Here is a 72,089-nt window from a genome sequence, read left to right as displayed (position 1 = left end):
CCGTAAATCTGCAAATCCGTGAGCGAACGGATGTGGGGGCAAAAGTTCAAGCTTCAAGCTTGTAACTATTTTAGGATGGCGCCGGCAAGCTGCCAGCACCATCCTAAAACAGTTACTGAGTTAGCTTCATCAGGAAGCACTAATAGATAAAATAAAGCAGGTGCTCGAGCACCAGCTTCATTTTATCTATTAGTGCTTCCTGTTGAAGCTAACCTTCTGCCCTCTGCCCTTCTGCCCTCTGCCCCACTCCTGTTTTATTTTAGGATGGCGCCAGCAAGCTGCCAGCGCCATCCTAAAACAGTTATCAGGAAGCACTAATAGATAAAATTAAGCAGGTGCACCAGCTTTATTTTATCTATTAATGCTTCCTGATAACTTAGTAACTGTTTTAGGATGGCGCTGGCAGCTTGACGGCGCCATCCTAAAATAAAACAGGAGTGGGGCAGAGGGCATAAGGGCAGAGGGCAGAATGGAACAAAAAGTAAAAACGAGAAAAAAAAAACCCGCGAACACGCACAGCGCCCCGCGAACACGCACAGCGCCCCGCGAACACGCACAGCGCCCCGCGAACACGCAAAGCGCCCCGCGAACACGCACAAATTAAAAAATCCGCAAATTCGCAAAAATTCGCGAATTTTGTGGATCGCAAATTCGCAAATGCGCAAATCCACGAATCACAAATTCGCAAAATTCGCCCATGCTTAGAGATTATAGTAAGGCTTTGAAAAGTCTCTCCAAGCTGTGGATCGGGTACAGTTAATGTGAGCCAGGCGCGTGCACATCGCCAGCCACAAACAACATACACTCCAAACAATACCACTCAGTGCCACATAATTACATGCCACACAATTATACTCTACTGAATACAACATACACTCCACACAATACCACTCAGTGCCACATAATTATATGTTACATAATTACACTGCGCTCAACGCGCCATACACTTCAAATACCACTCAGTGCCACATTATTACACACAACATAATTACACTGTACTGAATGCAACACACACTCCACACAATACCACTCAGTGCCACATAATTATATGCTACATAATTACAATGCAACATACACTCCAAACAATACCACTCAGTGCCACATAATTATATGCTACAAAATTACGCTGCGTTCAATGCAACATACACTCCAAATACCACTCAGTGCCACATAGTTACACGCCACATAATTACACTCTATCTATCGCATCATCACAGCATCACTCAGCAACACCACAGCATCACTCAGGGGCATACAACATCACTATGCACTACCACAGCATCACTCAACGCCACAGCATCACTCGTCGCAACCACAACATCACTCAGCGCCACCACAGCATCAATCTGTGCAACCATTCAACAACAACTGGTTCAAATATGTTCTCTCAATGTTTCAAGCATTATTACAAATGTCACAAAAAGATGTTAATATTTCATTTCTGTTCTTGGATATTCGTCACAATAAAGAACACTGAACATAAACTTCACAAAAGTTATTTACAAAAATTTAAGCTATTGCCATTATAAATTACAATAACTTTTATTTAAGTATTAATTATTTAAAAAAAATAAAAGCAATTGTTATTTGCGATATCAATACATCTAAGTCACGTAAATACAACACATTTTGCATTACAAATGCTATAGGTGTCACATTTGCAAAAGTTAAAAGTATTGGCATTGTAATTAACAAAGCTATTAATTTCGCTATTCTGAAAACCAACACATAAATAAAAAACTTGTCATTTACAATACCAATAGATCAAACTTTCCTAATGCAAGACCTATTGCATTGCAAATGCTTGTTATCGGTGCTAGGAATGTAATGTTTGCAGTATGTTTTATGCCCCTTGATTTATGCGTGTAGATGTGCTTTTATGATTACTAGGTTTTACCTAGTGTCTTATGTTTTCTACTGATGTCTAGGTTTGGTTTATTCCCTACTGCAGGTTATGTTACTAAGTTCATTTTCTAATGCAAGCTCTGTTTAGGAGTTGTGGTCTACTATATTTGGACTTATGAGGTTGGGGCAGGATAGAGTTCTCGCCTTGTGTGATACTGTGCCTGTTATGATTTATGTTACAGGGTGACGCTGAGTATAGTGTCTGCCAGTGATTACTGTCTGTGTTCTAAATTCATATATATTCTTACTTTTACTATTCTTTACCAAGTGCTAATTCTGACAGTGGCCTACGTGGCCCGGTCATGTGTAAATAATCCCCTGTAATTATTGCCCGTGCCAGTTAGCACAATGTATATTGTGTGATTACTATCTGATGTGTTTTATTATAATACAAAGGTTCTTTTTATATATAACCTTGTGTGGACTTCCTTTTGTGGTGTGCCTAGTGTGTTGTTACTGTGTGTTGTGCAAATGCTTTACACATCGCCACCGAGATAAGCCTGTCTGCTCATGCCAAGCTACCAAGCCGGTGAGCAGGGGTTATCTTTGGCGTGTAACTCCCAAGCCCTGACTAGAATGGTGGTCTCTGCCTGGCTGTGGCGCAAGCCTTAGCCAACCAGAGATCCCCATTCTAACAATGTTCCAATCAGCTTGGCAGAAGGGTACCCTTCCAGTGGATCAGAGACTGGTCACAACCATGGTCCTCCCCACAAAAGGTAAACTGCCCGTTGCCGGCCTGCAATTCCTATAGGTCGGTATTTCTCCTGAATCTGGAGGCTAGGTCCTGGTGAGGTCTTGGCCAACAGACTCATGATGGTGATAACCACCATGGTCCATCGGGAATAATCTGGATTTATGCCACACAGGGGCACTAGACTGAAATTGAGGCACCTTTATGGGGTGTTGTACATTAAAGTGGGCTCTCAAGTTCAGAATGCTGTTCTGCTCTCATTAGATGCACAAATGGCTTTTGATTGTATAGAATGGCCATACTTGTTTGCAGCCTTGTCCAGAATCGGATAAAGACCCAGGTTTTGTTCCTGCTGTACTGTACTATACTGTATCGTGCTCCTCTACCAAGAGTGCCAGTCAACGGAGTACTGCCTTGCTCTTTTGTCCTTCATAAAGGTACTAGGCAGAGCTACCCCTTATCCCCGATGATCTTTGCCGTGGCACTTGAGCCATTGGCGGCCTGGATCTGTCAAGATCCTCTTGTGTGGTCAATCTGGGGGAACTGCTCATGGGAGGAGCGGATCTCCCTGTACTCTAATGAAATTCTGTTGTACACAACATGACCGCATCTTATTGTAGGCAGAATTCTACATATTTTGCAACTATTTGAGATTTACTATGGCTAAAAGATCAACTTGGACAAGTCTAATTTCTGCCGTCCACTTAAGTGGCCCTGGTGGGAACACAGGGTTTTCAGTATTTAGGCATCTATGTGGCCAGAGATGCTGAGGACTTTATGTAAAGAAACCTGTTTCCTCAACTGGAGTGTCTTAGGGAAAACATGGCACACTATAGGGTGCTTCTGCTGTCCCTGATGGGAGGGGCTATGCTCTTTAAGATGATGGCCCTCCCCGGCCTGCTATATGTCCTCCGGAACAGCCCATACAGGGTGCCATCTGACTTCGTCTACAGGATAAACAGTGAATTATGCAACTTCCTGTGTAATGGGGGCAGCTCACTGATCCCCCTCAGTAAGCTACAACAGGGAGTGTTTGAGGGGTGCTGGCAATCCCAGACATTCAAGCATAATACTGGGTGGATCAGCTGGCGGCAGTCAATGACTGGGTGTTCAGGGACACAGAGGACCTGGCCTACCAGGTAGACTGTACTGCCATGGATACCAGAAGCTACTGATCAATCTTGTATAATAAAAAATAAGGGAAATTGCTGACACCGCATACTCAGACAGTAGTTAAGGTGTGGAGAGAGGCAAATAAATACCTGGGATTTGAAGGCAGGCTAACAGATAAGACCCCCCAATGAGGCAGTGAGTTACTACAGGAAGGGGAGAACCTGAAAGGCTTCCATAAATGGAGATTGATAGGGATAGACTACCTCAGTGACATTTGGAAAGGGGGTAAGCTACTGACCTTTGAAGACCTGCAAAAGGAATACGAAATGTGGGCAACGGAACAATTCAGACACTTGTAGTTGTGACATGCTGTATGTTGCCATATGCCAAAGGGGAATCAATTGCTGAGGTTCACTCCACTGGAGGCTCCACTGCTACTGGACCCTATACCAGCCATGGTGATTTCCTTCTCACATAAAAAAATAATGGTAGGTATGAGTAGTTCACTTCGCATCCCCTGTATAGCACACCCTAAACACCCCACAGAGGTTACAGTGGTCCTACCCTCCTCTTTTCTACTTTTTTCGCCCTTTTTCCCCTTACTCGCTTCAAAAAATCACAAAATGGCGGCCAACACTTAATAGTTGCAACCGCTTGCCCCGCTCGCATCCAATCAGCAGCAAGCTCGTGCTCATAACACCTCAGTCAATCAGATGGCAGAATTCCCAAATATCGATATCTGTAAATTTCAATATTTCTCAAAAACTACTGAATGGATTTACACCAAATAAACAAAAGCATGCTTTCTAGACCAAGACCCTTCTCCCTGCCAAATTTATATATATATATATTTGAAGAAGCATAGTCCCAACCTCCGAATTAATGGAAAACACATGTACAGACCACAACGTACTGCTGGTTCAAATTTCAGTGCAAATTTATTCTGTGAAGATCGGCATGACTCGTTACGGCCGTGTTGCCACGACCTTGATCACATGATACGCTAGGACCCATTTTTTCTTTTAGTAGTCTGACAAGGTACCCTCTTTCCTGCTTAGCCAATGGCAACACACAATAAAGCTAAACATCAAACTACTAAAATCAGAAAAAAACATATTCATTTGCAGGTAAAAGAAATACTGATTCACTTACCAGAGAATACAATCTAAAGTCATGTAGAAATTATACACATAGGGGCCAATTCCTATCTGGGTCACCGAATGCGATCCGGTTGGAAAAAGTTTGAGCTGTACTCATTTTTTTCTGACTGACTCGTACACCTGTACGCCCAAGCAAGTACAATGTGAGCAAAGCGAAATTCACCGATCGAGTCCTTTCCAGGTCCAAACCGCTCCGTACGACTCGTCCGTAAGCTGAAGGTGCGTACCCACTGTAGGGGGCGCCCTTGTGCGAGACGTACCCATTCAGTCAATGGGAGCAGATGTACGCGTCGTACGACCGACTCCCATTGACTTCTATGTGAGTCCGACCGAACCGAGTCCGGCAGCATACGGCTGCATCGTACTCGCTCGATCAGACTGCATGACTCCGTCTCGGTCGGAAAACACTCCGGATCCTGCTCGGTCAGGGAGCTTTACGACCCGGATCGTAATCGGCCCCATAGTATACAACATCACCACAGTGTTTTAAGGAGTCGATTCCGATTCGGGAAAGAAAACCGTCCGACGATTCGTGTTTGCAGCCGTTTCCGTACGAATCGTACAAATCCGTCCGAATCGCTTAGTATGATCCGTTGCCAAAGAATACGTCCAAATGTTTGCGAACCGTACGAAAAACAAGTGAAAATCTGTACCATACGGACTCGGAAAGTGAACCGCGAAGTCGTGTATGAACAGCGATTTGTACGGAAAACATCGTGAATGAGCGAGCCGCACAATCAAATACGATACAAACCTCCCCTGAACGAAGCGCGCGCGAACTCTGTAAAAACGTCGCGCATGAGCGAGCCCCACAAACAAATACGAAATGAACCCGCCCTTAATGAAGCACACGCAAACCCTTAAAAACAGCACAAGGAGGGTGCAAACGTCCAAAAAAATGTCTCCTGTGTACAAACCATTGGAAATCAATGTCCTGGCTTGATCCAAACAGGCAAACAGAGGTCCCAACTCAGACCCACCCCTTATAACACACCCACCAACATTTTCGAACTAAGCCCCACCCACAAATGGATCAATAAAAATGGCCCACACACACAAACCATCATCCTTTGCAACATAGCCATTTAGCTACAGACACACACCAACATCTGCACACATCCACCTTCACACATACCCACCCTATCACATTCAGACCTACACACCCCCCATTCACATTCAGACCCACACACCCACATCCATACACACCGTCACCCCAATCACATTCACCCCACACCATGTCCGCACAAAAGAATCCAAAGTTCACAAAGGAGGAGATGGCAATCCTTGTAGATGAAGTCATCAGAGTCGAGCCACAGCTGTTTGGCGCATTTGTCAGACAGACCAGCTGACAAAACATGCCTGTGGGTGAGGATCGTCAATAGGGTCAATGCTGTTGCACCCATCGGGCGCACCAGGAAGGATTACTAGGCCAGGTGGTACGATCTGCAGAGGATGGTGAAGCGGAAGATGGACGAGGACTACACCAATAGCCAGCACACTGGAGGTGGTGGTCCCCGCAGACCAGTACAGTACCAGCCCTGGGAGGAGAAGGTCATGGCCCAGCTACCACCGGTGGGAGTACATGGCATTGAAGGAATCCTGGAGCCTGGTGAGTATACAAACAACTCAAGTAACATGGGAGTAATGGCATTCACACTCCAAGTACAAAAAATGCCTGCAACAAGTGGCAAGCACCCGCCGCCCATAACTACAGGCCAAAATTATGCTAATGCCACTAACATGTGTATGCCCCATTGACAAACCAAGGCCATGCTATGTCCCATGCTACTGGAAGCACAAACCCAAGAATGGACGTCTGGTATCCTGGGAAGGTGGCTGTCTCAAATGGAGTAGGTGTAGTGATGTTGTTTCACTTTGTCTTCCTGACAGGTAACTGCCTACGAGAAGGGGGAAATATGGTTGAAGATAGTCAGGGCCATCAGGTCTGCGGGGTGCCATCGCCGGCAGCTGCACAACATTCAGAAGCGGTGGCAGGACATCCGGTGCTAGACCCGGCACATCGCCCGGGTCCAGCTGGACCTGGAGACCCCACGCCGGCATGGTGGAAGCGGTCACCTCACCCCCGCATGCTCCGGGTCCTGGCAGTCATCTTTCCAGACCTCGATAGGCAGTTACATGAGAGACAGCAGCAAGGATGGGGTAGGTACATGGCTGTTTGTTGTGTAGTGTGTCACATGCTTTTTGAAGTGCTCTGAAGCCTGGCTACACTCCCACAGTTGTGGTGTCTGGTCAGACAGGTTATATGTGCAGTGTTTTTTCAGTTCACCATAGTCACCTGGTACTCATTTTCATCCCTTCCCCTCCATCACATGTGTCCCCTGGTCTGTGTGTAATCACATTTGCATCATGCTCATCTATAGTGCAAGGAAATAAGACTGCACATTGATCTACGTATCATGTGGGAGGGTGGTCTGTGACATGGATTGGGACCTTGCCTGTGCCATGACCTGTGCACTGTGTTTTGGCTTCATATTTGTTTGCACTGGTGATGAGTCTCAACATAGGTGTGTGAGGTTTCTACTGCACACCCTTGCAGCATGCAAGACCCATGTTGGGTTCTCAGACATGATGTGCATCAGTGTGAGATATGCATAGTGCCATGACGGTTACTCATGGTACAGTCAGCTCATTCCAGACCCAAGGATCAGTGTGCCCACTACAGTCCCCTGAGACACCCTGGCCTCCTAATCATGTGTGTCATCCAACACTGTGCCCATTCTATGTGGCTTCAGCATGGGTCTGCCTCAGTGGTATTGATCCCTGGCATAGTTAGTATTTTTCCTGTGTCTGCTACATGTGTCCACTGGACATGGATACAAGATTTGGATTGTGCATACTCACACTGGGCAGTGCCTGTGTGCCTATTTACAACAATCTGTTGTTGGTTGTTTGTGAGTAAAATGTATTGCCAGCCCCACGAGGTGAGCTGCTGTTACTTTTTGGATTGTTGCTGCATAGTTTTTGTTGGCCTGATTATGAGGTCTCACTTCTTTGGCTGTAGCAGTCACATTGACTGAGGTATGGGGGTGTTTTGCAGGAGAGGTCTACATGGGCCTGCCTGATTTAGCCTTGTCAGGTCTGACCTGTGGGTGTGAATTGGCTGATCAATGTTTCACCCTGCACTGCCCCAGTGATGTTGGTCAGTGATTTCATTTGGGGCTTGGCAGCCGATGTCATTTGGTTCCAGACATAATCGTGCCTCATACAATTTTGCCAAATGTATGTAGTTTAGATGCTACGGTGTATTGTGTTACTGTGCACACTTATGCGTTGACATTTTTCCTGGGGATAACGGTGTGTCCACAATGCAGCAATGATTTTGTTCATCACAATTGCAGACCCATTAGATGAAGCATTGTCCTGAGTTGGGACATGTGTGCCACTTCACATGACAACCAGCAGGTCTTATGTGCAAGCAACTGTGTCATCAGGGAATGGATGCCCATGTGAGGACTGTCATATTTCGAGTAGTGTCACATACATGATTGTAGCTTGGCACTCACAAGACTTGTAAAAAGTTGTTCATGTTTTGGATGTGTTAATATGATGAATTGTGTAAATGACATTTATGTGCCTGCATGATAGTTGTCTCACAAGGTAGTGCACACAAAACGACATTTCCACTTTCGTCAAAGAAGCAGGCAGCTTTTCAAAGAGTCCAGTGTTAGTGATTAATGGTGTGTCTTGATCTCCATATACATGTCCCAACAGGCGTCTTGAGGTCTTGACACTCGTTTTTTGTCAATTGTACAAAGTAATGAGTGTCAAGACATCCAAAACTCCGTTGGACCATGTATGTGGCAAATCTGCAATGCCATTTGTTTCTAACAGTGTTTTATCTTAAAGGGGCCAGCTGTTTCAAAGAAGGTGTAAATCTTTTTTGTGTGCTTTTCATTGTGAGACATCTGTCATGCAGGCACATACGTGTTGCCTTCACAAGATGGTGATTTACCACATTCAATACATGTCGATTATGTAAAGTGTGGTGAGTCCCAAGATGCTAACATTTCTTAAAATTGATATTTTAAACAATGTACTTACAGGGCTCTGAGTGTTGTATCACATTGGGGAGTGAGGTGGATTATTGTTCCCTGAGGTCACCACTACTGTTACTTTTTTAGTGTATTTGAGGTGGCATCACTTCATTTTATTGATCAGCTCTCGTGTAAAGAAACAGTAGCCTCTATGTGTAATTCTCATTCAAGTTGTGGCCTGGTGTGTTCTTTGGATCCTTGTGTCCAAGTGGCATTGTGTCCATACCAACTGGGCAGTACAAGTCTCAAATATGTGCAGGGCTACCTGGCTGTTACTCATGATACATGCCATGATTTGCAGTGTGACCTACTGTTTTTGTGCTCTGGTCCTTGCGGGGTCCCAATGATATTTCTCTTGCTGAAGTGTGCCGGGCCTTCTGATGTCGACTTGTCTGGTTCTGTCCAATATGCAGGAACATAGATCAATACACACTGAGAACATGTATTTAAATGGACATACCTAAAGTCTTCAGGCCCTTGCCGACACTTCTACAATTATCAGATAATAGGAGACTCTTTGCAACTCGTGAATACCTTCTACAAAAGTTATATATCATGAAATACCAACAGTATTACATGCAAAATTATAACTGGTTAATGTTGTTAGTTTGTGGGTTAATTTGTAGGTGGTAACCCAAAAGCATACCTGATAATTGTTGTCAAGGTTGAGGATTAGGGGTTCTGTTCTGAAAGGAATAAGAGAAAAAACAAGAAAACACCAAGTACCTAAATAGTTAAGTACTGAGCTCTATATGTGCTTCAATAGTTTTTTACAACTCGGATCACTTTTATCTGTACCAATGCTTGTTATCTAGTTCACAGCATAGGTAATATTAAGCTTTAAACATATGTGTCCAAAATCAACAATGTTGCCTAAATCAATGTTTGTTTTCTTGTTCTTAACATCACAAGAAAACATTCAGCTTCTTGTCTTGACCAATGTTTTTTTTTCTTTGTCCACAGCGGTAAAGGATTCAACCGGAAAATATACGTGGCTTTATCAATGTCTTTTACCAAATTAAAAGGTCAATAGAAACTCTCTTTCATCTTACAGGAAGGTGTGCACGAGTCTAACATTAGCAGAGAGGACGGGGTTAAAGATTGTCTTACTACAAACTCTACCGGAGATGGCGCGCTGCCAAGAAGGTCCCATGTGCAGGTAAGCCGGGAGGTATGTTGATCTTGAAGGTAACAGGAAGGATTCTTAAAAGGATACATGCGGGTTGTCAGAGCGATGATCGGAACCTTCGGGAGGAACTGTATACACGGCTTGGAGAAGGGCAGAGGTCGGGGGCTTCAGGAGACACAGATGCACTTACGGAGACGCTCTAATGAAGCAAAGCGTCACCGCGTTTTCCAAGCAGCCTTTTATACTTGTGCTGCTCCCAGAACATTCGTGACCCGCACGTGGAAGCCGAATACCGGTAAACACGTGCGGGAAGAGAATAATGTGATTCTTAACGCCCAAGCCCAAAATGCCACAAACAATAAGCATAAGCAAAGGCAAGAGGCCTAATCAGGCTTGTAGCAACATTAATAAGCATACAGGCATTGCAGCTATATTACTAAGCATAAAGGCATAGCATCAATAATCAAACTAATACAAAGTCTTCTATAATGACAAGGTGTGAACCATGATAACAAGGTGTAATCAAACCATGGTAATGGCTGCATGTTCCCCCTTAACAGGACATTCATATCAGCCCAGGAATGTACGTGACAGTGTGTGTTCCATTTCGCTCTCTTTGTTCGGTGGGCTATTACATCACTAGACACTATAGTGTCATGATGGTCAGGTGTGTATTTAGCCAGCAAACTCCATGGGTGGGTATGCATGTGGAATTTGACATCACACCCACCAGTGGTGTGTCACGCAGTGTGTGACAGTAATCCATCCTCCAGGGAGTGGGACACTGCTGTAAGTGATGTGTTGCTATGGCACTGTCATGAAAGTCACAAGTTAGGGATGTGCACATACCCCCATGTAGTTGTGGTATGCTGATGATGATGTACACACCCTATATCTGAGCAGTGCTGGGAGTCCTCTGCACCCACCCCTCATCTGTCTGGACACTGCTGGGAGTCATATCCACCCACCCCCATACTGTTGGCCTATGCTGGGAGTTCTGTGCACCCACCCCTCATCTGTGTGGACACTGCTGGGAGTCCTCTGCACTCACCCCTCATATGTCTGGACACTGCTGGGAGTCCTCTGCACCCACCCCTCATCTGTCTGGACACTGCTGGGAGTCATATCCACCCACCCCCATACTGTTTACTGTTGGCCTATGCTGGGAGTCATATCCACCCACCCCTCATCTGTCTAGACACTGCTGGGAGTCATATCCACCAACCCCTCATCTGTCTGGACACTGCTGGGAGTCCTCTGCTCCCACACCTCATCTGTCTGGACACTGCTGGGAGTCATATCCACCCACCCCTTATCTGTGTGGACACTGCTGGGAGCCCTCTGCACCCACCCCTCATCTGCCCGGACACTGCAGGGAGTTATATCCACCCAACCCCTCATCTGTGTGGACACTGCTGGGAGTCCTCTGCACCCACCCCTCATCTCTCTGGACACTTCTGGGAGTCATATCCACCCACCCCCATACTGTTGGCCTATGCTGGGAGTCATAGCCATCCACCCTCATCTGTCTGGACACTGCTGGGAGTCCTCTGCAACCACCCCTCATCTGTCTGGACACGGATTGGAGTCATATCCACCCACCCCTCATCTGTGTGGACACTGCTGGGAGTCCTCTGCACCCACCCCTCATCTGTCTGGACACAGCTGGTAGTCATATCCACCCACCCCTTATCTGTCTGGACACTGCTGGGAGTCCTATCCACCCACCCCTCATCTGTCTGGACACTGCTGGGAGTCATATCCACCCACCCCTCAGATGTCACGCACTGTACCCCAACATTCATGGCGTGTGTGCGGGTCGTATCACTATTAGACTGGTGCCATACACGATCGTGAAATGCACCTTACCCCAACATTCATGGCATGTGTGCGGGTCGTATCACTATTACAATGGTGCCATACACGAGCGTCAAATGCACCGTACCCCAACATTGATGGCGTATGTGCGGCTCGTATCCCTATTACAATGGTGGTATAGTCGAATGTGTAAGATGCAACGTACAAGTAGACTTCCGTTGTTGCGGTACGTAGTACTCACCGACTGCGCCATCGTCGGTTTCTATGCACATGGTCATAGGCGTACAGGACTGGGATGACACAGACGATGAGGTTCATGGCTTGTATGTCACGTACCGGGGTGCGGTTCGAGCCAGACTCTGCTTTTACGGCTGTTTTCAGCTCCCGTACAAAAAGGGTCGTACGGAGTGTCGCAGAGACGAATCGTACTTGCTGGGCCGGACACTGCTGCTTGTTTATGTAGGGACCTTGCATACTGCGTGAACTGGATACAAATTGTATGTATTTTTTGATCGTACAGTGTTTGATACAATTCATACGGACATCTCCTTTGGGTTTGGATCGTACTTGATCGTACGTACGGGGACGTTGAAGCTGTATGAATCGTACAGGAAAAACGCTCCGTACGGCGAATCGTAGGGAATTTTACCGAATCGGAATCGGCCCCTAAATATTCCTGATCGTAAAGACATCGTATGTTGCTACAACTGATTACAAGAGAGGCTTAGTGCAAATAAACCACAAAATTTATATGTAAGGGTAAGTGCTAGAAGTTATAAAATAATAAATCATAAAAATGAGGTTTTAACCCCTTATCTAACGGCCGCTATTTGAGTCATAGTTAGGCCAAAGGTATATACATAACATTGATTTTGAAATATCAAATAAAAGTAATATCGAAGTCAAAATATCGATATTACCATAATATCGAAGTATAGTATATTGATGTAATAATATAGTTTTTTTATATTTAAAATATTGAAGCATAAAATATCGATTTAGTAATATCGTTTGTAGATAATATTGATTTATTAGTGTTGTTAAAAATATCAAAACATAATATATAGAATGTGTAAAATATCAATATTGTAAATATAGAATTCGTAATTTTTGTTTTTTTATTTATTATTACTTTAATTGTATTGATATTTGTATTATTCAAAAAAAAATATTGTAAGATAGGTGTTTTAGGAGCGGGATGTTGGGTTATTACAGTATAAGGGTGGGGAGTGTTTTAAAAATATTAGTATTTAATCAAATATTAAATTTTTATTTTATAATTTCTAATTCTTTAAAATTTAGAAATGTTATTGTAATTTCAAATTTATATAATTACAAATTTTATTTTAATTTTGAATTTATATTTCTGTTTTAGGAGTGGGATGTTGGGGTATTAGGGAATAAGGGTGGGGGGTGTTTTAAAAATATTAGTTTTTAATCACACATAACATTTAAATTTTATAATTTCAAATTCTTTAAAATTGAGAAATTTCATTCTAATTTCAAAATTATATAATTACAAATGTTATTTTAATTTTGAATTTATATTTTTGTTTTAGGACTGGGATGTTGGGTTATTAGGGGATAAGGGTGGGGAGTGTTTTAAAAATATTTCTATTTAATCACACGATAAATTAAAATTTCATCTTTTTAAATTATTTAAAATTTTGAAATTTTATTCTAGTTTTGAAATTATATAATTACACTTTTTTTTAATTTCTAAATCAAATTTTTTTTCTGGAGTGAGATGTTGGGTTATTAGGGGATAAGGGTGGGGAGTGTTTTAAAATGAATAGTATAAAATTACACATTATTTTTAAATATTAATAAATTTAAATAGTTTAAAATGTAATCTTTTAATTTAATTTTAAATATATATGTTGGTTATTGTCCAGCACCTTCCCTGACTTTCACCTAACTGGAGTGGGAATAGAGAACTTTGGGGCATATTATCAAGACAGGCGATAAAATTATCGCCGTTTTAGCGGCAGACAACTGCAGCTAAAACGGCGATAATGAGCTTGATAATATGCTTTATGGAATTCCAATTGAAGCCCATGTTAAATGTGAAGGACATTTAACATGGTCTTCAATTGGAATTGCATAGAGCATATTATCAAGCCCATTATCGCCGTTTTAGCGGCAGTTTTCTGCTGCTAAAACAGCGATACTTTTATCACCTGTCTTGATAATATGCCCCTATGTATGGTTAGTGTCCAGCACCTTCTCTGACTATTATTAAAGAGAATTGGGAATAGAAAATTATATATGTTTATGTACAGTATATTTTACAAATTATTAGTAAATTTATTAATATTTTAATATTATGTACATTCTATTTCTTTTGTATTTTATACATTCATATTATTAATTATACAAATAATTTAATAATAGTTGTAATTACAATGTAATGAATATAAGAAATGTATATTCTGTGCAGTAATTATGTATTTGTTTTGTGTTAATGAAGTATATTTTATAATTTACCAATAAAAAAATTGCTTATTGAACATATTTAAAACAAAATACAATTATAAAACAAATACATGTAAGTGAAATATTATACTAATAAATATATATAGAACAATAATGACACATTTACATTTTTAAACAAGCTTTATTTTGTAGAAGTAAGTAGAAAGAAATATATTTTTAGCATGGAGTATACATTAGTAAAAATACAGAAAATATGAATATATTCATTTATTCATGTTACATTTTAAGGAAAATAATATTTGATGATATAATCACATTTAATAACATAAGTATTGATACTTATAAAAAACAACACATATTATTAATCAGTTTTTAACAGTTTTTGAAAAAATATATTATATTTACAGTATTAATCTAAACATTGTTTTATTAAATATATACATAAAATAAATTAGTGTATATTTCACATGAGAATAATATTGCAAGATTATAATGCTGTTGTTGAGAATAATTTACATTTTGAGAAAAAAAGAATATTATGGCAAGTATTCATGAATTTAATTAATGATATTAATATATAAAATATTAATATTATTAATTAATACATTTTTGCATTGTATAAAAAAACATTTTTTAATAGGTAAGTTTTATTGCACGTTTTTAAATGATTCATATGTATTTGTAATAATGTTTAGAATTAATAAAAATAACATAATAATCAATATGTATTTATATTAATTAATATTATAACTTTGCAAAGCATAATTATTTACAAAGTTGTTCTAAAGATACAGAAACATATTTGTAACATTTACAGTTTAGTACAATTCATGTTTTTCATTTTACAATTTTTTTTAAATATATTTAAGCAGCCATTTTTATTTCACTGGGACTATTTTGTAGCTGTGTAATGTTATTTTGGCTTATTCAAGACTGGAGAAGCTCGCGGTTGGAAGCTGCGTCGCGTTGAGCAAGGTAAGGGGAATTTTAAGTCTTATATCTTACTAAATAGTTATGTTTAAGTGTAGTTAGGATGTCTGTAGTGTATGTCTTGTTAGGTTGTCGTGTTTTTGGTGTGTTGTAGGTGTTAGTAATGTTTTACTGAGGTGTTGTGAGTTAGTATTTGAGGCCTAGTGTATATAGCTGATTATGTGAGTAAATATGTGTTATTGTGTTGTTTTAAACTGATGTTATTGTATTTTATTCATGTTTTTGGGTGTATTTGTGTGGGTGGGTATGTTTCCGACATTTTTTTCAGGTTAATGTTAATCGCTGTTACGTTAGAGAGAAAACATGTGTATTACTTGATTTACCTAATATTGTTATCACACTTTCTTTCTTCATGATTTCCTGGAGCAGTTTTTACTTTTAAATTGTTTTAAAATCTTTTTCGGGTTTTTGAAGGTTTTGATGTTACGTTGGAGAGGAAGACACGTTTAAAGAAAAAAGTGTGTGTATGTTGATTCAACTAATAAAGTTAGCACACTTTCTTTCTTTTTTTGGGATTTCCTGGAGCGTTCTTTTACATTTTTACATCTTTTTCGGGTTTTTGAGTGTTTTGAGTTCAAGGATTTATCGTGGATGGGTTTATATTGGACCTGTTAAATTTTTGCATTTTCTTTTTGGGCATTTTTTAGAATTACTATTCATTACCAGACAAATGAAAGGATTATTACTTGTTGGACTACATCCTCTACTGCTACATGAATCGTACGTTTCTTTCTTTCTAATTATTTTGGGTGGGAGATGTTATTATAATTAGTTGTGATATATATTATATTTTGATAAATAATATTTAATTGTACATATATGTAGTATATGAAAACAAATATGACTATTACAGATTATTTGTGAAAATATCATTAATTTATGTGTGTAAAATGTTTGTTTTGTAAACGAATTCATTTTATTATCTGTGGATACGTATTTTATAAGAGGCTTTTGGCTATTAGGGATAGGTAGTCCAGGCCTCTTGTTAATGGGTATAGGGTAACCTGACTTTGTAGTAGATGAAACATTTGTTTAGTTTGCTTAGTTCATTTAAGACAAATTTGAGTTACACATTGTTCCATCTGTAATTCTTGATACCTTTGGTTCTTTTGTATAGATTCCAGTAGTTTTTGTAGGGTAGGTTTAAGGGCATTATGACGTCCTTCAACACTATTATTTGTTTTGACTTCTTTGCTTAAGGTACTTAGGGACACATTCCACCAAGGAATGTGGAACTTTGGTTGCCTTCTATGCCTTGATCGGTGTAGTCTTCCCACCCTGGGGGGTCATTAGGATGACGGGCAAACTTTGTCCGCCCGCCATCCTATCGTGAAATGGGACCGCCCGCCTTAAGGGCGGGGGTTCCGTGGGGTCCATTAGGATCCAGCTTCCCTGACATTGCGGCGGGCAGTGAACTCAGTACTGCCGGCCACAATGCCACAATGCGTTGCTGCCACAGAAAGACACAACCCCGCACTAATACTAATATGGATGGTGGTGTCTCCCAGACACCGCCACCATGATAGCTGCTTTTCCGCCCGGTCGACTCTGCGACACGGCAGAAAACAGACAGATTGTCTTTCCGTCCGCCGCGGTCCCCCTGCCATGGTAATATGGCAGGGGAAATGCAGGGGGGAGAGGTGGTTTTTAGCAGGAGGATCGCCACCACCATACGGGCGGTGGCGATCCATCTGCAATCCAAATGACCCCCTTAGGGTTGATTTTTGTAGATGTCTCCACAGACTCTGGCTAAAATGATAATAGCAACCCTGGATTGTTGTGTGTGGATAATCTTTTAGTATAGCATTCATCATGGCTAATTCTAAATCGATAAATATTTTTTGTGGAAAATAATTATTGGTTTCTTGTTTTATTTTAGTTAGTATATCTATGTAGGTAGTTTGCTGTTTATTTTGTAATAGGGCTAAGCATGGGTGGAAAATCCGTTCCGCTCGCGGATTTTGCGGATTTTCGGTAAATTCGCAATCCGCGAACGCTCGCGAATTTACCAAAAATCCGCAAATTCGCACACAGCGGATTTTTTTTTCTTGGTGATACAATTTTGCGGCGTGCGGCATTCACTTACTGTCATTCAGCGTTTGCCGAGTTGCTTTTCTCGATATTTTGCGAGTGCTGCGCCATTTTGGATCTTGCTGCGGGATCCCGTGGGAGTTTGGCGACGCATCGCGAGAGTTCGCAATTGCGAACATGTAGGTGCGGCGAGCAGCAACAATCTCGCACTCGCGAAATTACAAAATTTGAAATTCTGCACAAGAAGTCCACTAGCAAGCAGCATAGACCTTCTGAAAATGATGATTTTTATCAGATTAACTCCTCAGGTTGACATTTGCCTGCACTTTTTTTGATTTGAGGCCTTTTGACTTTCTTTGGATCACTTTTGGATTAGAAATCAACTTTCACAAGTAAGTTTGTTTGGGGCATTACAGTTGCTGTTCTGCAGAAAAACGAGTTTTGCAAAACTGAAAGCACTCAGCAGGTGCAAAAGTTCACTCATCATTAGTAACCAATCCCTGTAGTACTTCCTGAGGGGCACCTCCAGAGTTCAGTTGCCTATGTTTGTTTGGGGCATTAAAGTTGCTGTTCTGCAGAAAAATGAGTTTTGCAAAACTGAAAGCACTCAGCAGGTGCAAAAGTTCAAACTCATCATTAGTAATAGTAACCATTCCCTGTAGTGATTCCTGACTGGGGCCCCTCCAGAGTTCAGTTGCTAGTTGCAACAATTGTATGACCCTGCTCTGACCCTCACAGCAGGCTCATAAAATAGCTACAAGTAGGCCACAAAGGTCCTGGAAAAAAAAATTGCACTGCAACAGAAAGCAAATTACAGATAAGGAAGCAGGTGCCAGACAGGAATTTTAAAACAGTGACACATTAATAAATCAACCCCAAATTAATTCATGTCAGTTGAAGCAGGGCAGGTGTGCTTGCTTTCCCCCCCCATAATCTACAGTGATGATGAACCAGAGGGTGGCATTAATGTACCAGAGGGTGACATGGGTGAAACTGAGGGTGGCAGTGGTGAAACAGAGGGTGCTGGGAACCTGTGATGATGAACCAGACGTAGAAACAACATAGTCGCGACCGTTGCGAGCCGACAAGTAAGTTCGCAATTGCGAACTGGTACAAAACCCTCGCGAACTGGTAGAAACCCTTGCGAACACCCAAAAAAAAATCCGCAAATTCGCGAGAATTCGTGGATTTTGCGGATTGCAAGTTCGCAAATACGCAAATTCACGAACGCCAGATTCGCAAAATTCGCCCATGCTTAAATAGGGCATAGATGAATGGTATGTTAGAATGTTGGTGCAATCCATGCACTGTGTGCAGCTGGTAGAATGGTTTTGAAAAGATTTTGAAAGTCCCATCGATAATCCAGATGCGACATTGCTGTAATTTCACTAAATTGTTTGCAGTAGCATACATAATTATTCTTTTATCAGGGTATTTGTTATCAAAAGAAATAAATGGTTCTTTAGTGTGAGTTATGCTTAATTCTGGGGGAATAACTACTTCTTCAAAGGTTTTAGGGGTAGGTATAGTAAAGTAGTTGCTTTTTTTGTCTGGCAATAGTTATTTTTAAAGAATCTATTGAGGGTAATTGTCCTGATGCATGTTGAGGTACCTTTAATAATTGTTCTTTCAGTATTGATGGTGGTAGGTTTATCAGTATTAGTACTTGCTTGTTTAATACTTTCTAGAGCATCTCTAACCTCAATCTATGTTATATTGGGGGGTGATTATGTTCTTTTACAGAAAGAGCAGTAGTTTCATCAATATTAGCTCTACCATAGCATTTGTTTGAGTAGTGTTTTTTACACTTTCCAAGCAACTTTGAGACCACTTTGTTTCTCCTGTGTATCTACCCCATATAACATAATAACATTTTATTTTTTTGAGACATCACAAATTCAGCACCTTCAGTCATGTTGTTCTTGGTTATGCTAGGGGAGAATGAACATTTTTTTAAATATACAAATGATACATATCTTTTAAATACATTTACATTTTAGTGAATATACTTACAATGTTTACTTTGATGTTAAAAAATGTCTAGGAGATGATTTTAAGCTTTCTCTTCAATTTTAAGGATGTATTTTCCGTTGGTAAGAGAAAAAATAGTTAATAATTGGATCACTTTATTTCTATCTGATAGGGTTTTTAGACGAAAAGGGATTTTTGGGTGGGTATTTTAGGGCGTTTGTTGATTGAAAATTTTATACTTACTTTTTTATTTTCTGAAGTTCTTTAGTCTCAAGAAATAGGAAATAAAATATATATTAGAGATTTTAGTTTCAAAAATAGTTGTAGGTGGGTATTAAAATGTATTAACCCCTTCCATGCTGATGACGGCCCCCAGCCATCATGCACTACGGTGATCGTGTGCTGGGGGCCGTCATAAACCCGCCCACTCGCGATTCTGCCGCACAGGCGCAGAATCCCGGCAGCTTGGAAGGGGTTAAACATTGTTTTGATTGTTATATAATGCAAGTATTATAATTTGCAAAGCTTTTATGATTACTAATATAATTTTTATTATGTATGACAGTTTAATTTTTATATGTACATGCATTAGTAAATCATGTTTGTATGTTATTTAAGTGTTGTGTCATGTATTATAATGCAAACGTATCTTTTGTGCTAAAGATATATTTTATTGACCTCTTTTTAGATAGTCTATATTGTAAAAATGTCAATATTTTAGTTGTCTATATTTTTGGTTTCGATATTTTTGTTAGTTTAGATTTGTTTTTAGGTTTAACAATATTTTTGGTAACAGTATTTCTTAATTCGATATTGTGGGATACGATATGTTTTTTGATGATATTGTGAACTCGATGTTTTTGTATTTATTTAAATAAGTATTGACAGTCGATATTATTGTAGTCGATATTTTGATGACAATATTTTTTCTATTCTATATTTTCGTTGTCGATATTTTGTCAGTGATCCATGGACAAGCATCCAGCACTGTGCAATCATTGCGAACAGCATTTCCTACTGCACTACGTAGTTCGCGTAGTGCGAAGTGCACTTCGCGTAGCTACGCGTAGCGCTACTACGTGAACTAAGCCCAGGGTTATTGGAGACCCCTTTCCAGCAAGAAAAGCTGTGCTTGTCCTGCGATGTGAACGTTGCATCTAGGCCTTGAGGTTTTGGGGTCTGCTGCTGACAAAGCCCAGAGGTCTTTCTTTTTATAGTAAACTATCTCTTGTCACGAGGAGGGTGGTGAGGTCATGTAGTCCTTTTCCACTGTTTTATAACATTTTATCCCTGTTTGTATTTTATGGTAGTGTAACAATGCTCCCTATATTGGGTTTATGCATTTTGCTGCTAGTATTGGCTCGTGTACTGCACCATAGAGCGCGTTAGTTGAAATAAACATTTTAAACTATACAGCATCTCTGATTACTCACATTGTGGACAGGCATGATTGAGTAAGCGAAAAAGTTTCTGGCTCCCGCGAATCCCAAGATAGAGTGCATGCTCTGGGTTGTCTAATCATTGGTAGCTCCGCTGTAGACGGAGAACGAAAGAGACACTATAGCTAGTCGGTTTGGGATTTTGGGTACGAATGTGGTAGGTTGGTACACCACCTATTCACTGAGGTCCTCCTTTCCTGTGCAAAGTTCTGTATATGTGCAGTAGACTGTGGGCCAAACCGGAAAAAAAATTGTGCAAACAGCTAGATTTCAAAGAGGGTGGCAGTTTGTACGAAATAAATGGCAATATTTCCAAAACAAAAGGTAACCCAATGGTACTTTATTGCGTCTTTGTTATTCATTCTGTATTTTGCAGGCGTGACTTAATGCAATGAGGTGTTACTTGTAGTGACCGGCTGATCATTGGTCTGGTGTTTGCTGTGCCAACCAATCCCCAAGGCTTGCTTACACCCCACCCCACACCCATCCAACACATGCATCACAAGACATGTGACAGTCAAAGAGGCCAGGCGTACGTGTCCTGGGCCAGTTCCACTAACTACATTCCAGTGTCCGTGTCATCCTTGCATGTGCATGGGGGCCTAGGGCCTCATAACAGTATATTGGCGATGAGCGAGTTGGACCCACTTGTGCTGCCGGCTTGTGGGTGGATAAGGGGGAAAGCACTGCACATGTCAAGGGCAACCCTGCCAACACTGAGGCCGAAGGTGAGCCTGCAGGGTGGAAGAGGTGCAACGGAGGTGTGGGATTACCCCGTGAACTAAGGGGTGGAGTGCTGCGCCAAGTTGGTGCCTGGACCCCTTGGGCGAAGAAGACCGGGCGCTCAGCCCGCATCCAAAGGGCCCGCAAGTGTGTGACCCCACCCGGCAGAAGAGAGGCTCGCGTAACGAGTGCGGGAACCAGTGGAAGTGGCCCTTCCGACGGCCGGCATGGACCCCAATAGGAGCAAGAGTTGTGCCGGACTGCGGAGGTGCTGGCCAGCTGCAGGATTTGTGGCACGAAAAGGAGGAGTGCCCGGTCAACTGGCAGGTATCAGGTGAACCTGGGACCATGACAAGTACCAGCCTGGGCCGTCACAAGAGCCCATGACGAGAGTGGAGTTTGCCTCGACGTGCAGGGTTACAAGGGCAGGGCTGCATGTCAAGGAAGGCAGCAATTAGAGAAACAGTGTGCGGCCAGTGGCCGCACAGAAATAAACATGGAGGAAGCCGGCTGTCGGAGTGGTTGTTGGGATATAAAATTAAATATATTCATGATTGGCCCACTATGTACCATATAACTGTATATGCATATAAATAACTACATAGTATCATGCTATATATGTAAGCTTTACGAAAGATTCATGTAGGCCCATTTAGACCTATTGATATAACTAGGGCCACCTTGTTTTGTTTCCCCGTGTTCATGTACTGTTTCCCAGAAGTCACATGGGTTAGCTCTTGGTACGAAACCATTTGAATCACTCAGCCTGCTTCTCTGATCTTTTGTGTGTAGCTCAGGGAAACCCAAGGTCACACCCGCCCGTCTGTGCCCGTCCGTGCCCAGACGGGCGCAGGGTCCAGGGACGCTGTTGCTCCCATAACTTACAGTGCTGCGGCACTTAAAGCATTGCAGTTCCCCTCCTGTTCCCTTCATCCCATCACCTGGGCCCGCATCTCCTCTCTGGAAATCATGGGAAGCTCCCCCCCTCTTTTAGGGGATGATACACCTGCCACCCATGAGTCACGCCTTCGCATACTCTATCTCAATACTCGTTCTTTTATCAGGCATCAGATTGACATCTTCCTCCTACTGACTACCGAGAGCCCTGACATACTCCTACTCTCGGAGACATGGCTATCGGAAGACTCGCTCCCAGACATCCTGGCGGCGTTACCTCCCGATTATTACATGCTGAACGCCAATCGATCAGGTGGTCGTCATGGAGGGGGTGTTGCAGCAGTAATTCGGAAAAACCTACAAATCATCTCTACCTCCTCGCTCACTCTCCCAGCAGTTGATAATCTTGTGATCAACCTGGGCACGAAAGAGGGCGCTGTCACGTTCGTGGTGCTATACCGTCCCCCTTACCCTATGCCTCTTTTTCCCTCCTCCTTTGTCGAACAGTTGGCCAATCTTACCACTTCTTCCCCCCGTGTGGCCATTTTCGGGGACTTTAACTATTGGTTCCAACATAAGGATGCCGGTCCTCAGGCCATTGAGCTTTTCGAGGCCCTATCGTCCCTCAACCTAAAACAACATATAGACGTCCCCACACACACTGGAGGCCATATTCTCAATCACATCTGGACCCATGGGGTCAAGCTTTCTCACCCGGTGATCACTCCCTGCATTTGGTCCGACCATTTTTTGGTCGAGGCCACCCTTACCATCACTGGCCATATCAGGGTCCCTCCCTCAGAGGGCGGCATGGCACGAAAATGGAGGGCTGTAGACACTCAGGATTTTCTTGACCTCCTCTCGAAATCACGCCCCTCCCTCACGCCCGACCTCAGTACTGGCGAGCTAGCCAACGACATCTTTCGTTGGCTTGCCTCGGCCAGCGATATTTTAGCCCCCCTCACTAAATTCCCTCGGTCCCGGCACAATCACTCTCACAAGTGGTACAACTCTGATCTCAAACAGCAACACCTTGAACTTCGCCAATTGGAGCGCAGGTGGAGAAGGGATTATTGCACCACAAGTAGGGAGACTTACTTGGTCGCGCGTAATAAATATAAGAAAGCCATCATCGCGGCCAAATCTGCACACATCGCTGAAAGAATCCTTTCTGCACCCATTAAATCTAAGGAAATTTTTAAAGTCATTGGGGAACTTACCACTGACACCAGGACCCTTCCCACCCAGGCCCCCACCCAGGAATCTTGCAATGCCCTCAGTTCCTTTTTTGTGGATAAAATCGTTATGATTAAGGACTCCATCACCGCCTCCTTTCCTGACGCTGTTACTACTTTGGTTCCTCATAATTCTTCCTCACTTTCGCACTTCCCTACCCTTGATTCAGCTATCCTAGCGAAACTAGTCACCCGGGTTAAGTCTGGTTCCCCGGATGACTGTTGCCCCCCGTCTATACTACGAGTTATCTGCCTCTCCCTTCCCGAATGCATTCTACCTCTGTTGAACTCGTCTCTTTCCTCGGGCACGGTGCCTGGCTCTTTTAAGGAGGCCGTTTTAGTCCCTCTCTTGAAGAAGCCGGGGGCCGACCCTTCGGTCCCAGCTAATTACCGACCCATCTCCCTCCTTCCCTACCTTTCCAAAATTCTGGAAGCCCATGTTACTGCTAGCCTCTCACAGTTTGTCGAAAGTTCGAACTTCCTGGAGGCCAACCAGGCCGGATTCCGACCCGGCCACTCTACGGAGGCAGTCATCTTGGCCGTGCTCGACACTTTGAGAGGCAATGCCGACAAGGGCATCCCCCAGGCCCTGGTCTTGTTAGATCTGTCGGCCGCGTTCGACACGGTGGATCATGACATCCTTATCCGCCGTGTCGAACAAGCCTGCCTCCAGGGCCCTGCGCTGGCCTGGATCCACTCCTTTCTGTCTGGCAGGTCTCAGTCGGTCAGTCTGGGTACCTTCCGTGGACCTAAAGTACCTTCCACTTGTGGTGTCCCCCAGGGTTCCTCTCTGTCCCTCCTTCTTTTCAATCTCTATCTTCGCCCCCTTCTTCTTTCTCTGAGGCAGTGGGACGTCACCGTCTTCAACTACGCTGACGACCTACAACTCATCTTTCCTCTCTCCACCCCTTCTGCTGTCTCCAATTTTCACTCTGTCATGTCTCATATTCTCCTCTGGATGAGCCAAAATCAGCTCAAGCTGAACCCTGGAAAGACGGAGCTCCTTCTTCCAGGCAGGAGCTCCACCCACTGGGGTCCACACTTTTGGCCCAGTGGACTTGGCCCTCCCCCTGCCCCTGTGGCATCCGTGAAGAGCTTGGGTGTCATTATTGACTCCGAACTCTCTCTCAAGGCCCAGGTGGGGGCAGTGGTCTCCTCCTGCATGCACCAGCTCTGCAGGATCAGAAAGGTCGCTTACCTTCTGTCCCCCGAAGTACTGCTCCAAGTCACTCTGGCCTTAGTCCTCTCCCGCTTGGACTTCTCGAATTCCATATACCATGGCCTGCCAAAAACCTTGCTCTACAGGCTGCAGATCGTCCAGAACCAAGCGGCGCGACAGGTATTCAGGATCCCTAAATGGCAGTCGGCCAAGCCTCTTCTTGCCAAATTGCACTGGCTCCCAATCAATCTTAGGGCAGCCTTTAAGATTGGCTGCCTAGTATTCAAGTCCCTCACTGGTCCCTCCCCAAGGTTTCTGAAATCCCTCATCACTCCGTACTGCCCCCCCCGCACTCTTAGATCTTCTCATCTCCACCTCCTGGTTATCCCCTCCTTCAAACTCGCGAGGGTTGGAGGTCGAAGTTTCTCACATCTTGCCCCTACACTTTGGAACTCTCTCCCTCTCTCTCTCAAATCTGCTAAATCACTCATCCTCTTCCGTAAGTCTTTCAAAACTTGGCTTTTCCCCCAATCTGGTTAATCTCTAATCTGCCATCTCCAGAACCCCAATCAGCGCCAGGAAACCTACGGTGATAGTGCGCTCTAAAAGAACCTCCTAACATAACATAACATAACACCTACCCCTCTTGTGGGATGTGTGCATTCTAGCAGAGCCCGTTCCTGTACTCCCCGGGCTTTAGATAGACAAGAGGGCACCTTACCGACCTGCCCCCGGAATAGCTCCGGATTAGCTACTAGCAATTAATGGTGCCTTATATGGGTCTTCCTGCTGGCTTACTGACAACTTGTGTTTTTCCTTGTTGGGTGTTAACCTTAATGTGTGAAAACGTATATATGCTTTGTATCACTTGTATTTCGTCAGTCTCCTCTACGCACCTCCATGGGTCGTGTAGACCGAGGCTCCCCTGACAGGGCTTGTATTTGATTGAATAAACGATTCGACCTTATGCATTGCCGATTGCCTTATTATTCCCTTATGTTATATGTGGGCTATTGGTAAGTGTAGCCCGGCCTTGTAAAATTTCGATTCCTTCAGTTGGCGACTCCGCCGGGACTCCGCGATAGGGTCGTCCCCTCCTGTAAACAGGAGCAGAAGGGACAGGGAGGAGTTCTGGCCGAGTGGGTGGACAAGCAGTATTTTGATCCGAAACACCCGCTTGTGGTAAGACAATTAGAGATTCCGCCCTCGAGCCCAGTATCCCTCCCAGCTGCTGAAGACCCTACACCGGAGTCCTACGGGCTTAACCCGAGAGAAGAACAGGCTGTGTCAGTTTGTCTAGAAATCGGCAGTGGAGTAGTCGGGATCGGCCTGAGTGCACCAGGTGAGTGAGCCTTTTGATTATATTAGGAAACGGACGCTTGGAAAAGGTGTTTGCTTGGTAATAGCAGTCTGCTTTTTGTTGGTGGTCGGGAAAGCCGGTCCACAAGGGAATCAGAGGGGTCTGACGTTGCGGCGCAGGGGCTGCACGGGTAGACCCCTCACGGATTTGTTTGGTAAATATTGGAGATAATACTTGGTGCCTCGTGGAGCATGGAGGGCTCGCTCGGCCAAACTCACTCCGGGGAAGCCCTGGGAGCAACTGGGTACGCTAGGGTTCTGGAGCTTCGTGCCCCGAAATCTGGCCCAACCAGAATGCGACCAGTGGATAACCAGGGAGTGGGTTTGTGGTTTTCTTACCAAGTGGCCTCAGTTCATTTGTGGTTGAATTTCGGATTGGTCTGGAATTCTTTTTGAATTGATTCCCCAAACAAGAGTCGACGGGCTCTGTTCGTTTCAGAAGACGTGTCATTTGCATTGAATTTGTATTGAGCTCATTGTTACCCTGACGCGCTTTACAGCACTTTACATGGTAGGAAAATAGGAGGAGTATGAGAGAGTGAATGGTGCAGAGGGCGCGCCCGCATGAAAGGAATGATTGAAAATTGTAAATAAGAATTGTGATATTATTATTGTTATGCCTTGTTTCAGCAAAATATGTTTCGGGTGCTGCTGTCGGAGAGGTCCTCACCTGGAAGAAAGACAGCCTGCCCCTCCCGAGGGAAGCCCCAGTTTTGATATGTATGTTAAACATGGTCTTACACCAATTTTGTTTAATACCTTATGGCATAAATACACGAATGATAATACTGATTTGCAATGGCCTCTAACAGGGTCATTCGATGAGAAAAAGATTAATTACCTCCAAAATAAAATGTTTATGAATAAAAGCCGCCAGTCGATGTTTGACTCCTTGAACCTATGGTTAAAGGAGGCTAAACGGCGATGGATAAGGGAGGAGAAATTGGGAAAGATTAAATCTGGGCAGACTGTAACACAGAAAGCCGTAGCTAACGATAAAAAAAGTTAGAGGAAAATATTGCCCAAATGGACAGACAGTTCCATTTGGAAACTGATAAAAGTTACGTGGCCCGACCCGATACCGGAGATGAGCTGGAGGAATTATTAGAAGCTTGTCCGCCTCCTCCTTATGCTCCGCAGGGTTTATATCCAGCAGTGCCTTTGGCTCGAATAGATCACCCCGTGGCTGCGTTAGTCATTAAGGACCCTACGGGAGCAGTGGCTACGGCCCCGTCTGATTGGTCTGTACGGAGTGCACTACTTCCCCCTCCCTCACTCCGACCAACTACCTCACCCTTGATTTCGTTACAACCGGACACGGTTGTTTCTTCCCCTTTACATTCAGTATTTCTCTCTCCCCCGGCTCGAAGCGCTATAGATCCTCAAGCTTTGGCTACCTTAGATACCATGCCTAAGCGTCTTGGGTCTGATTTGAGTGAACAACGGATTTTTACTAGATCCACGTTAGGTATGGAGGAAAGAAGGACTATAGTAAATCAGGCGTCCCAATGGATGAGGAATGCCATTTATATGATGGAGGACATTTGGAGCACCACGAAAGATTTTAAACCCGTTGCTCAGCAACTGGCTTTAGAAAATATGGCGATCCGATTAATTTCGCTATGGGAACAGTGTTTTGAGGAAGGGTTCGCTCCTCAAATACTGAGGGATATAAGAGATCAAGCCCATAAGTTCCAATTACAGTCTGATGAAGTATATCAGAATGTAGCGACTCTCTTACAGTATCGAGAGCGAATGCATCGGAAATGTGCCGATTGGGGAGCCCAGCACCCTATGAGAGAGGTACATCCTCTCTTCTTTCCGGAATTACCTGAAATAAAGGACGCCGGGGGCAATGTTACCAGAGCAAGGGTGGACGCAAGGCTTCAGGAACAATGGGTTTATACCCCTTTGAAACGAAGTGAGGTTCTTACATTAAAAGCCCAGCTCCCTGACCCTCGTAAGAATCCCACAGCTTATTATAAGGAATTGGCCGAGGCTGCCAATTCCGCTATTATGACTATAGCTGACATTGAGTTATTTTTTGGCCTTTTGATCCCGGTTGATATCTGGAGGCAGATACATGATACGGATCATGTCCCCGAGCTAGGGGGAACATGGGATCAACTGAAGACTTGGGATAAGGAACGAAAACCTGGAGAGAAACCCCGAGATGAAATTTTAGCAGTACCAGATAAAATTATTACATTTATGCAGACCCTCCTCCCTCCTAAGAAAATAGATTGGGATAAATTAACGGCTTGTAAACAAAAGAAAGATGAGAGTGTGTCGGATTTCTTCACCAGGTTTGAGAAAACATTCATAGATTTTAGTCGGCAGGATCTGTCTACAGATGGGGGGATACGACTGTTTGTAAACAGGTTTGTGACAAATTTGCTACCAGAGATTATATCTCGCCTCCAGGCAGCTGAGAGTACGTGGACCACGGCCACCCCGTCCGTGATCCTCAGTAGGGCTCAATATTATGAGCATCGAGAAAATGAAAGCAAGGAAAAAACTGAAAAGAAGACGAAAGATTTAAAGACCAGAGTTTTGTTGCAGCAAGTTAGTAGAGGACAGAGTGCAGGACGAGGTGGGCGTGGTTCCTCCCAAAGGGGTGTAGCTGTTGGCAGAGGAAGAGGAGGTCCCCCGAATATAGGTATTAATCAGTGCTGATATTGTAAACAGGAGGGGCAATGGAGAGCGGACTGTCCTTTGTTGTTGGCAAGAAACAGCCCCAGTAGGGGACAAGGCCGGGGCCGGGGAAATATGGATCGAAATAGTATGCGAAGAGAGGAGGAGGATTCTCTGAAAAACTATTTTGATAGCCCACAAAATAGGCAGTACTATGACGAGAATTATAGGGAGGACGGGTACGACGGGCAAGACTATACATGAGACAGCCAAGGACAGAGAGGATGCCACATTACAGTACCAGTTGACCAAGAGGGACCTTATGTACAAGGTGAACTGTTGGGCGCATCGGGAAAATTCCTATTGGATACTAGAGCAATGAATAGTTCAGTTGCTAATACAATGGTCCCAGGGGCTGCTCTGTCTGGCCAGAATAATGTATCAGTAGGTTTCTCTGGAATACCTGTGGTAAGCCCCGTTTCTAAGCCTTTGCCTTTCACTGTAGGTCCTATTTCTATACAGTCACCCTTTCTGTTGACATCAAATTGTGGTAAGAATCTTTTTGGTTTGGATATCTTAAAGAAATTACATGCTCGAATTTATTGTTCACCGGATGGTGTATATTTGACGATGCAGAAACCTTCTTTGATGGACGCTCAATATTTTGCAAAAGGTGAACATCTTCCCCCTGAGTTCTCTACAATTCCTCAGACACTGTGGGCTACAGGTGACACTGATGTTGGGCTGTTAAAGATAGCCCCGTGTCCATTACCCTGAAACCTAATGCTTCCGGCCTCGCATTCCACAGTATGAAATTTCACCAGAAGGTGAACGGGCTATGTTACACATTATTCGCAACCTTACTCAAAAGGGGGTAGTGGGAGAAACAGCGGCGAATACTTGTAATAGTCCGATTTTACCGATTTTGAAGAAAACCCCAGTTGATGGTGCCCCAGATTATAAGGACACATATCGTTTTGTGATTGACCTTCGAGAGGTTAATAAAATAGTGGTTCCACAGTATCCAATGGTACCCGATATAACTGCTATTTTGACTATGATTCCTCCCACAGCTCAGTACTTCTCTGTAATAGATCTGAAGAATGCCTTCTTTAGCATCCCGATTCATCATGATAGCAGGCATATCTTCGGATTCTCATTTGCTGGCCGAAGTTTTAGATTTACACGCGCCCCTCAAGGCTATACTGAAAGTCCTAGTATTTATAGCCAAGCCTTAAAGGCAGTTCTTGATGAATTAATTTTGCCAGCCAGGAATACAAATATTCAGTACGTGAATGATATATTGATGGCCTCTGATACTAAGGAGGGATGCAAAGAGGCTACGGTGAAATTGTTACACCATTTGGCTGAGAAAGGAAATAAGGTGTCCCTTTCTAAATTCCAATATTGTCGACAGGAAGTGACCTACTTAGGCCATTTCCTGTCGAAAGCGGGGAGGCAATTAACTCCTGGACGAATATCTGTTATAACTAACATGTCTATACCTCGTACTCAACGTGATGTTCGTGCTTTTCTTGGAATAACCTCTTATTGTCGTCAATGGATTCCTAACTATTCACTTCTCTCTAAACCCTTGTTGCATTTGACAACCAAAGATGTGCATGAACCCCTGCCCTGGACGGATGAATGTCAAGAAGCCTTTGAATCTTTAAAGTCTGCTCTTTGTTCTGCACCTGTGTTGGGAACTCCAGGTTACCGAAAACCTTTTTTACTTTATGTGCATGAGGTGGACGGTTGGTCATTATCAGTGTTAACTCAGATTTTTGGTGGAAAACAGAGACCTTTTGCATTTTTCTCTTCAGTTTTAGACATTGTTGCTCGAGCCCTCCCAAGTTGTCTGAGGGCTACTGCTGCAGTGGCACTGGCCATCCGACAATCAGAGGGAATAGTCCTGAACACTGACCTCACAGTAATAGTACCTGCTGTGGATATCCTTTTAAATAGAACTAAGACCCAGCACCTGACGAGTGCCAGATTGACAGGATATGAATTGACATTATTTGCCCCTCACATTACTATTAAAAGATGTACTACTTTGAACCCCGCCACACTATTGCCTCTCGCGGAGAAAGATAAAAGAGTTGATGTCCATGATTGTGTATTTAGAACGGAAGAAGAAACAAAGGGGCGTGTAGATTTAACTGACACCCCTTTACTTGAACCAGACGGGGAATTGTATGTGGATGGCTCTTGTTTTAAGTTACCAGATGGCACTGCAACAGCTGCATATGCCATTACAACTTTGAAGATAGTAGTGGAAACCGTACGGATTGCACACCACTCAGCCCAAACAGCTGAACTAACAGCTTTGTTAAGAGCCTGTGAATTGAGTGAAGGTCTGAGGTTGAATATTTTTACAGACAGACAGTACGCCTTCGGCGTTGCCCATAGTTTTGGGAGGCTGTGGAGGGAGAGGGGTTTCTTTACTACGCATGGCCAGAAAATTCAACATGGTCCCTTGATAGATCGATTATTATTTGCTTTGACATTACCAAAGAAGTTGGCCATTATTAAAGGCAGTGCTCACAAGAAAGTTGTAGATTCTACTGGAAAGGGGAAGGCCTTTGCCGATTCAGTAGCAAAGGAAACGGCTCAGGCTAAAGGAAGTCCCATGTTTCCTAGTACATCTGCCCGATGGAGCACCGAAACATCCCTTTTTGATAATACCATTGAAAGTGTGAAAGAGTTACAGAAGGAAGCGACTATGGAAGAGATGCAGAGGTGGGAACGGGAGATTGGGAAACTAGATGAGAATGAATGTTGGATAGACCGATCTGAGAAGCAGCGATGGTTGCTCCCTAATGCATTGGCATATGCAGTGGTCACCATGGAGCATGGCCCGGCTCACATAAGTGCAAAAGGAATTAGTGCAGTATTAGACCCAGTATGGAATAATCCGAACATTTCCAAAACAGCAGCCCACATTGTTAAATATTGCCCGGTGTGTTTACAGCATAATCCTGGAGGTAGAGAATCTGTTTTGACTGGCAATTTTGCTCCGCCATCCTTGCCTTTTGAAGTCATACAGATAGATTACATACAAATGGAACGTGTGAATAATTTGAAGTATGTATTGGTGGTGGTATGTGCTTTTAGTAAATGGGTCGAGGCCTACCCCAATAAAAATGCCACTGCAATTGCCACTGCTAAAGTCCTAATCAAGGAATATTTCCCTAGATACTGTTTGCCCCGAATTATCTGGTCGAACAACGGGCACCACTTTAATGCCTTACTTGTACAAAGTGTTTGTGATGGATTAAAAATAAGGCAAAAGTTCCATGCTGCTAGACATCCACAGTCAGCGGGCTTGGTAGAAAAATATAATGGTATCCTGAAGCTCAAAATGGCCAAAATCTGTGCAGACACTAGATTAAAGTGGCCTGATGCCCTCCCATTGGCCTTATTGTCCGTTAGAACAACTCCTCATACTAGAACCGGTCTGTCTCCGTATGAGGTGATATTTGGCCATCCTGCAAATGTGTGGGGAGTCCCCAGACCCAGATCTTTTAGGGACATCGATTATCCGTTGATGACAGATTACCTTTATGCGTTGACTAAAGATCTGCGTTCTATTCATCAGCAGGTATAGGACACATTGCAGCTACTACCGGAGGGTCCTGGACATCGTTTGGAGCCCAGCCAGTGGGTACTGGTGAAGAATTATCAATGGACATCGAGTTTGAAGCCCAGGTAGTCCGAGCCCTACCAGATCATCTTGGTCACTAGGACGGCGGTGAAGGTGCATGGCCGAAAGCACTGGATCCGCGTAAGCACGTGAAGCGCCTGCCGCTGCCCCTACCTCCTGATCGGCAGAACAAAGACGGAGTGCCGAGTCAGTTGATCAAAAGTTTTGTGCCCTTTTCGGATGCTCAAGAAATAGGGCAATCAAGTGAAGTGTTGCCTGAAGGGGAAGGTGTGACAGCTCAGTCAGAAGCAACCACCAGTCCTGAGGTGCCACAAGGGGTGACCGAGTCTGTTACCCATGCTACCGAATTGTTTTCTGACCAGGAGCAACCTGGCCATTGTCGATACGATCTGCGGCCCCGAAAACAGCGCGGTACCCCACTCTCTGATGGAAGAAATTAGACCAATACTTTGTGTTGAAAAACCTTGAGTAGAGTGATTGGGGTACTGAGCGGGACACTGGACTGAACTCGCAGAGAGCTTGGAACATTGTGTTATAAGGCTCTGTTCAGAAGCAAAGACTGAGTTAAGGGCCGCCATTGTACCTTTGGAATCTGAAAGTTTGCTTTTCCTTGGATGAGCGATAAGGGTCTGCCTGTGAGGCTCTAAAAAACGGACACAGGGAGAAGATCCCTTGGTGGGAAGAAGAAACCCTCTGGTGGTGTGCGTGCTTTATGGATACAGAGATTAGTTTTGGACTTTTAGCAAGGGACCGAGATAGATTTGGACTTTTAGAGAGCATGTTTCCTTTTGATCGATTTATGATGGAAGATGAACGACCACTTGCCCCTCGGCGTCATATTCATAATATGCAACTGTTTTCCGGATGGCCCACCAGAGTGAAGGTGGCATTCGTTGCTTTTATTGTTATAATTACTGTAATAATGATGTGTGTGTTTGTATACTTGGAATTTCGGCATCCCGTGCAGAAATTGTTCAAAACTACACCTGCCCCAGAAGAAAATCTCTTTTATTCTTTGCCTCTGCATAAGGCTAGGCATAGGGAAACTTATTCAAAGAATGTTTTTATCGAAATGTTGCATCAGACCCACAGTACCACAAACAAAATGAACTGCTGGGTTTGTGGCTTGTTACCGTCAGTCATGCATCAACATGAGTTATTCATTTCCCTCCCTTTGTCCTATTTAGCTAGCTGTGAAGCATGGTGGCAACTGTTATCGGTAATGTATTCGCACTATGTTGCAAATCCCAAAATATATTCTGAATAGGACTATGAAGCCATTTTGAAGTATATAGAGCGACACCAAGGATTCGATGCTGAAGGGGATGAAGGTCAGGGTTCCTTAGATCCAAATGCTTGTAAGAATGTATATACTGATTCCAAAAATGATACCTGGTTGCAGGAAGAAATGCAGGATTTTGAACTTTTTAATTCTACTCTGTATTTCCAGCATTTTAAGGAACGCAATGTTACAAATGATAAAGCCCTGCCGATCCCCATAATCAATGCCACCCCCCTATTCTGTATTAGGGGGCGAGGTCACGTTAAGGTGGAGAGTAGCACCTGTAATTACACCTAGACATTGCAGACCGACAGTACTCCCCCGATGATCATTCCCCCTAATGTATATTTTGTATGCGGGGAAAATGCTTATACTTGGCTCCCTCGAGGATGAGCAGGACGGTGTTATCTGTCCTTTCTTTATCCCCCTGTATATATTGCCCCTTCTGATTACCATAGGACCCATTGGCTACTAAAAAGAGAGGTAGAATCTAATCAGACTATTAGGAGCTATGATACCGATAGTACTGATCAGACAGATACCTCACTGCAGCAGTTTGAAGATATTTCAAAGGGCCTGGTTCCATTCTGGGGTCCAATCTTTAATAGTCGGAACATAAGACGCTGGTCTAGAATAGTGGAAAATGTGGTTCAAACCACGACCGAGATCTTGACCAACCTTACCGCTGAACTTCAGGCTACAAAGCTTGTTTCTCTTCAAAATCGGATGGTGTTAGACGTCATCCTGGCAGATAGGGGTGGAGCTTGCTGCGTGATCGGCAGCTCTTGTTGCATATTTATTCCTGACTCGGCCCCTACCATACACCTCGCGATTAAGAAATTACATCGATTAGCTAGCAAGATTCATGAAGAGAACGGCACTTGGTCCCTCAGTGGATGGTTCTGGGACCTCCTGGCTACTTGGGGTTGGAAGATATTCATGATCTTATCAGGAGCATTTGGGGTTATTTTCACGTGTTGTTTATGCCTCCAATGCGGCCCCGCATATTGTACTTTTTGTGCAAATAGGATAACGTCAGCTCTGACCCTTTCCCAGCAGGAAAAGATAGAGAAACAAATGATTCAGAAGGAGGTAATAGACCTCATGCAGATTGATGAAGGGGTATTTGTGGAATTAAGTAGTTATATTGGCCATAGTAGGCCAAAAGGGCCGTCTGTTGGGATATAAAATTAAATATATTCATGATTGGCCCACTATGTACCATATAACTGTATATGCATATAAATAACTAGATAGTATCATGCTATATATGTAAGCTTTACGAAAGATTCATGTAGGCCCATTTAGACCTATTGATATAACTAGGGCCACCTTGTTTCGTTTCCCCTTGTTCATGTACTGTTTCCCAGAAGTCACATGGGTTAGCTCTTGGTACGAAACCATGTTGAATCACTCAGCCTGCTTCTCTGATCTTTTGTGTGTAGCTCAGGGAAACCCAAAGTCGCACCTGCCCCTCTTGTGGGATGCGTGCATTCTAGCAGAGCCCGTTCCTGTACTCCCCAGGCTTTAGATAGACAAGAAGGCACCTCACCGACCTGCCCCCGGAATAGCTCCGGCTTAGCTACTAGCAATTAATGGTGCCTTATATGGGTCTTCCTGCTGGCTTACTGACAACTTGTGTTTTCCCTTGTAGGGTGTTAACCTGAATGTGTGAAAGTGTATATATGCTTTGTATCACTTGTATTTCGTCAGTCTCCTCTGCGCACCTCCATGGGTCATGTAGACCGAGGCTCCCCTGACTGGGCTTGTATTTGATTGAATAAACGATTCGACCTTCTCCATTGCCGACTGCCTTATTATTCCCTTATGTTATATATGGGCTATTGGTAAGTATAGCCCGGCCTTGTAAAATTTCGATTCCTTCATGGTTGCCCTCCCCGAGACACTGCTGAGGCCTGGTGTGGCCCCCCCATGTGACCAGCGAAGGTGGAAAGAGTGCTGCTGGGGAGGGGTGGTGCAATAGCGGCAAAGCTGGGCAGAGGTCGTGGCCTAGAATGTGGAGCAGTGGCAGTGCCACCTAGAGGCCCACCGAAGCTGCCACACAGAGAAGAAGAAAATGCTGTGGGTGAGTAGTGGCATGATAGGACTGCCCAGCTTCTCAAAAGAAAGACAAACCTAAGAGTGAGAGGAGGTGCTGCTGCCTGGTAGGTCTCCCGCAGTGTTTGTTCGGTGAGAGGATGCCCCGCCTATGGGAGTGGAGAGCACGTGGCCGGCAAGATTCAGGGGCAGACCTGGATGAGCCTGTTACTCAGTCAGTAAGGCAGATGTGGCAGGTGAAGAAGAAGCATGGGGGTGCCTTTGCTGCAATGTTATGTTATGTTATGTTGTTATGTTGTTATGTTTAGGAGCAGCGGACCTGGCTCCCTGTCCGGAAGAGCAAAGGCCCAACAAGGAGCAACAGCAGGAAAATTTCCCACACAAGCTACTCTGCGCAGCCTGCGGATGTGGAGAAACTGCAGACATGGGGAAGAGTCTGAGTAGTGGTGGCAGCGCCACCTACAAATTATGGAAGGCCCTGCGGCCTGTCCAACAAAACAAAAAAAAACAATGTTTGCAAGGGACAGTGCAAGGGAAGAGCACAGCTGCCCAGGGACAGTTGCTGTGGTTTAACGTTGATGGGGTAAGTGCAACTGCCTAAACTGACGTGGCAGACCCCCCAAGACTGTTGTGCTAGGTGGGGAGGAAGGTCTACATCCTCGGTCAGCAAGTGAGCCCTGAAGTGAACATTAAGTGGGATGGCAGCTGAGGACCAACAGCAATGGAACACAGAGTATAGAGACATGGACTGCAGCACAGGAAAAGCTGCTGCGTCCACCCCAGTAGAATTGAGTTGGACGCTGGCAAGAAGGGAAACTTGAGGGAAAATGCTGCTGAAGCTTGTGTGGAGGAATGCAGAGACACCTAGTGGCCATGGGTTGTCACTGCAGCAGCAAGGACACTAGTGAGTACTGCACTTGGAAGGCAGGTGTGGTACGACAGCCCCAGGCATGTTAGAATTGAATGTGTTATCGCTACATCACTTATGTTTTACATTGTATTATGTTAGCATTCATGTAGCTATGTTGTATTAATCACTATTACATACGTGTGTAATCTATCACTGCAAATATTGTATGAGCTAAAGTTTGCATTTGTCCCGCCATTTTCTGCCATGCAGCCACCATTTTGCTCTATGATTGAAACTAAAGTCTGTCTCATGTTGCTTGTTTCAGCAGAAAGCTGCTGGGATGCATTTGCATCTCCAAGGTTAGGCCTCAATGAAGTATGAGAAAGTTGCTTGTTAGCGCATACCTTTCCCTGCAGATAGAAGTTTGCCTGCACTGTTCCAGATGCAGGCACGGACTGTATAACCTTGCCAGAGAGATAGTGTGTGCCTGATCTCAGACTCTTAGCTCATCTCTGTGTGCCCATTTGTTCTCCGCTGCTCTCTGTGGAAAGTTACTGGATGGGTGTGTTTTGTGCTGATGCTCAAATGTATAATTATTCTCTTTATGCTGGTGAATGGCAGTGCCTCGGCAGCTATCCCATGTGTCTGGTCAGACTGGACTCCGCTGCAGCACATCTACAATAAACTGACTTGGTATGTATTCTCTTCCGCTTGCACCCACTCTTCATTTCTTGGAAGGCTAAGAGGAGGTCACGGGTGACCCGGGCACCTGATTAGGGTCACTTCCTTCAGTTGTCACCTGAAAAGGGACTCCACCAGGTGACCCATCCTCGCCTGCAACCGGGTATAGAGGTCGGGGCAGCGTCCAGTGGGATGGGCAGATTGGGGATCCCCACACGACCCAGCTTAGTTCTCGCAGCTGCCCTGCCTGTCTGATCAAGCGGCGCCTCGTCCAGCGGTCATCCTGGCTGGGGCCCTGAAAAGGCGAAATCCTTGGATTTGACTGTTTGGTCCGAAGAGTCGGCAATGGAGAATACCCTTCTTTGACCTGTGTGCACCAGGTGAGTTTGTCTTGTCTCTTGGTATCTTCAATATGGTCTGAGGACCATTCTTGGCTTGTTTGAACTTGTTGGTTCTGTGGATCCTTGAGATACAGAGTGTTTGTGAACGCTCTGCAAGGCCACTTGCTGAATTTGGTTTACTATTGAAAAGGCCTGGGGCTGGAGCCTATCTTCTTATCTTGGTACAGTCTTCGGACTGTCTGGTACAGCCTTCGGGCTGTCTTGTCTCAGTACAGTCTTCGGACTGTCTAGTACAGTTTTCGGGCTGTCTTGTCTTGGTACAGTCTTCGGACTGTCTGGTACAGTCTCCAGACTATCTTGACTTTGTGCAGTCTCCGCCCTGTCTTGTTTTGGTGCAGTCGCCGGTCTGTCTTGTCCTGGTGCAGACTCCAAACTGTCTTGTCTTGGTGCAGTCTCTGAACTGTCTTGTCTTGGTACAGTCTCCGGACTATCTTGTCTTGGTGCAGTCTCCGAATTGTCTTGTCTTGGTGCAGTCTCCGGACTGTCTTATTTTGGTGCAGTCTGAAGACTGTCTTGGTTTAAGAACCATTTTTGGAACAAATGCTTGAATTGTTTGGGTTCTTTGTGAACATGGTACACCATTAGTTTGTTTTTGGTATGATCTGTGGTCTGTCTTTTGGGAAAAAGTACTGTCAATTGTTTTGCTAGGCAAAATAATAAATTTGGTCCTTTCTTGAAAATGCCTGGAATGAGCTCAATTTGTTCTACTGTTGTCATTGGTGCTTTGCAGATACCCATTATAAGAAGATCAGCCGGTGCCTCCAGAAGGCACTGTTAATATTGATGCGTGCTTATAATGGTCTTGGCTCTATTATGTTTAGTACACTTGGCACAAATATCCCAGGAACACTACTGAAAAGGCAGTTGAGGGGCACTTTTGATCAAAAATAATAGTAAGAATATACATTTCTTTTGACATAGTAAGAGTGCATAATAAGAAAATTATAGCGTATAATGTAATAAAAAGGGGGGCAGTGGGTAGGTGGCACCCAGATTTCACTTAGAGCTTGCGAGTTTCAGACATAAACTGCATTTTGAAAATGGCATGCAGAAATTTGGTGCAGTGCTCAATTAATTAATTAATGATTGACTTGAATGTGTTTAATTTAGATCTGACCTTACTATAGAATGTACATTTAATTTGGAAAAAGTGCTTTGAACATCTAGTAGGCAAGATGAAATACACAGTCAGTGATTTAGCTTGCTTTGGAAGGCTCACTGTCCTTGGATTTGAGATAAGAATGGAAGTTCTCTGGCAGTTTCTGTTCTGTCTTTTGATGAAAGGGACGCATGCAGAAATACACAGCCTTTTCTGCAGAAGGAAAAGGAGGGGTTCATTTGGGCAGTTTCTGTGGGACACGCAGATTGAAGGAAAAGAGCTGAGGGAAGGCAGACGGATTAAAAAAAAAATATATATATATATATACATGTGAACAAGGCTCGTGGAGCCGAAACGTCATGGACTTTACCTGCACTAAATAAACGAAAACGAAAATTGACTGGTCCGTGTCCGAGTCTGTGTCGTGTCCGAGTGCTGTTTACCCTGGCTGGCTGTAACTCCAGAGCGAGGTGGAAGCGACGGAATGGTGAATATATATATATATTTTTTTTAAATCCGTCTGCCCTCCCTCAGCTCTTTTCCTTCAATCTGCGTGTCCCACAGAAACTGCCCAAATGAACCCCTCCTTTTCCTTCCTTCTCCATATATATATATATATATGGGGACAGAGAGGGTGATGTTAAGAGAAAGAGGGAAGAACACAGAGGGACTGTGTAATAGATACTAAGACAGAGAAAAGGTGTAAGAGGGTGTAACTGAGAAAAGGAAAATGAATAAGGGAGCGAAAGAAGAGAAGAGAGAGGAAAAAGACTAAAGCAGAGGTACTTGGAGAATGTGAGTAGGTGTTGAAAGTAAAGGGAAGGAGAGTAAAGGATAGGGAATGAGGGGTAGTGACGGAACCGGAGTAAAGGAACAGCAGTGAGGGAGGGTAAGAAAAGAGCAGTGAGTGTAAGTAAAGAGGGGTGAAAGAGGGTGGATAAAAGTGAATAAGGGTAAGACATGGGGAGTGACAGAGAGAGTAAAGGAAGGAGTGACAGAAAGGGACTGAGTGAAGCAGAAAAGAAAGGTAAGTGAGGGAGTGTGGGTGAGTTATAGGGAGTGAGCATGACGAAAGAGTAGTGACAGAGTGAGAGGACAGAGACAGTGAGGGTAAGAGAGACGGAGTGAGGGAACGGGAGTGAGGAACTGTGAGGACAGAGGGACTGAAAGAAGAAGTGAGAGGAGTGGAGTAAGTGAGTAAGGGAAAGGGAATGAGTGAGGGAGTGAACGAAGGGAACAGAGGGTAAGGGAAGTAAAGCAGGGGGACTGAAAGAAGTTGAATGTGGTAGGAAAGTAAGGAAAACAGAAGTAAACATGGAGGATAAGAATAAGTGAGGGAAGAAGAGTAAAGAAGCAGGGGTGAGGTAGGGTGAGAGAATAGTAGAGAGGTTAAAGCAAAGGGTGATGACAAACTACATTTTTTAGTCACACTTACCATATAATTAATGTAAACTTAATTACATGTTTTTACTACACTTTATATCTGTGAAAGAGAGAAGAAAAAATAAGTTATAATTAGTAAAATATATATTTTAAAATAGAAGAGACAGGTCAAGAAGTTAAAAATCATAAAAGTGTACTAAGAAATAAAGTAAGAGTGAAGGACACAGAAAGGGAATTAAAGTAATGTAGAAGGACAAAAAGAGGGAAAAATAAATAGAAGGAGAGCAAATTACTAAGAGTAAGGCAGATACATTCAGTGACAGAGAGGAAGAGAAGAAGAGAGAAATGAACTGAAAGTAAGTAAGATACTAAAAGAATGTGAGTTAGCAAAACTAAATCAGGAAAGAGGAGTAAATAAAAGGGGAATGAGTGAGAGAGAAAGGAGTCTGATTGAGGATGCATTTACAAGAATGAGGAATGGAAGATGACTGAGAGTGAGTGAAGGGGAGTCACAGAGTGAAGGGATGAAGGGAGTGAGGATAATATAGAAGGATTGAGGGAAAAGGAGTGAACTATAGAATAAATTGTACACCATGTTAGATAGTTTATTTTTGCTGTTCTCAGAATATATTGAATTTCACTAAAAACAGTGAGTTCAAACTATTCATCATATGACAGCGGGAAAAAAACACAATCTAAAAGATTGTGTTTAAAAAAAACATATAAACATAAAAATCACATATGTACACTAATCTTTGATTCACTTACTTTTCCTTTATGCCAAATAGTACATCATGAAGGTCCTTTTTGTTGGAAAATACTCTGTTGTTCTCTAAAACCTCCATTTCATCGACTTTCTATAAGAAAAGCTCCAAGAACATCTGAAATATGTCTCAATGTTTTCATTTCCTCCTTCTGTTAAGTCATGACTCTTTGCTCATTCCTTCACCTTTCCTTAAGGCCAAATAGTGTCAGATGTATCAGTATGTTTTCAAATTACTCAAAACAAACTCTGAAATTACCGTTTTCCCAACCATCCCCAACCCACTCTGCGAAGAAACTGGAACAAAGTCACCATCAACCAGATCTCCTCATCGCTTCTTCAAAACCCCCCCACCCACTCCTCAAACCCCGACCAAGCAGCCACTAACTTCACCCAATGGTTATCCAACAGTGCCGACATCCTAGCACCACTGAAAAAACGACAAATCAAACTAGGCAGCAAGAAGGCCTCCTGGTTCAACGATGATCTTAAGAATTCCAAGAAACTCTGTCGCTCCCTTGAGAAGGCCTGGAAAAAAGACCCAAACACCAGCACCAAGGACGCCTTCAAAAACGCCACCCGCATACACCACCAACTGATCCGGAATGCCAAGAAAGCCGCTTTCAAGGACCGACTAGATAGCAACGCCCACAACAGCAAGGAATTATTCAACATCGTCAAGGAATTTACCAACCCCTCAGCCAACTCCAACGACATCACCCCCTCTCAAGCCCTCTGCGACTCCCTAGCCTCATTCTTCCACAACAAAATTGCAGACATCCACAACAGCTTCGACAACCGACCCGAAGACCAACCCACCCAACCCTCTGCAGGACCCCCACCCCCCTTGAACACCCTCAATGACTGGAACCCAATCTCCACTGAAGACACCATCCGTTTGATGAACTCTATCCACTCAGGATCCCCCACAGACCCATGCCCTCACCACATCTTTAACAAAGCAGACTCCATTATAGCACCACACCTCCGAGACGTCATCAATTGCTCCCTCAACTCCGCAACCTTCCCGGAAAGTTGGAAACACGCCGAACTCAGCGCCCTTCTGAAGAAACCCACAGCTGACCCCACCGAACTCAAAAACTACCGTCCTATCTCGCTCCTTCCATTCCCGGCCAAAGTCATCGAGAAAGTGGTCAACAACCAGCTCGCTGCCTTCCTCGAAACCAACAAATCCCTCGACTCCTCACAGTCCGGCTTCCGAGCCAAACACAGCACTGAAACCGCCCTCATCGCAGCAACAGACGACATTCGAACTCTACTGGACAATGGAGACACAGTCGCCCTCATCCTCCTTGACCTCTCCGCAGCCTTCGACACAGTCTGTCATAGCACCCTTCTACAGCGCCTCAGAAACGTCGGAATCCAAGGAAAAGCACTGGAATGGATCACCTCGTTCCTCACCGGAGGAACCCAGAGAGTCCGCCTTCCACCATTCAAGTCAGAGGCCACTGAAGTCATCTGCGGCGTACCACAAGGATCTTCACTCAGCCCCACCCTCTTCAACGTATACATGAGCCCCCTCGCGGTCATCGCACGCCAACACAACCTCAACATCATCTCCTACGCCGATGACACTCAACTGATCCTATCTCTCACCAGAGACCCTAACACTGCCAAAACCAACCTGCATGAAGGAATGAAAGAAGTAGCCGAATGGATGAAAAACAGCCGTCTGAAACTGAACTCAGACAAAACAGAAGTCCTCATCCTAGGCACCTCCCCCTCCACCTGGGATGACTCTTGGTGGCCAGAGGCCCTTGGAAAAGCACCCATCCCGACGGACCACGCACGGAACCTGGGAGTCATCCTAGATTCCTCACTCTCGATGAACAGACAAGTCAACGCCGTTTCTTCATCTTGCTTCAACATTCTTCGCATGCTCAAAAAAACATTTCGTTGGATCCCCACCGAAACTAGAAAAACAGTCACCCACGCACTGGTCACGAGCCGCCTGGACTACGGAAACACCCTATACGCCGGTACCACCGCAAAACTCCAGAAAAAACTCCAACGCATCCAGAACGCTTCAGCCAGGCTCATATTAGACATCCCCCGTAAAGAACACATCTCTGGTCACCTGAAAAACCTCCACTGGCTCCCCGTCAATAAGAGGATTACTTTCCGTCTCCTAACCCACGCACACAAAGCACTTTACGAAATTGGACCCGAATGCCTCAACACATGACTGTCCTTCTACACCCCCTCCCGCCAGCTACGATCCTCTAACCAAGCCCTTGCCACTGTACCTCGCATCAACAAAACCACCATGGGAGGGAGATCCTTCTCCTACCTGGCAGCTAAAACCTGGAACTCACTTCCCACTCACCTTCGCCTTACTCAGAACCACCTAGCATTCAGAAAGCAACTTAAAACGTGGATATTCGAGAAGTAATTCCCCACCCTTCTTCAAGCGTCTTGAGACCCTCTGGGTATGTAGCGCGCTATATAAATCTTTTGACTTGACTTGACTTGACTAGGCTAACTTTTATTAACTGCTCCCGTCTTCATAGGCCAATTACCTTTACTTAAATTTTGGTTCTAAAAACACTAGGTAAGAATTTTTTAAGTCAAAAGCCAAACGTTGTTTGAAAGTCAAATGAGTATCATTACAGTAAGTCCAGCCTTTTCGAAATTTTAAATAAGCTGTATAATGCCCTGATGTTGTCGAAGGACAGTCATGATAAATAATAGCTACAGTTGCAAAGGTTCTTCTTGAAATTGATAACTGAGAAGCCACGAAATTTTTAATAGAAGTTGTCAATTTAGTTCCATCAGGTCTACATCGTTGGAACATTAAAATGACATACTGACCATAAGTTTGTATAAATAATGTGGACAGCATTGGACACTTATATTGGGTACACACCATATTATGATCAGCTGCTTTAACTAGATTATTAAAAGACACTGATTTGCAGTCTGGTAAAGTCAAATATATAAATCTTTCAGTGGCTATTGTAGTACTACTTGATAAACTACAATTGTCGCAGTCATGCTGCCATTGATAAGAAAGGCTAAAAAGATTTTCTACATCTACACCTTCATCATCCAATACACCAAACATATACATTCAGAATTCCTGACAATCCTGCTGAATATTCTGTGAAATTTTTTTTGGACCAGAACATATGTCTAAAAGATTTCGAATTTCTGAAACACTTTCTATTTTTGCTCTATCACTGCTACATTTTTCAAACACAGAATTCAATAAACCGCAGAATCTTTGATCCCGATTTTCAACAATCTGTTCTTGTAAAGTTTGAAGAAAAAAAAAAACATTAACCACTACATTAGCATAGCAGTTGACACCAGAACTGTTTTCAAACTAAAATCCAACAACATCTTCAACAGAATCCGTTTTTCTTTCTGCTTACAATTATAGTTTCATCTACTTTTTGTCTTTTTGCTACTACCTCACTGCAATTATTCTCATTTCTTCTTTTTCGGCCTAACATACGTTTTTCAAACAGAGGATATTGAGGCAAATGTGGAGCATACTCTCTTCTTAACCTATTGTATTCTTCAACACAATCTAGATCTGCACAAATCTTTGTCTCATCACACTTAATCAAGTACAATCCTGATAAAGTTCTGACTCGTGATAATGCCACATATGCCATACCCTCTTTAAACACAGAACTTCCAATGTTCACCAAAGCACTATCTACACTTAAACCTTGAGATTTATGAATTGTCACCGCATATGCCAAGCAAACATGAAACTGTTTTCGGCGAACATATAAGTCTTTTACAAGCAAAAATCTAGCAGAACAACAACTGATTTGTTGTACTTGCTCAATGCCATCAAATTTAATTTTTAAAAATTCAATTCCAATATTATTTCTATAATTCACAAAATCAACAACATGACCCATTGCTCCATTTACCAGACCTCTTTCAACATTTAAATTCCTTCTCAAAATGATACGCCAATTTAAACACACATTCAGAGTCTTTTCAAAACCAGCAGTTTTAGATATACTCTTCTCTAATGAATCCAATTTTGATTTCAAATTTTCCGACAAAATAATTGTTGCTCCCATATGCTCTATTTTATCTATAGCTTCCAGTTTCACAATCTCTTCATTTTCTAATTTTAACATTTTGTTGTTGAAAATGGAACATTCTTGCAGAGTTGGCATCAAACATATCCCAGATTTGTTCTCAGTAATTTTCTTTAAAATATTCTCTGAAAGAATGTTTTCATTTGGATACAAATTTGAAATTAATCGTGCATGTAAAGCTTCTTTCCCATGCTCACTTAGTTTTCCGATTCTTACATCTTGTAGAATTTTTTTATATTCTTCATCCTTTGCCTGTCGCATATTTTGAAGCAGTTCTGCATATTTGAAATATAACCATATATTAACGTTTCCAATTCTTCCTAGGGACTTCCTGGTATCTTCATGCGTGAGCATTTTAAACACTGGTTGTCCTTTCACTGGAGTCAACTGCAGTAGATCTCCAAAAACAATAATGTGTTTCCCTCCAAATAACATATCATACTCTGTTCTAAGAATTTCTTGCATTCTCAAATGCACAAAAGCAAGCATTAGATTTGAGACCATGCTTACTTCATCAATGATAAGAAGTTTCATTTTCTTCAGGACTCTGGAAACTTCAGAACACGCATCTACAGATAGCTTGTTGTATTGCAATTTATTATCATGCTCAACTGGTAGCATCAGTAAACGAAGTAGAGTAATCCCTTTAATGTTATGTGCTGCTAGCCCAGTTGGAGCGGTTACAACCAAAAGACAGCGGTGATTCAGTCCTTTTCTGCAGATAAGTTGCAATTGCTTTAATCAGAAAACTTTTTCCAGTTCCCGCTTCTCCACTCACGTACAGTCGGACAGGCTTAAATGATGTACATGAGCACTCTTTTTTCTCATGACTGAATCCATGTTCAATCTGTTCTGTGACTTTGTCATATATCTGTTTCTGCTCAACGTTTAGTTGTTTTACCAAATCTTCTAAGTTAACTACATCCTCTTGAGCTTGTTCCATAGCTCTTTCCACCTCATCCATGGCAGTGGCAGCTTCATTTTGGATAATTGGTCCTCCTAGTGGATCCTGACTCAATGAAGTAGAACTCTGACTGTCTTGAGAACTGTCTCTAGCAATCTCTGCAGCAATTATGGCTTCTTGCTCTATTTTTTCGTTCAACATTTACAGATAATTTGGAAAAACAGGACATTCTATGGTATCCTTGGTTCCATTAAAAGAATCTTCGTAACAGAGAAAATCTCCAAGTAGTTCCTCTTCTGTACGCCATGGCTTAAAGAGTTGCAAAAGAGCTAAATAGTAACATTCCCTATTGTCTGGAGATTCGCAACTCAATTTTCGATGATTGATCAAATGGCCTTTTTTCTGCTTCACTAGACATCCTTCACACCCAATGACAGCATATTTTCCATTATTGATATCTTCTGTGATGTTCCTCTTATAACTATAGTTTTGCAGAACTTCATGCAAACAAGTGTTCTCAAGATGACTACTTCTATTTGGATAGTATGTATCCAACATGTTTGTCTTCAAAATATCTGTACTGTTTGGTTCTTTCTCCGCCAAATACTCAATTTCTTGTACAGATTTCAAAAGTCAGTTTCGTGTCGCAGCAAGACCTAGACTCACCCAAATGATTGTTCTAGACTTGCCATAGAGACTTGCTGATGATAACCGATCAGAACATTCATATGCTCCAATTTCTCGATGCGACAACATCTTCAGACTGAAACTGTATACTTTTTTACTTATACTTTTTTCATGTGAAATGTCCTCCCACATTTCCTTCAGTTCTGTCTTTTCTTTTTTTGTGATGTAAGACATCACATATCGAGCCACAGCAATAGAGTTGTCAGCAACAAACTGAATATCCATGTTAGCATTCCACATGGACAAAATCACTGGGTTGTAGTCGTTGATGTACTTGGACTCTTTGTTTCTTTTTAAATTGTATGTATTTTTGGGTGATTTCCTCGTCACAGTATGTCGCAGAGAAGACATCAAATTATTTACTCTTCCTTTAGAAATCACTGGTCGTGGAAACACGATACGACATTTTGTGTAGAACTTGTCCTTGTTTCTGAATTTTCGACGACAGTACTTTCCACAACGATGGGATTGAAAGCGTAAAACTTGTTGCCTTAAACTGTTTTCTTAGGTAGTTTTCGGAACAGCACATGTTGAATATTCTTCAATGAAACTTATCACTGTGTCATCCGAATCAGTTCCAAATTTGGGTGCATCTTTCATCCATAACAACATATGTATGTGAAGAGCACCTCTCGCTTGATACTCCTTTCTCCAAAAGAAATCCAAAACCTCTCCAAGGGGAGGATTTTTTTTGTTGGCAATAAAAGACATGATAGCTTCAAATCTATGATTGAAATATCTGCATACATTCACTGGATCCAAAGAACACAGTTCTCCAGGTGTTTTGAATTCTATATTTTGTATGTTTCCATTTGCCTCTCATAGAAATTGAAGTAAGTCGTCCCATGCGACTTCACCGCCGTTTGGCGGGCCTGGGTCCCGGGGGTGGTCCACTGTGGGCGCCATTTTGTGTTGGGCTAAGGTTAGAGAATCGGGCGCCATCTTGGAGCGTCCTCGCGCTCGCGCTGGGATTGGTGGCCCTACTTAAAGCTTCCCTCTCCCGTGCAGCGGGACGCGCAGGTCGGGACGCCGTCGCTTAGCCGGAGTCATGCCAGAGTCCTGCCTGTCTGCGCTCGTCCGCGTCGAGGTAGCGCGAGGCGGGGCAGGTCCTGGTCCCCTTCGTCGTGGATCTCTGCAGTCCTTGGCGGTATGTTTTTTTATACACGGTCAGAGCTGTTGGCTATAGGGCAAAGGTCCAGGGTATGTTTATACAAGCCTGTTGACCCATTAGCAGGCCCATATAGCTGTGCCTGTAAGGGCTGGTCACTCATGAGCCCTACTAAGATCCGCTCCCTGGAAGACGCTACTCCCATCATACGCAAGTGTGCTGCGTCTCGGGATCTTCGGATCTGGTGCTTAAATGTCAGGTCTCTGGTCAAACACCACCAGTCCATTCATGAACTGATTGAGAAATACGATCCTGATCTCTTCTTACTGACCGAAACCTGGCTTCAGGACTCAGATTCTGCTATTCTGAATCTAGCCTTTCCTCAGAACTACACGGTCTTTACGTCCAACAGGGCCACAAGAGGAGGTGGTATCGCCATGGCAGTTAAATCCTGTTTTCCGGCTGAATGGAAACTTTCGGGACTGCCCGCATGTGAAAGTGCTATCTTCAAAGTTGCTTTCAGCCATCATTTTACGTTCAGCGGTATGCTCATCTACCGCCCTCCCGGCAATGAGTCTGTCTTCAAGTCCGCGCTGGCCGATATGGTTAGCCCTATAGCGCTCGGTTGTGCGAATTTTAACATCATGGGGGACCTTAATATCCATTTTGATAATGGGTCATCCACAACCGTGAACACTCTGCTGGCGGATCTTGAAGCTCTTCAACTCATCCAGCTTGTCACCCTTCCTACCCACTCAGGGGGCCATATTTTGGACCCCTTTTTTTCCACGCTTGAGGGGGTGAAGATGTCAGACCCGATGCAGATGGGATGGACGGATCATTTGCTAGTGGAAGCCTTTTGTCCGGTCCACGATAAGCCTTTCATATCGGTGGACAGACCTATTTTAAAAAGGCTTTGGCATAAGCTCAAACTTGAAGAGTTTTACAGTTTACTGGAACAGAAACCTTTGAGCGCCTTTGTTAATGTGGACCAAGGCTACCAACAGTTCTGCACTTGGATCACCGACGCTCTTGACTCTCTTATACCTCTGCGGTGGTCGAAAGGCCGGGCAAAAACACCTAGCCCTTGGTATAATGAGTCCCTTGCAGAGCTGAATAAATCTTGCCGAAAAACAGAGAGGGAATGGAGAAGATCTTATGATCCTGCTCTGAAAATTCGGTATTTCGCTGATCTGAAGCTCTATCACAGGGCTATCTGCAGAGCACGGGCCGCATTTTATGCTCAGGAATTTGCAACCAGTTCCAATCCATCTAAACTGATCTTTAAGGTCCTGAAGGACCTTATGAAAAAAAGAGCCACCTCGGAGGTGATCTGCACAGACTCCAACTGTGAAAATCTGGCCACTTTTTTCTTGGAGAAAGTGGAAAAAATTTACCAAGGATTTGATACATGCCGCCCGAATCCAGAGGTAACTGACCCCGACGCGGTGGGATATGAGACCCTGGCTATTCTACCAGACTTGTCCATTGAGACCTTTTCACAGGCTTAGCCTTAGGGTTAAATCAGGTTCTCCTCTAGACCCGCTGAAGCCAGCCTTTATCAGCACACTTTCCCCGCTGTGCCGAGCTCCCATATTGAACCTTATCAATATGTCATTGTCCAACGGAACGGTACCCACGGCCTGGAAACAGGCAGTGGTTACTCCTATCTTAAAAAAGGCCAACTCTGACCCTCGGCTGCCAGAAAATTACCGACCTATATCCCTATTGCATTGGATAGCTAAAGTAACGGAAGCCCACGTCAACTCTGTTCTGTCTGAGCATCTGGCTCGCAGCCAGATATTGGATCCCAGTCAGAATGGCTTCCGGCCAGGACACAGTACCGAGACGGCATTACTTTACATCACGGAACATCTTCGCCAGGTACTTGACTCTGGACGTACAGCAGCGCTTTTGTTATTAGACCTAAGCGCTGCTTTCGATACTGTGTCCCACCATATACTGATCCAACGCTTACAGGAAGCTGGAGTTACTGACATCGCTCTCCAGTGGTTTCGATCATTTTTATCGGATCGAACCTTTAAAGTGGCAATACCACCAGGCCAATCCACCACCCATTCCTTGGAGCTGGGAGTCCCACAGGGCTCCTCGCTGAGCCCCACAATGTTCAACCTCTATGTGAAACCATTAGCTGCAGTCGTCAAACAGTGGGGTTTGACGATGACCTCATATGCTGACGACACACAGCTGGCGGTGACACTCAGTGGAGACCCCGAGGTGGAGGCCCCCAGATTTCGAGCGGGTCTTGTAGCAGTAGCAAGCTGGCTTCGCACCAACTGCCTTCAGCTGAATGCCACCAAAACTGAGGTGTTGGTATTAGGGAAGCACGCTGAGCTGTGGGGAAACCAGTGGTGGCCACCAGAGTTGGGCGTCACTCCGATTCCAGCCTCTGGAGTGAAAAATCTAGGCATTTGGCTGGACCCTGCGCTCACTTTTATGGATCATACCAAGAAGGTGGCTGCCACGTGTTATGGCATCCTGCGGGGCATAAGGCCGGTCTTAAAGTATTTTGATCCCCCTACCAGACAGCTTGTGGTCCAGGCATCAATTTTATCTCGGCTGGACTACGGCAGCTCGCTGATGTTAGGGATGAAACAGGCGGAGGCCTCTAGGCTCCAAAGGGTGCAAAACGCCACGGCACAGGCCATTGTGGGCCTCCCCAGACATTGCTCAGTGTCTGGTACCATCGTGGCCCTACACTGACTGGCTCCCGGTCAGACAGCGAATTAAGTTCAAAGCGCTGTGTCTGGCCTTTAAAATTTTGAAATCTTCCTCGCCGCCGGCACTTGCCAATCTACTCACTCCTTATGTTCCTCTGAGATCTCTGAGATCTGAGGCGCTCCACCTGGCAGTTTGCCCCCGTTTTAAATTGAGCAGAATGGGTGGCCGTTCCTTTCAGGTGCTCGCGGCAGGGTTATGGAACTCGCTTCCGGTGCGCATCCGAGCTCTTGATGACTTGCTCGCCTTTAGGCAGGCGATTAAAACCTTCTTGTTTCCCATCTCCGAATAGTTGTCCCTTTCTTTTATTGTGTGTTATGTTATAGTGCCTGTCAACGCGCCAGGACGCCCCTTTGCTGGGGCAGCTGCGTGCTATAAAAATATAAATAACATAACATAACATGCATACTCAGCACAGCTAAGAGTGAGAAACCATGTAGGAGTTCCTAAGTTTCTTAGCATACATTTCAATTCCCCATGACCAATACTCGTTTGTACCACGTTGACATGCCATGAGATTGATTAGCTGAGATTCCAAAATACTGTCTTGCAGATTGACTTTCTCCATAAAGTCCCTCGCTGAAACATTTTACAGATGTGCTCCACTTTTCAGTATATGGTTCACTGCATAAGAAAGCCCAGACAAGTCACTTTCATACAGTAGATGAAACAAATACGGAATGCATTGATGAAACCTTGGATCTTCAGCATATAATCTTAAAGTCCGGTATTCAGCTGCAGGAATTTGAACTGGTCGATCGTCATATCGTCCACCTCGACCTGTTGGAAATAACTGTGGAAAACAACGAGCTTCCAAACTTTCTTCCCATACACTAATGGGACTTCCTTTTGCTGCTTTCATTTGAAACAAGTCAATTGCATTCCCCATTTCTTCTTTGGAATGCAAAGGATGAACAGTATAATGTTCATATATTTCTTCACTTCTAGACACATCAACTTATTCAATTTGGCCGGCTGAACAATCACTGTCTTCTTCTGTAGCTGTTTCCTCTGCTCCAACACATACATATTTGTAGTACTCATTGTTTTTGACCAAATACAACGTTGCCTTTTTGACTTTCCTAACATCCACTAAATCTTGCCAGATTTTCTTACTCTTTGTCGGAACCCCATTAACTAGAATAACCAGAGGTTCCTCTTCCACTTTTTCTACACCAATTGTATCAATATTTTTCTTGAAATCTAGAGGCAAATAAACAACTCTTCCCTTTAATCCTCTCTGTAAATCTGAAGGAGGCAATTTCCCTATCTTAGGCTCCATGCAAACAATAGCCTGAAAAGGATGGACACATTGAATCAAAATAGATTCATAGGTATTTAAATCCATCAATTCAGAAGGAATGTCTACCAACTCAAAATCATTATGAACAGCTCTAGCAGGCATTCTGTTTTCATTTAATTTTTTAAAACAATAATTACAAATACGCTGATCAGAACTCAAATCAAAAGAATTCTCCACCAACAAATAAGTTGCAAAATCCTTCCATTCACTATTATTTTCCATTTCACTTTTTGCATATAAATCAACTAACCTAGTCTAAATCTTATAATGAGTCCGTCAACAACACACACAAGTAAAATTAGGCCTTTCACTTGATTTCCCCTTAAACTTGGTAATTTCCTGGTCAAACATTTCTGTACTTGAAATCTGTACATTGTCTTACACATTACCTTCTATTACTGTGTCAATTTCTACACTGTCCTCTTTTTCACCAAAATAACAAAACTCAATTTCTTCACAAATGTTCTTCACATCTAATTGAGATCCATGCAAACGAGCACTGTTTAACTGTTCAAGCTTAAGTGCTGGACTTTTTGCATAATACAACCTTCTCACTAATTTCCTCATTTTATTATGATGCACTGCTAACATCCTAAAATGATGAAAAACACTCTGACATAATTTTCTAGAAAGACAAGCCAGTGAATGCCTATGCAAACCTGTGTTTTCTCTCACTCTACAAGGATCTAAGTCTTGCAACATCTTCATTTTCTGTTTTAGACTTTTCTTACTATATGTACGTAAGAAATTACAAAGCAAATAGATTGAATCCTGTCACACACTACAAATACTACTACACTTCCAAATGTACACTGGACCCTTAGTACATCTCCCTAAAACTTCATCAGCTAAAACCTCTTCTGCATCTATAGACACAAGTTTCTCTTTTTCTATCGGACAACCGTCTTTCACCTCATATGCTCGACCACTGGTGTTAACTGCATACACCAAAACATTCTCCTGGAAGTAACTCTCCTCATTAAAAAATGGCTTACAACTTGAACTATGCATCCATTCTCCAGAAAAAACTTCACAAAAATCAGTCCGATTAATTATTCTTTTCCATCTACTGTTTGATTTGAAAACATCAATTGCCTTGTTAAGTATCCTAGTTCTATTGATTACTAAAATACATAATTTTTTCTTAACTTCAACAGCCTGATCAACAATCTTCTCTACACTTTTCTTTTTCTTGTAAAAAGCAGCTCTCTGTTTACCTTTCTTAACATTTTTTAACAAATTTAAAACTACCCTATTGCGAAACATTCGTCTACGAATGTCCCTAAATTGGTTTTGCCTTCTATTCCTATACATACTGTTCTCTCCTGCTCCAGTAGTAACATTTTTGGGGGGCCTCTCCTTCCTTTTCAAATTTACTCTCTCCTTCTGTATATTCACATTTCCATTAACATTTTTTTTTGATCTACATATGTTCCGAAAAAAAGACTTAGTTGTCTTACCAGGAGCTTTTTTTGTGTTTTTTGAAGTATTTGTTGTAGGGGAGTGCTTTAATTCCATTGCTGTTTTTGATTTTTTCCGCTTGGCATCTTTCCTTCTCCTCCGCCTTGAGGGCATATTTCCTTTATATTAAAATCTTGATTTTAATCTGTGGTAAAGAAAAAAATAACACATTATAGACCACTATTACCAAACAACAAAGCAATGACAATAAGCAACCGATATAAACACTAGTTTACAACATATCTAAGTTTATACCACAGCAACTATGTAACTAGGAGTAAGACAGAGAAAAAGAGCTAGAGGGAGTAATACAAAGAGACAGAGAGAGTCAGACAAAGTAACAGGTAGAGGGAGTAAAAGATAGAGAACGAGTAAGACAGAGAGAGTGTATAATATGTTGTAAGACAGAGAAAGGATGTAATAGGGAGAGGGAGTAAGTCAAAGAAAGGGAGAAAGGGAGTAAGTCAGAAAAAGGGTGTAACAGGGTGTAAGACAGAGAGAGGGTGTAAGAGGATGTAAGACAGAGAGAGGGTGTTAGAAGGGGAGAGGATGTAAAAGAGACTAAAACAGAGAGAGCCTGTAAAAGGGAAAGAGAGAAAGAGTAAGTTTGAGAGAGGGTGTAAGAGGAAGTAAATCAGAGAGAGGATGTAACAAGGAGTAAGTCAGACAGAGGGTGTAACAGGAAGAGAGAAAGAGAATAAAAAAGTCAGAAAGAGGGAGAGAGGGTGTAAAACAGACAAAAGGTGTAATAGGGAGTAAGCCAGGGAGAGAATGTTAAAAACAGAAAGGTTGTAAGATGGAGTAAATGAGGAAGAGGATGTTAGAGAGAGTATGACTTAGAAATTGCTGTAAAAAAGAGAGAGAGGAAATAAATCACAGACAGGGTGTAAGAGAAAGTAAGTCAAAGGGAGAGTGTAAGACAGTGTAACACAGAGTCAGGATGTAAAAATGAATAAGTCAGAGAGAGGGTGTTAGAAGGGGCAGGTGGAAAAATAGAGTAAGTCAGGAAGAGAATATAAGAGAGACTAATACATTTTTGATAATGCTTGGTAAAGAAATGTTGGTGCATAAAGGAATTGTATTTTGTAAATGAGTGAGGTTTCAGTACTGTAATGAAATGCTTGTACATATGACCTGTGCTCTGTTTTTTAAATGTTATTTAAAAAAAGATTTTGGGCACCTGAATTGATTTTACATTATGGACAAGGATTAGATAGTATCTGCATGATTTAAAAAATATATTAGCACATTTCACAATCATGTCACCTGTGTTTTCTCAGATTAGTAAGCAGATTGTGCAGATGAGGTAAGGCCTGTCCAGGGGTGCAGAGGAGGTGAGGCCTGTGTCCAATAGTGCAATGGACAGGACTCACCTCCTCTGACCCCTAGACAAGCCTCGCCTCCTCCGTGCCCCCTGGACAAGCCTCAATGTATTAGATATAATAGATCATAACAGGATGCAGATGAGGTGAGACATGACCAGAGGTGCAGATGAGGTGAGGCCTGTCCTGGGGAGCAGGGGTGGTGAGACCTGTGTTTAAGAGTGCAGTCCCTCTGGCTAGACTGAAGGAATTCCCTCCGATCCCGGCTGCCGAGTTTGAAAGACTGGTGTTTGGTATCACATCGGGCTCCCCACTTGACCCCCTACCTCCAAAAATATGGAAAAACTTTGGTATGGAACTTTTCGACACCATGCGCCTAATTTGCAATCAGTCCCTGCAGAGTGGCTTTGTCCCCACCCCTTGGAAACAGGCACTAATCACTCCTCTTTTAAAAAAACCCTCCCTGAGCCCAGACTGTCTCTCCAACTACCGACCAATCTCCCTGCTGCCTTTTCCAGCGAAGGTCGCTGAGCGTTGGGTCAGCTCATGTCTGTCCACCCACCTGGAACAAAATAACCTTCTCGACCATTACCAGTTTGGTTTCCGTCCTGCCCACGGCACAGAAACAGCAGTTTTGACTGCCATGGAAGATCTTCGAATGCGTGCGGACAGGAACCAGCCTGTGGCACTGATACTGCTGGATCTGTCTGCCGCATTCGACACGGTCAACCATGCTAGGCTGCTGCAGAGACTCATGGAAGTGGGAGTGGAAGGCACTGCACTACTTTGGTTTCACTCTTATCTTCGGGACAGAAGACAGGCTGTCTCTCTCCCCCCGTTTCGGTCTGCCTTTGCAGCAGTTCCCCAGGGAGTCCCCCAGGGCTCCTCCATCAGCCCCATCCTCTTCAATGTGTATCTTATACCGCTAATTAAACTGATCCAATCATTTGGGGTCAAAACAGTTAACTACGCGGATGACACACAGCTTATTCTCTCGTGGGAAGGTGAAGATGCCATTTCGTTCTCAACTTTCCACGACTGTTTAAGAGAGACGGCTGGATGGCTACACAGTAACTCCCTCCAGTTCAACGCCGCGAAAACAGAGGTCTTGTTCTGCTCCGGCACTAAGATACCCCGTCAGTTCCCACATGAATTCTGGCCCCCGGAGTTTAGTGTCAAACCTCTGCCAGTTCCTTCCGTGCGCAACCTGGGAGCCATGCTGAATAACAAATTGAGTATGGAAACCCAGGTGACAAAAACAGTGGGGATCTGCACTGCCCTACTCCGATCACTGCGGAAAATCATGCCTCTTCTTCCGTCCCAAGCCAGGGCGTCGATAGTCAGGTGTACAATACTCAGTCGCCTTGATTATTGTAACGCCCTGCTCCTGGAATCTCCAGTCACGATGCTGGACAGACTTCAGCGAATTCAATCTGCCGCTGCCAAGCTGGCTCTTGGCTGGACGAGAAGGGCCTCAGCCACAGCTGCTCTGGCTGAGCTTCACTGGCTACCACTAAAACATAGAGTGGCATTCAAGTCCCTCTGCATTGTCTTTAAGGCTCTGCATGGACTTGGACCTAAACCTCTACAAGCCCTGTTCCAGTGGTACATACCTGCTAGAAACCTACGTTCTTCTTCTGCTTGTTTGGTAAAAGTACCCAGATTTAATAGAACTAGAACAGGGGGTAGATCGTTCAGTGTTGCCGCGGCCAAGCTGTGGAACACCCTGCCCACTGACATACGTCAGATTCCACAGCTTCTTCCGTTCAGGAGACGCATTAAGACATGGCTCTTCCCCAAATAAACTGCCAGCCTGACTGTTCTTCCGGTCTACCGTTAACAGAGTATTTTCCAGCGCCAGGAAGCCTGCAAGGTGTCAGTTCGCGCTTTACAAATTCTCTAAATAATAATAAATAAGTGGACTGAACTTCATGAAGCCTCTCCCCCACTGCACTCTTAGACACAGGCCTCACCTCCTTTGCACCCCTGGACAGGCCTCTCTCCCACTACACTCTTGAACACAGGCCTCACCTCCTCTGCACCCCAGTACAAGCCTCACCTCATCTGCAACCCTGAACAGACCTCACCTCATCTGCACCCCAGGACAGGCCTCACTTCATCTACACCCCTGGACAGGCCTCACCTCATCTGCTCAATCTACTTCCTATTCTGACGAAACACAGGTGACATGATTGTAAAAGGTTCAAATATATTTATTTAATCTTGCAGACACTATTTATTCCTTCTCAAAATTGTAAAAGCCATTCATTTGCCCCAAAATCGTTTTTTAAATAACATTTAAGAAACAGTGCGCAGGTCAAATGTACAAGCATTCAATTTCACTACTGAAACCTCACTATTTCACAAAATACAATTCCTCTCTCTTGCAAACATTGATACCAAGCAATATCAAAAAACATGACACAAACCAACAAGAAAGAAGCTCAATCTGCTTCCAAATCTGAGGTAACACAGGTGACATCATTGTGAAAGGTTCAAATATATTTATTTACTCATGCAGACACTATTTATTCCTTCTCAAAAATGTAAAAGCCACTCATTTACCCCAAAATTGTTTTTTAACCCCTTCGACACTCATGACGAGCTGGGCTCGTCATGGTGTAGCCTCCTCATACACTGATGACGAGCCCAGCTCGTCAAAAAACAATGAAAATAAGCAATTCCCAGCACAGGAGGGGAATTGCCTTAGCAGCCATGGAGTTAAATAACATTTTAGAAACAGAGCGCAGGTCCTATGTACAAGCATTTAATTTCACTACTGAAACCTCTCTATTTCACAAAATACAATTCCCCTATCTTGCATATGTTGATATCAAGCATTATCAAAAAACATGACACAAACCAACAAGAAAGAAGCTCAATCTGCTTCCTAATCTGAGGTAACGCAGATGACATCATTGCGAAAGGTTCAAATATATTTATTTAATCATGCAGACACTATTTATTCCTTCTCAAAAATATAAAAGCCACTCATTTACCCCAAAATCATTTTTTAAATAACATTTTAGAAACAGAGCGCAGGTCCTATGTACAAGCATTTAATTTCACAACTGAAACCTCACTATTTCACAAAATACAATTCCTCTATCTTGCATATGTTGATATCAAGCATTATCAAAAAACATGACACAAACCAACAAGAAAGAAGCTCAATCTGCTTCCTAATCTAAGGTAACACAGGTGACATCATTGTGAAAGGTTCAAATATATTTATTTAATCATGCAGACACTATTTATTCCTTCTCAAAAATGTAAAAGCCATTCATTTACCCCAAAATCGTTTTTTTAAATAACATTTTAGAAACACAGCGCATGTCCTATGTACAAGCATTCCATGTCACTACTGAAACTTCTCAATTTTACAAAATACAATTCCTCTATGCAGCAAAATCTTTTTACCAAGCATTATCAAAAAACATGACACAAAGCAACATTAAAAAACCACAATCTGCTTCCTATCTTCTCTATAGAGCATACAAGTCTCTATCTATATTAAATGAATCATTACTTACCTTTACAAATGCTTTGGGAGATTGAGAACAGTGTCAGACACACACACCAATTTTTCTTTAGCAGAGCAAAAGGTATGCACTCCAGACACTGCAACCATGACTGGCACAGAACACCTCTAATTCTACACACATATGCCTCATGTCAACCAATTAAAACTCTTCCCTCACTATTTTCAAACCAACACCCTTCCCCCCTCAGCCCTTTCTACCTGTTAGCATAGCAGCTCCCTCCTCACTGAACTCTCAGGTTTAAAAGTGTATTCTACATGTTGCAAATCAACTCAGCAAGAATGTTTGACCTCTCAATACACCAGATTATCAGGTGCAATGTTTCTTTAAATGACTTTTTCTTAACCATTCAAATTACTTCTTTCACAGAACAGAACCACGCACCCTAACTTTCAGTTTTCAACTATCTGAATCCACCAATCATTGCTTGTGCTTAAAGAGCAGTGAAACTCCACAGTTATTTTATTGTAAACTCCTACTGTTCCAACTGCCATTTCATTCCTACACTTCATCTGACTGCACCAGAACCTTCTCTCACCATGTATTCTGTCTGGATTATTGGACATAGCTACATCCACTGGGCTCAAAGGTATGCAGCTATCAGAAATTTTCACAACCTTGATTTACCAAATGTGGACATCAAGTGGATTGGCCAGAGAGGTTTGAGATGTCACCAATTGATACCATTGGTGAAAACCTTTTTGCATCTGCCACACCCTGACCTCTTAATTGTGCACTGTGATGGAAATGACTTGGGCACTTTGACTGGGGTAGGTCTGGAAATGCTTTTAAAGGACACCTTTGGTCAATTGATGGCACTTTTTCCACAAACTGCCTTGGTATATTCCAATATATGTCAAAGACAGAAAGGGAAGTGGTCCAACCAATTTTGTCCACAATTTGAGAAAGCACGGAAACATGTGAATAAATCTGTTTCTGCGTACATGAGAGACTATGGAATGGGCTCAATATACAACAATAACTTGCGTTACAACATGCAAGATATCTACAGAGGAGATGGTGTGCACTTCTCAGATGAGGGGAATAGAATATTCCTCCTGAATTTAAAACTGTGCATTGGAACCTACTTGTAGGTACCTAAATGAGCCACAGAACCCAAACGCTCTTTTCAGGGCTACCCTACCTCTGATCACTCAAAACGATTATCTAACTCTAACTTTTTTCACTATTTTTCACCAAAGTACGCTCCCCGGTACGCTCCCCGGGGCGCGTACCGGGCGCTCCACCCGCGATTTCTTTCTAAAAAAAAAATTTTTTTGGGCCTATATGGACTTCCTAAACCCCCCTCAGAAAACCTAGAGGGTCAGGGGGTGTCTACCATGCCCCCTTTTACCCATTCCCAACGTTGTTTGTCCTCCATCTTGTGTCTCAATTCTACGGAAACACAAAATGGCGGACTCCCGTAGCGCTACCAGTGCGCGTACCGGAGCGCGCACCGGTAAGCGCTCCCCAAAAATTTTGGAAGTTAATTTACATAAAAACTATATTATCTCCAATGTGTATTTGACATCTCCTTTTCATCTCCTGCCTCCTTTCTCTCACTGTCTGTCTCTAATGCACCATATCACTGCCAATTTTGTGTAGATTCAGAAGAGAGTAAAATGTAATACTTGAAAACATCATAAGGGAGCAGGGTAGACTACCCATGATCACCTAGGCCTTCTCATGGAGTGCTTAAAGGATCTGTTTCTGCTTTCCTGACAGACTATGGTATGGATTCCATATACCACAATAACTTCTGTAACAACATGCAAGATATCTACAGAGGAGACGGTGTACATTGAATTTAAGACTCTGCATTGGTACCTACATGTTGGTACTTAAATCACCCACACAACACAACAACTCTATTCAGAGCTACCCTACCTTTAAGCACTTTAAATTATTATTTTACTGTTTCACTGGGTTTTCCCCATGGTATGCTCCCTGGTACGCTCCCCGGTGTGCGTACCAGGCGCTCCCCCCGCGAAAATCGAAAAAAAAAAAATTGCCCCGCGGGGCCCTTTTATGGCCCCCACATCAAACCTAGGGGGTCAGGGGGGATCTATCCTGCCCCCTTTTGGTCATTTCACCCTTTGTTTTTGCCACCTCTTGAGTCTCGATCCTACCGAGACACAAGATGGTGGCCGCTCCGTACTGTTTGGAATGAGGCAGACACCCGAGAGCCAATCAGCTTTCCGCACGCAAACTCGCGTAGCGCGCTGGAGCGCGCCCCGGTGCGCGTACCGGGGTGCGCTTATAGATATATATATTTTTTTTAACCTAAATTACTCAAAATCCACTGGAGCACATATCTTGAGACATAGCAAAGGCACATCGGGCTACCAGTGCCTACAATTTTGCCAAGTTTGGTGGAAATCCATTCAGCCGTTCGGGCTAAAAGTGAGTCCAACCTCCCTATGGAAATTAATATGGGAAAACACGTTTTGGAAACCCACTTTTATCTTGGCCCCCGCTTCACGAATCCCACCCAAACTTTTACGGAAGGAGCGGAGCGCAGCAAGGTAAATTTAAGGAAAATTACAGGCAGATTCCTCAACTGGCGCCAAAGTTATTCCCAATAGAATGTTGCGGATTTCGCAACATTCTATTGGGAATAACTTTGGCGCCCGTTGAGGAATATGCCTGAAAAATTCCTCAAATTTGCCTTGCGGCGCTCCGGTCATTCCCTGAAAGTTTGGGGGGGATTCGTCAATCGGGGGCCGAGATAAAAAGGGGTCCCAAAATGTGTTTTCCCCATGCTAATTTCCCTAGGGCGGTCGACCTCACTTTTAGCCCGAACGGCTGAATGGATTTCTACCAAACTTGGCAAAATTGTAGGGACTGGTAGCCCGATGTGCCTTTGCTATGTCTCAAAATATGTGCTCCTGTGGATTTTGAGTAATTTAGGTTCAAAAAATATATATATCTATAAGCGCGCCCCGGTACGCGGACCGGGGCGCTAACCAGCGCGCTACGCGAGTTCGTGCACGGAAAGCTGATTGGCTCTCGGGTGTCTGTCAACATTCCAAACAGTCCGGAGCGGCCGCCATCTTGTGTCTCGGTAGGATCGAGACACAAGAGGTGGCAAAAACAAAGGGGGAAATAACCATAAGGGGGCAGATTAGACCCCCCCTGACCCCCTAGGTTTGATGTGGGGGCTATAAAAGGGCTCTGCGGGCCAAAAATACAGTTTCTTTTTTTTTTATTTGCTCGGGGGGAGCGCCTGATACGCGCACCGTGGAGCGGACCGGGGAGCGTACCATGGGGAAAAAACGAATGACAGAGTTTTTAAAAAATGTAGCCTTTTTTTATAAATTGGAGGTAGTTCTAAAAAGAACTGTTTTTTTCTTGTTTTTGTTGTTTTATATTTTTTTAATGTTTTTTTGAACATTTTGTACTTTTTTTGGCTTTTATGAACTATTTTATATTTTTTTTGTTATTTTTATGGGGAGAAACAAAAAACAGGGAATTGAATATTTCTTATTAGGGTTCCCCCTTGAAAGTTCAATGCCACAGATTTGGCAAGTCACCTTTGGCGCATTCACTTTCTTCTTGCCCTCTGGGATGGAAAAAAACTCCCATACAATGTGCTGCTTTGGCCTATATGGGGTGTTATCTTCTGGCAGCCAGCTCCTCCTTCCCTCCTCCTCCTCCTCCTACTCCTCCTCTTTTTCATCTCCACCACTGTGGTGTTGTGGTGGTCCTCTTGGTGGTGGTGGTGGTGGTGGTGGTGCAGATGCTCCAGCTGCTGCTGCTACTGTAGCCATTTTAAAGTACAAAATATTACTCAAAGATCTCCAAACAGGTCTTCCTCAGTCAAAGGACAAAGTCAGAATAAGGAAAAAAGGTGGGGGCTTTCATTATTTGGAAAAAAACTGTCCTGAACCTATGAAAAGTGTTATTTTCAGGTCACATAACCCGGGCTTTCATCATTTGGAAACCAAAACTGTTCTGCACCAATAAAAAGCGTTTTCTTCAGGTCAAATGACCCGACGCGCTTACGCTACGCGCCCTGGGGCACGTCACGTAAGTGCGTCAGATGCTTACGTTGCGCGATCGTATTTACTCTAGTGCTTCCGGGTACGCTTATGCGGTGCGTATCACGCGGGGGCAGCTACGCAATACGTCACAATGATGTTTTCGTTCGTGACAATAGCGCTAACGGGACGCTCACCGGTGCGCGCCCCGGGGCGCGCCAGAAAACTGCGCTTTCCGGTGCGCTCACTGGGGCGCGCACCGAGATCGCTCCAGGGCAAAAAAATAAATAAATAAAAAATAGTATTATATAAATATACAATATATGATTCTTTATAAGAAATATTACATTTCATAGGTTTGAGGCCCTATATATAGTTAGGAATTAGCATTTAAAAAACCTATGAAATTCACTGAAAAAACCATAGGTTTCACACAAGTTATAGTTAGGAATTAGCATTTAAAAAAAACTATGAAATTCACTGAAAAAACCATAGGTTCCACACCAGTTATAGTTAGGAATTAGCATTTAAAAAAACTATTAAATTCACTGAAAAAAACATAAGTTTCACACCAGTTATAGTTAGCTGGAAATTTTACTGACATAAAGCCATTGAAATTCCAACGTTATAGTTAGTTGGACTCACTATAACAAGCGCGCCTGCAATGCACTGCTGATGACGTCACATATTACATCACTCATGACATCGTCAGTGACATCACTCATGACATCACTTATGACACAATCCTTGTAACAGAGTGACAGATCTCCTTTTAGTGTAATGTAACCCTTGAAACACATATTCAAAAATAGAAACTAACCTTTTCAAAAAAATAGAGATACCCATACCAGTTACAACAACCAATTCAGTAATTCCACCATCTATATACACATCCACTCATTCACCAACAGTTCTATATAGTCACTCATACATATACTCACTCATCATATGTGGTGATACATCTATACATCCTGTTATACACCGACAGTCATCCAAAAGTTACTCACACACATACTCACACATGCAAATAAACTATTGAACATCCATTTATTTGCATATACAACTATACACACACTACCTCCTTACTTCTAAGGAAACTTACACATACTTACTCTCTTAAACAATCACTTATAGAAACACATACTTATTTAAACAGGAACTCTTACAATCTCTTACTCTCACATATACTCACTTATATACATCAAAACTCACATACACTAGATTAAAATATATGTTGTTACTAATAAAGACAATAGTGAGACAGTCATTCACACACTAACACACACATACACACTCATCCACCCATACAGTCCTGCACATATACTGTCTTCAAAACACATACAAACAGTGAGTCAGTCACCAACCCATGCAGCTACTTATACACAAAGTGAAACACTGATACATATATTTAAATATTTAAAAGTTACTCGCTAATATATGTATTCAATAAAATACACTTAATAAGGCAGTTAACCAATCATTTTTTTTAAAAAAACATCCATTTACACACTTATTTAACCATTTATTCTTCCATCAACCTTTACCAATACTGTAGCCTCGGTGTTGATTAAATAACATCAACAACCAAGATGTCATTCGTCACCGGAGGCTTGATGTTCATGGACCCAGGCCGTATTTCGTGAAAATGTAACCTGCTAGATTTATGATCACTCCACTTGTACCGTCACAGAGAACTGTATATATATAGAGAGAGACTTTGGGTGTCAACTTCCACGCCTTGAGTCCAGTGAGGACCGGACCCACATTGCACCAATGAACTGTGCCAAATAGAACTGGTGTTCCTAACTGCAGTTGTACCATCGTCCTGTTCTGAAATCAGCTGAATAGACTCAGCGGAAGTTTTCTGTTTGTTGTTTTATTCTCTCCCCAGGTTGGACTTTGTTGTCCCAGTTTTAATAAAGTTTGGGAGGGATGTGGTAAACTGCTAGTCACTGGTCTAGTGTTTGCTGTGCCAGCCACTCGCAGAGGGCTGGCTTACACTCCACCCCACACCCATCCAACACAAGCGTCACAGGACATGTGACCCTGGCAATAAAAGGGGCCAGTTTCACGTGCCCTGGGCCAGTTCCTCTATCTACATTCCAGTGTCTGTGTCATCCTTGCGTATGCATGGGGGCCTAGGGCCCCACCACATTACAGTACCGGCCATCCAGGCCAATCATTCTAAGCCTGAAAATATTTCTACCTGCATATATTTAGGCCCCTGGTTTCACAACAGCAGAGTCAGACTCAGAGAGAACATAAGCCAGGGCACGAAAAAAAGTGGCCTCTATTACTGAATTTGAAAAAAACTCGCCCGTGTTTGCAAACAATACACTTTTGAACTTATAAAGACGCCTTGTATCAACAGTAAAAACCAGCCCAACTAACTATAAAACAAACACACAAAGAACCAAGCAAAAGGCTTGCTTCCTGACATGTTAGAGACGGCATTTAGACACTGCCTGCCTGGTTGCCCTGTAATCATTCCGGTCCTGGAAACAGGCTTAAACAGACGGACCAGTTGCCAAGTTGGAACCTAAAGTTTTCAGAAAAGGCCAAATGCAATTTAATGCAGAGAATTGTGGGGATTGCTACCTATACAATTTGAGCTGATCTATTTCATAAAAGGCATTTTTATTTTAGTACATGGTACATTAATATGGTGGAATTAACAGTCTTTCAATTTGATACGGTAAGGTTGGGGATTTAGGGCCTTTTATATAAAACATTTTACAGTTACAAACTCTGAATTTGAGTTTGCAACTGCAAAATATACATTTTTTAAATATATTATACCAATCCCGTTTAAGAAGTGGGTAAAGTTTTACCGACTCCTAAAATCAGGGCCGGACTGGGAACACAAACTAGCTGTGGCCCTTCTGGTGGGGGGGGGAGTTGCGGGGTGCTAACAAGAAACAGCACTGCTTCCTCTTTAGCACTGCTGCCGGTTTTATTACACAGGGCCGATATTGCAGCACTGCTGCAAAACCGCCCCCTGTAACAAAATTTGCCACCACTGCAAGAAAAACGCCATCACCCTTCCGGACAACCAGGAAAATGCCGGGTGCCAACTATGGCCAGTCCGGCCCTGCCTAAAATTAGATTGTGACCAGATACCAATTCTGTTATTTAGAATGGTCTGAACAAGATCGGGAAGCAGCCAGGGATATGACAGCCGCACTACCTGGAAACGTCACATGTAATATTCTACGATTGCACATTGCCCACCTCAATGGTCAGCTGCTCATTGACCAAACACATAGCGAGGCAACCAAAACCAATCAGTATCAGTAGTAAATTCAAGGAGCAAGTAAATAACTAGCCGCAGGTCCTGGTTGATGTATATGGTTTCTTTGATACAAACATACATGTGTTTCTAATGCACCATAGGTGTGTGGAGGTATTGAATACGTTATAAAGCTTTGTATTGCAGAGTAACTCTGTGTGCAAGTGACAGTTGACGACTGTTAGATTTGGGGGTCTCTAGTTGGCAGAGGTAGGTACCTTTGACCAAATAGGGACCCTTGCGTCTAGTCAGGGTAAGGGGCTACACTCCTACAATAACCCCTGCTCACCCCCTTGGTAGCTTGGCATGAGCAGGCAGGCTTATCTCGGAGGCAGTGTGTTAAGCATTTGTGAACACATACAGTAATACAGTGACAACACTACAGATGGAAATCACACAGGTTGTATTATAAAAATAAGTATTTTTACTTTAACACAAGACCAAACAACAAAAATCCACAATACTATACTCAAAAATATACTTTAAAATGGTAGGAAATAGCTCAGTTATCTGAGGTTGTAAATGCGACACTTTACTCTCAATGTACCTCAATGTTCCTTGGATGCCTAACGCAGAACAAACAAAAGGGTCGCAGGGAAGGAGATGCATTGGTCTCTTACACTGAGGGGAGTGGATGTCTAGGTTCCTTACTGATGCGCAGGGGAGTTGATGCTCAGTTCCTTACTGTGTGGGGAGGTGATGCGTTGGTTTCTTACTGCCCTCGGGTATGATGCGACAGGATGGCGCCTCGATGTGATACTCTTCCCCGGTGTGATACGACAAAATGGCACCTTGGTTACTATGCAACAACGCTGATGCAATGCATGCAAGCCCGATGGCCGTTCAGCAACTCGATGATCTTCTGAGCCATGACAGGCCCTGCGACACGCTTCTTTAGTGATGCAACGCATCTCAGTGATGCGACAGCAACTACTGCGGCGGCGACACGCTTCTCGTCATTGAGTCACGCTTCCAGCTCCCAGCGACACGCAGTCTCTCAGAAGGTCCAGCACAACAGCAGGCACTTCAATTCCCAGAAAGGTAATTCAGGGGGGAGCTGGTTGGTAAAATCTTGGATCCCTGAGACTTCAGGCAGGAGGAAAGTTTAAGTTCAAGCCCTTGGAGATATTACTTCAAGTTGATGAAAAGCACACTCAGTCCTCTTCTCCTTTCTTTGGCAATGAAGCAACCACTGGAGGCCAACCCCCAAACACACAGCTCAGGGGTAGTCTCCTCCTTCAGCTTCTTGGTACTTCCCCTCAGCCAAGGTTCGTCTTGATTCCCAGAAGTGAATCAAAATCTTGGGGACTGGGTCCCCTCTTTTGTACAACAAAGTCCTTTATCTCTGAAGGCAGAGAATGTCTGTACCTAGTACATACCAGTTCTGTGCAGTCCTGGAGCACTTTGTTTACAGGACTCCTTCCTTCCCTTGACAGGGTGGGCCAGGGTCATCAGACACACCACAGGAGGTGGAGCCAGCATTGTGGAAGGCAGGCACAGCCCTATCCAGGCCCTGGTGCAACTCCTCCCACCACTCTACATGCAAATAAGTCTATTCAGCCCTGTGCTGACTTGCCCTGTCTCCTGGATCACCCCAGCCTCTGTCACTCAAAACCCAGACAAGGAATACACAACCTAGCAGAGGCAGGTTGCATTGTTTCAACATGGCGCTCACACTTTGAACGCTATATACTTGAGTTTACACAGTCTGTCCTTTGTGTTTTCACTTCACACACACCCTTATTTGGACACCGCGTCACCCGCCCGCGAACCACATTGCACTGCGAGATCACAGAGACGGTTTCTCCGCGGCATCCAGTAAGTTCGAAATCTTGGCGTTCGCCGATTTAAACAGCCCGCTGGCCCACCACGCGCCCTATATTTGTGATCACATTCTGATTAGAGTCTATAACAGTGCACTTTTTATATTTGGTTCATTTCACCTTTTCCTTTTAGTTATACGGACCGTAGCTGGTCATTCTGCCATTATTATCCACAATACGTATACCGTTCACGCATATGTGTTTCTTAGCACCTTTAACGTTCACGCCTTAAGGGATCTTCTCACCGCCTTCACTCTGTCGCTGACGGTCATTTACACTGACCTAGTATATTTATGATTCACATGGTTTCCTCTTACTAGGAATCTTGTGTGTTGGTACAGATGCGTTCATCTCTTTATTCACAGACTAAACCCCACATAGTTAGTTTTTAGGTGTGTGCACACTGTTTGGCATCTCATGCATTTTATTGTTTACAGATCGCTCCCCTGACGAAGTACCACCCGCCCGAAATCCATAGGGTTTGTAAATGATTAGCAAGATGCTGTGATTACCACACCGCGATCTCTTGGAATATTGGATTATGATTTGGAACATTCTTGATTGAAAAATATGAATAAATACTTTTGATTTGCCTTGATTAACTTTTGGCGAACTGGTGAATCAGTTTGGAACAATTATTTAATACACTACATTTGTGTACTCATATGCTGTGCCCAGGGGGTCGATGCCTAATTAGGTGTCGCATCGTCATATTTTAGGGGTTGCCCACCTTGTTTCCCCGGCTTCTCTGTACTCTGGCTGGCAAGTCCACATTTCCTGCATTTGCTGCCCCCAAGATAGAATTTTGACCTCCTGCCAAACTGTATCATCACTCCCAGGAGTCACAAACAAAGGCTTGGGCAGGATGGAGGTCACACCTTCCTCCTCTCAAGCAAGCTAGTGAAGTGACTCATAACAGCAGTGAGCTTCAAATACTGCGCCGCCTCTGATATGCATCAGAGCTGACTCCCATTGGAGGATACATCTCTCCCTCTGCCCCAGGTACCTTTGCAGCAGAACAAGTGATAAATTAGTTAGGCAATGAGGTGTATACCCCCAGAAGGCTAGCCACACCTCCAGAATGAGCAGCCTGCTCTGAACACTAAAATTAGATTTCTGCAATAATTAGGAGTGGCAGAAGAGTGGATTCTGGATAGAAAAGGTGACCTATATCTCTGGATGAGGTCACCCCAGTGGTGCATTTGTTTGAGGGATTAGTAGCCCATTGTCTGCTTTCTTTCACACCCCTAATTCCCCTAAATCTAAGATTCTGACACCAGAATCTCAGTTTTGAACAACTGCATCAAAGAGGACAGATGAAGAGATCCTTGTCAGTGACAACAGGACTTGCACTAACCAAAAGAGAGATATCCGCACCTGTGACAACACTCCTGGAACTGCCTGATTGAGATTTGTTCTAGGCTATCTCTCAGTTCCCCCATAAAGAGGGGCCATTGTGGAATCCTGAAGCATCCTGAGACTCCCTTAGACTAGTGGCACTGTCCCTGCACACTGTAGGTAAAACAACGTTTTGAATCCAAAGAATCTCTGGCCATTGGGCCCTCCGAGGGATTGCCCATATCCAGGTGGTCTAGTGCACTGTGAGAAGAGTAGTCCTGACTTCAACAAAGTTACAGGCAGCTACTGCATTCCCCAGGAACACTTTACGTCGAAGTTACTTTCTGTTTCACGTATTGCTGCCAAGGCTTGTTGCTCTCCAGTTCGGCACCCGACCTATGCATTCAATATTCCACCAAGAGGGTTCTCCGTTTGATGTCAATCCAACATCAGCAGTGGCCCGTTGTGGTATTTTTGCATCTTCTTCTCCCACAGCACTGTTTCAGCTGTAACAGCAGCTCTCCTGCAACTCCTGTTCAGCACCAGGTACAGCCAGGACAATTCTGGTACCGGGCTCCACGGGCCAGGTAAAATTTAACTGACTTTCGTGGTTTGGTCCTGGGATCCATGTCACCTTTACCCTGCAGCTAATGATGCCATAAATAATGTCAAAGAGCATGTCATGAGTGATGTAATATATGAGGACATAAGCAGTGCATTGCGGGGGAGTAAGTTAAAGTTATAGTTAGCTGTGCTAACTGGTGAATTTCTATGTTTTTTTTTAGTATAAAACATTAATGTTGTCACGGATATATCCACCTAACTATAACACTACTTTAACCTTTGTTTTTTCAGCGAGTTTGGAAGGTTTTCTTTTTTTAATCAAAATTCAGATCTTTTTATCACACCTACCTATAAAGTTACTTGAACGATTGGTTTTTTTCAGTGAACTTTTAGTTTTTTTTAACTTAAAGTATTTTTTTACTACCATACGTAAAGCTAACCCCACCGCCATGCATGGCCTTCTACAGTGTGCAGCTGGTCAAAGGGCCTTTTGCTTTTTAAAGGGGCAGGGAGCCATGTGGCCCCCCTCCCTGAGCCTAATTAGGCCATGGGGATTCCATCCCCCAGGTACTTTTTTTCAAAGGGGAGGGGGCCAAGTGGCTCCCCTTCCTGAGCCTAATTAGGCCCTGGGGACCCCATCCACCAGGGTCTAATGTTTCATAAAGGGGAGGGGAACCAAGTGCCCCACATCCAGAGCCTTATTAGGGCCTGGGGACCCCATTTCACAGGGCTGTTTTTCTGATTTAAGAGGAGGGGGTTTGGGCACCCCCTTCCCAAACCTTTAAAATGCACTGGGGACCCATTGCCCTGGGACCTTTTTTAAAGGGGAGTAGGACCATAGGGCTTAGTCTCCTTTTGTATTAAAGGGGAAGGGGCATGTATATGGCCCCCAGGCCGCACAGGCCCAGCCATCACCCTGCATGAAGTGGGAACCAGCATTGCTCCCACCCGGGGGAGCATATACTTATGGTGCTCTATTCGGGTGGTGCAATATTTTGATGTGTTTTCTTGCTGGCATCAGTGTGGGCAGAGAAACAGAATACAAGTCTGCTCCCAGTTGGCGGGAGCCATTTTAAAGCTCTTACCAGGTAGACTTTGTGTCTTTGCTTCTGATTGATGGGAGATTTAATAAAATGCTCCCACCAACTGGGAGAAAACACAAGTTTTCATGCCTGCTCCGGTGCGAGCAGGGAAACTGCTATGTCCCGGGGGTGGCCTTCACTGGACATAGTGTGAGCCGGCCCTGGAGAATGGGGTCTCTGGGGTCATTAATGGCTCAGGGAGGGGGGTCGCTTGACCCTCGTCAATTTTAGTGATTTTGGCCCTGGGGCTTGGGGAGGGGCACCAGACAGCCCCCCACCCTAGTTTGTATAAATTTGGACCCGAGGCTGGGCTCCCCAGGGCCTGTGATGGCTCAGGAGGGGAGAGAATTTTACCGCCTCCTCATATACAAAAAGTTCTTCCTTGGGGTGGGCTGCCCAGGGCCTTTAAAGGCTAGGGAAGGGAAGCTGGGTTCCCCATACCACTAATAAAACAAAGTGGCCTGGCTGCTATTTCTTTTACAGTCCAGCAGGAATCTTGGTGAATTGTGCAATTTTAGCCTAATGTTTTTGTCCCAGGGAAGGCCCCTCTAGGTCCTCCTCATGGGGCCTAGGGGGTCAGAGTATCCCAACCCTACTCCCTTATATATGTATATTTTATTTTTACATGTTCAGGACAGGGGACTAAGTCTACTAGTTCTGTAAAGGCTGCCAGCAACAATGTTCTCATGTTGCTGTCAGCTTATCAGACCATTTGCTCCCGCAGGAATCTGACTCCCAAGGGAGTGAATTGACCCAAGGTAAAAAAAGCTCCCTGCTCAATCAGAATGTTCTATTTTTAAAATGACGTTCGAGGGACTCTCGCAAGAGTCCCTCAAACTGAACTGTGCATGATAGCTGTATTTTTTTACTTTAATATCTCAAAAACTTATGAATGGATTTACACCAAATAGCAAGAAGCACAATCTGCATACCAGTATCTAGCTTCCTGCAAAATTTGGTCTAATTCCGTTCAGTAGTTTTTTCTTTAGACCTGTCTAAAGTAATCTATGTGAAATGCATGGACATTATATGTCTTGGGACCCACTTTTTTCTTGGCCCCCACTTAACTGAACCGTGCATCATAGCTGTATTTTTTAACTTTAATATCTCAACAACTTATGAATGGATTTACACCAAAAAGCAAAAAGCACAATCTGCATACCAGGATCTAGCTTCCTACAAAATTTGGTCTATTTCTGTTCAGTAGTTTTTGCTTTAGGCGTGTCTAAAGTAATCTATGTGAAATGCATGGAGATTTTATGCCTTGGGACCCACTTTATTCTTGGCCCCCGCTTAACAGATCACCCCAAAACTTTTCAGGTCATGCTGAGGTGGATGAACTTTTCTTCTGGAAAGTCTCAAGGAGAATGGAGATTTGTCAAACAGTACCACATACACACATATATATATATAGATGGCCAGCACATTTGAAATGAACATCTTAATTGAAGACATTGATGCTTTAAAGATTTCATGAAGAATATGCAGCGCACACGATGCCAACATGAAATTAAAGCACATGAATTTTATATTCTGATAGAGCCAAAGTGAATATGTTTTAGGTACATTTGTCTACAGGCGATAGCCAAATGACAATATTGAGGGATTTTTTAAAACATGAAAGATAATGGAGCACAACAGTAACTCTTTCATGTTTATGTAATTAGCAACACCCGTGGAGATGATTTAAATGAAACTAACACTCAATACACATTATGGTTGAAAAAGGCTGAGTTAACAGCCAAAGCGCGTTCCAGTTTTTACAAGTGCTGTCTTTGAAATAAAATGATTACTCCAGAGTTCGAGTGCAGGCCTTTTCTAGATGGAGAGATGGCAGTCTGTGTATGTGTGTGTGTATATATATATATATGTATGAGACGTGGTTGTGGGTGTATGGATGTACACCGTGGCTGGAGTGCTTCCCGAACCTGTG

The sequence above is a fragment of the Lissotriton vulgaris genome, chromosome 2_1 (assembly GCF_964263255.1).
Source record: "Lissotriton vulgaris chromosome 2_1, aLisVul1.2, whole genome shotgun sequence".
In the NCBI taxonomy this organism is placed as follows: domain Eukaryota; kingdom Metazoa; phylum Chordata; class Amphibia; order Caudata; family Salamandridae; genus Lissotriton; species Lissotriton vulgaris.
This window is presented reverse-complemented; position numbering follows the sequence as displayed.